The sequence below is a fragment of the Magnolia sinica genome, chromosome 5 (genome assembly GCF_029962835.1).
Source record: "Magnolia sinica isolate HGM2019 chromosome 5, MsV1, whole genome shotgun sequence".
NCBI classification, from domain to species: domain Eukaryota; kingdom Viridiplantae; phylum Streptophyta; class Magnoliopsida; order Magnoliales; family Magnoliaceae; genus Magnolia; species Magnolia sinica.
In genome coordinates this window covers 26,843,480-26,915,568 of record NC_080577.1, presented here as the reverse complement: position 1 = coordinate 26,915,568, position 72,089 = coordinate 26,843,480, and the positions used below count along the sequence as shown (strand labels likewise).

Genomic DNA, 72,089 nt, shown 5'->3' with positions numbered 1-72,089 from the left:
AACAATGTATCTGAGATTTCTGAACGTCGTGACCGAGTGGATACATGAGCGCCCGAGTGCCGAATACCAGGGCCGCGTCTCCCACCGTATCGTGGTCGGTTGGAAGGGGTGTGGCCTTATCCGCCCGAGTGAGGGGCTATAAGCTAGGCCGAGTTTGACCACTCGTAAATGAGTCCGCTATCGACGAGCCGGTAGGTATTGGCAGACTCTGGTCAGCGGATAGTGTGGTCTCTTCCACTTGCTTGACTGTGCAGCTAGGGAGGAGGCAGTCAGTGTGAGGTGTATTAGACCCCGGTGATATCCAGAGAGGAACTGTATTGATATGGGTACTTGATGAGTACTCGCACGCTTGTTTTGCATCTCGCATATGACATTTGGCTACATAGGCCTTGCATCGCATGGCCTTGGTATGGCCGATAGCATTCATGCCTTGCATCACATAGCTTTGATATAGATGATAGCATTCATGGACTTACCGCATATTTCCGCATTACTCTGATATTATACACTTGGCACTCGCCTTACACACACTTTCACCACCCTCTAAGCTTTCTATAAGCTTATGCACGATAGATGCGTGCAGGTGGCTTTAGGTTGCAGCAGCGTTGAGCTTGGAGCGTGCAGCCGAGCTTCTGGAGTTTCTTTTACTTTCATTATATTGTATTTCCCTTTCTTACGCTTTGTACTTAAAGTTTTTGTTCTAGTGGATATGTGGTGTTGTTATTTTGTGTGACTTGGTTATACTTGTGGTTATGCTCCATTACAAAAAAAAAAAATCATACTGAAAATCCTCCTTGTAGGATTCCAGGATCGGAATCTGGCGTATGGACGCTGGGAGCCGAGAATGGGATGCTACGGAGGCTGTCGGCACCGGATTCGGCGATCGGGAATTTTGTGAGCCCGTTTTCCGAATTTGGGGCGTGACACTGGCAATGTAACCAAGTTGAGTAACTACAAGTAGATGGTTGAAATTTGGCCCCTATATACTTCCTAGGAATTATTAGTGACATGCCAAAGTTGTTAGATAAAATTGATTTAGAAGTTCAGGAAAAGAAAAACATTTCCCTTGTTGTATATAGTTTTTTTTTTTTTTGGGTTCAGTCCCACACTAGGAAGATGAGAATTTTAAACCTTACTATTGTGCATATACTTTGGATTCTGTCAATTTACTAGTGCAAAGAAGTCTTGTTTCAGTTTGACCTGTATATCATCAATTCAACCAAATTAGGGGTGGATTCTTAGTGTGCACGCGGTGAAGATTTGTACTTTTTTATTCTACTGAAAAGTGTGAGTTAGTTTGGTTTGGTCCGACAATTCATGCATATTTGTGCAGATCATGGTATTTAAGTCTGGTTTCAATTAGGACTTGGTTGATATGAGTATTTTCTCTCTAAGGGCAATGGTTATGCAAGGTGAGGGGGTTTTAAACACTTGTAATGGCTTGTGAATGTATTTTCTTAAAGAGATAGGGTTTTTTCTTAAGTGCGCATTGCAAAGAGATATCTAGTGATCTTATAATTGAAGAAGGTGAGTTGTGTAAACTTTTGATTATAGTGGATCTCTGTCGCTTTGTACTATGATTTTTTCGATAGGGTTTTCACATAAAATATCTAATGTTTTGCGTTTGCTTGATTGATTGTTTAGGTATTCTGTTTATTGTGATTGTTCTATCTTCATTGAACGTGCTTTCGCAAAGCGCACGGTTTAACGTTGGTGGTAGATCTAAATTTCTAATACCGAGGGTTGATTTTGGTTTGTTCTTGCTCGGGATTAAATCACAGTAGTGTGAGAAAAGAGATGAAACTTCAACAAAGTGGTATCAGAGCGTTATGTTTAAAGAAGGTCGGGAATTCAATGAAGATGTTAGGATTGAAGTTCGATATACATAAATTCATTAGGATGAACAATTTTAGTTTGTGGCAGTGGAACTTTAAGGATATTCTAGTACATAAGGGTTGAGCAAGGCGTTATTGGAGATAAAACTAGAGAATATGTCGGATGATGACTAGAGCAAACTCGAGAAGAAGGCTATGAGAACCATCCATTTATGTCTATTGGATAAAGTCATGTAGAATGTTTTAGATGAGGAATCTCTCCTAGAGATGCAGAATAAACTAGAATATCTATACATGGCGAAGTCCGTCACTAATAAATTATTTGTGAAGAAACAACTTTTTAGACTACGGATGAAGGATCCAATCTCCTGGAGCACATGAACTCATTTATGAAGGTATGTAGCGAGTTGTTAAGGCTTGGAGAGAGAATCGAGGATGAAGACAAAGCTAATTGCTTTTTGCATCGCTTCCCACATCATATGACCATATCGTCACTACTTTATTATATGGGAAGAATATAGTAAAGCTGGAAGAAATCACCATGGCTCTCATTTGTAATGAGATGAGAAAGAGTTCAAGCGATGAGGACTCTCAGGCGAAAGGGTTATTTGTGAAATGGGGTCAGGGACGTGTGAGATCTGTGGAGCGATCTTGGTCTGACGAGAAGAAAAAGTCTATATCGAAATTAAAGGCTAAGAACGAATGATTCTATTGTGGCATAAAAGGGTACTTCAAGAGAGACTGGAAAAAATAGAAGGATGACCTAAAAAGTAAATGTAAAGGGAACATAGGTGAATTAGCTAGCATAACAGAAGAGACCTTAGAAGGAGACCTCCTCTTAGTCTCTTAAGGCACATGTCAACTCTTAGATACATTAATACTTAATACAAGATGTTTGTATCATATGTGCTCGGATAGGACTTGCTTCGATTCTTATAAGTACTGTGATGTTGGAAATGTTCTGATGGGGAATGATGCAGTATGCAGGGCCATCGAAATATGGACCATCAAAGTAAAGATATTTGATGGAGTCTTATGGACGAGAGTTGTAGATATTATTGGGAGTTTCAGATATGAATGGGTGTACATTCACTGCATCTAGTGGTATAATCAAGGTCACCATAGGTACAATGTATGAATAAAGGGACATAAGACGAGAAATTTGTACAAGTTGATTGAGAGCATGGTTATAGGTGAGGCCGCTACCACCTCACACGCAGAATCCGGCACAGATGACATAAATCTGTGGCATATGCAACTAGGGTATATGTCACGCCCCAAATCCAGGGACGTACAGCTTCCATGATGCCCCGAATCCGGTACTCGAATTCCATTCACCAAGTCCCGAGTTCGGCGCACCACAAGGAAGATTTTTTTTTTACTGATTTATATATATATATATATATATATATATATATATATATATATATATACACACATACATAGTAATACCCGAGCATGAAAATCCATGATCAAATACCAAGCAACACTCTCCAATAGAAATCTTGATTGTTACAAGTACAATGCTTTCCAAAGGTACACAACGTCAACATTGCCAAATCGAAAAATAAATGCAATACATCGAGAAAGCAAAGTCTTCCAAGCTACTCTAGCCCTGAAAAAAATAAGAAATAGGAGGCTCAGGCAAAAAGCCTAGTGAGTACACACGTGTGTGCAGTGTGTCCTACAGCAAGCAAGATAAATATGCTACAAGGAAATCATACCACAACCATAACCATATTACATACATCCGTAATCACATCATCATCATCATATTGTTATGCCATAATCATACAATATCGGAAATACTGACAAGTCCATGAGTCATACAATATCAGAGTACGCAATATAAATCAGCTATGTAAATGAGGAGTTATAAAGAGCTAAATATCAGATGTCGAGGATGCAATGCAATATACAGTTCCGGATGAGTTCACGAATACCGTCAGCCGTATCTAAATACTAAAACATAGTAACCTGAAATGCTAAATGTTACTAATGCAATGCAATATGTGGTGCGAATGAAATGACTATGCCGGAGTGAAGTCAGGATGATAGTATGTAGTATCGCAGACTATGGGGTCTATCACAAAGGACTTCTATCCAAACTAATCCCATACCTAATTTGGATAGTCAGACTCCATGTGGTAAACTCCTGATCTTAGGTTAGTCGCGCGCTCCAACTGAAATTTTGGCTATTACGAAGGTACACGTAACAAATAGTTGTGCACCACCAGCCCGACTGGATCGTGAATGAATGAATGAATGAGTATGCAACTCCTGCTCAATAAGTTCACATATCTGTACAGTTCATCTCTGAGATCATCATCGGGGTTTAGTACACTCCAAATGGCACCGTCTCTCTCATAACAGCACAGTCCAAGTGAGCGTAAGAAACCTCACTATCCGCCTGGCTAATAGTCTGTCAATACCTATCCGGCACGTCGATAGCGGACCCATTCACGAGTTGGTCAAACTCGGCTTAGTAATGCCCCCTACCCTCGGGTGGGTAAGGCCACACCCCCTCCCAACCGACCACGACACAATGGGAGACGCGGCCTCCTAGTATTCGGCACTCGGGCACTTATGTATCCACTCGGTCTCGACGTTGGGGCGTCTCCTGGCCTCAGAGGTTTAGGAATTTTCACCCAGGGACATCTATGGCGCCCGTATGCTAGAACCAAATATTTTCGGTGTCCCATCTGGCCATCCACGATATGCCTGTGGAAGCTACGGCCCTGATGTCGCTAGGGCACACAATGCAAGATGCATGAGTCATACAATCCAGTCATGCATCAATCCTGCACATACCGTGCACTTATGTGAGATAACCTCTGCCTATCAGGGAGTCTTATAGCAACATGCTCAATGACATATGCAATGATCAACCACATCTTATAATAAACATGCAGATGATGCGTATGGGCATGTATCATGATGTTATGCTATCATGTACTCGTAATCGGTATCATTAATTGGAATCAGTGAGAATGGGCCTAACAAGGCCTAAGGGAAGGTCACAATGTGGACATTCAACCATCATTGCCTGTCAATGTGGACATTTAACCAACATTACTCCCAAGGAATGACCCACATAAACATCAATACATACATCATGGTGAAATCACACAGCACATCGGTCCTCATATACATCGCTTTGGGTCTCTCGCAAGGGTCACACATTCATCGCATTAGGCCTCACTCGTGGGCCGCATATACATCACATTGGGCTGTATCATATGGGCCTTACACATCGCTATGGGCCTCGACACATAGGCCATGAATACACCGCATCAGGCTTCACAACCCATGGGCTTCAAATACATAATAGGTGGGCCCTACCCATGGGCCTCAAATACATTACAATGAGCCTCATCATATGGGCCAGAAATATATCTCAATGGGCCTTGCCCATAGGCCATGAATACATGGCTACACCAATTATGATAAGTCTTATACTACAATCACTTCACACGTCACATAGTTAATGACTCATATTTAGTGCTGCATAGTTAAGGGTCAAGAGCCACGTTTCATCGTACCATTTATGGTTTAGCGATCACAGCGTATAGAATCCAGGACCTTAATAGCATTAGCTTGGGTAATATAACTCTACATCACATTCGGTTAGTGTACAACTTAGTTATATGTGATTCAAGTGGCGGTATCTATATCGATAAGTACAAACCTACGTCGTTGAATGACCTTCAATGCCACTTGATTTCATACGGTTAGGTGGCCTTGTACGATTTCATATTCATACAATTAGATGACTACATATACTACATATACTCCACCATTGCCTATGATTAGGTGGCTATATATACATCAAATGCCTACATGATTAATGGACCTAACAGGTATATCACACCCTTACACCACCAGAATCTACATATTTGTTATAATTAAATATGTTTAAGGATTTAAACACAAGTCACATGATCTTATTACTTAGGGCCGTACTCTAACCAAAGTGCCAAGTGATTAAGGGCTGTCCACAATCAGCCCATTTAAGGGATTAATTATCATTACTTCAAAAATTATAATACCAGATCGTCATATGTTTAACACATGGAGATTAAAAACTCTTGTTAAAGAGGCCTAATGATTGGCCCAAGGCTACCACTGATGGGCCCATATGGCATTCACTTAAAATGGGCCTTAACATTCTTGGACCTACAAATAAATGGAATTTACTATGAGTTCTATATGGTGGAGCTCATGGGGCTTTCCCATGAGGTTAAGTCGTATGTGATCCACTTAAAACTTAAGTCTACTTTGATTTTAGTACAAATCCTAAAATGATATGAGGAAGTGGATGGTCCGCATGGATTAAATAGATACCCCATGGTGGCCTTAGGTTGGATTCAATAGTTAGGTCCTTATTCTCACAGCCTTGTATTGTATGGTCTAATTTAGGTTGGATTGACTGATCTTTGGGACAATGCTCTAAAGAAAACCCGGTACATGGGCTAAATGGGTTGAATATCTAATACATCATCAGGATGACGTATAATAATTTTTTTTGTGATGAGAGTTCAATTTACATTATTTTATAATGTACGACTATCTAATCATTGGATGGGCCTGAGTCTTGGCAACATACCGTCAAAAGGGTTGATAAAATAGATAAACAGTGAGGATCTTAAATATATATAATGTCATAGCCATGGTGGATTAAGTGACATAACACTTACATCAAAGTGGGCCATACCATACACAAGTTGAGAGGGTTACCCTCCATTAAATATTCATAATAATTTGTTGGGCCTACAGAGATGTGGTTTGTAAATTCGGCCCATCCATTATGTGTGTCCCACTTGGTTGAGGGGTCAGACTAAGTTTTAGATACATCCAAATTTCAGGTAGACCTAACAAGTGATTTTACATGCTCGAGCTTCGAGTTGTATGAATGGTTCAAGGAGATCAAAGTTACATTGGCCCTAAAGTGATGTATTTATTATACCTATACCTTTCATTTATTTTTAGAGATCATTTTAGAAAATTATCTAAAAATGAATCATAAAGATTATCTGGACCTCACCTCAATTAGCAGTGAGGATAATGATTTCACTATTAAACCATTCACAGGGCCCTCCATAATGTTTATTTTCCATTCAATCTGTTCATAAGGTCACAAAGACCCGAATTAAGGGGAAATACAAATTTCATATTGGTCCAAAACTTCTGACCCAAAAGGGTTCCAATGGTAGATGTTTAATCCTTGCTGCTTTTGTAGTGTGGCCCACTTGATAGTTAGATCTATCTTATTTTTCTTCTCGAACCTTATGACAAGCTCACCAAATGGATGGATGGTTTAGATATAACATATACCACATGATAAGACTCATGGAAATTACTAATTTATTCAGCTTCATAAATTTATTTTTATTTTTATTTTTTTGATGGTGTGGGCCACCTGAGTTCCGTGTACGGCTGAATTTTGAGGGTGACCTATTTTTAAAGGGGACCCATCAAATGCACAGTGCTGATGTTCGACATACATCAAGGTGGGGCTTGTGGTGGGGCCCACTTTCTTCCAGCGTCAGTAGCAGATGCTGCTTGCTGCAGCATCAGACACTGGCAGTGGTGCTTTTTTTTTATTTTTTTTTGTTTTTCATATATGGGGCCCACAACAGGACGATCCAGTCCATCTGTTGTGTGTGTCCCACGTGGTGGAGCGTTCACGCCAAGTTTCAAATGCATAAAAATTTCAATTGGGCCCCAGCAAGTACTTTTATATGTTTTAGCATGTCTTCACATGATTTTTGATGGTGTGGCCTACCAAGGAACTAGGTTGGCTTCATTTTTCGGCTCAACACCTAAAATGATCTGAAAAATTGAATGGACGGCGTGGATTTAATACATACATCATGGGTGGCGCCCGCTGTGGACCCACACCTCTTCCCTTCTTTTTCTTTCAAACGGCGGCAGGCGTCTGGACGCCTGCCTCTTTTTTTTTTTTCCTGTGGTGTGCATGCACGTGTGCATGTGTGAGTGTGTGGCTAACCAAATTGCCATACTTGGACAGTTTGGATGGCCACAAAATTCTGGTGGGGCCCACTATCAATGGGTTCCACATAAAGCCTATAATAAATTATTATTTATTATTATTTTCTTTTTCATGCATCCATACCATTAATCACATCATTATCATCATATCATCACAAGTATTAATTTTATTTTATTTTTTTATATATGTACTCTCTTATATATCCACACCATTGATCACATCATTATCCTCAAATCATTTCCACTAATAATCATACAAATAATTAAAAAAACAAATAAACCAAGAGTAGAGTGGGTGTACTCACCTTGATGAATTAGATGGATGGTTGAGATGTAATTAATGGTTGAGATAGATGGAAGGGATGGGATTGATGGAGTTGATGGCCCACCAAGATCACTCCTCTCTCTCTCTCTCTCTCTCTCTCTCTCTCTCTCTCTCTCCTATGGAAAATTGTGAAATGCTAAGGGATGGAGGGGTATTTATAAAGAAATGGATAAAATTTTAGTGAAGTTAAGCTAATGTGATTAATATTAGCTTAGGCTAGGATTATGGTAATTAATTCATGCTTTGTAATTAATGTTGGATTAAAGGAGTATGGGATGGCATGGTGTGATGATGTCATGCATGAGGTGTGGCATGGAAGAGAGTTGACTTTTCATGCACATGAGAGAGAAGAGGTATGGGTGTGTGACATCACACACATGGGTAGAGATTCTCTCACCCATGTGTGGCATGTACATGTGTGCATGACATGTGTGGAATGAAATACATGGTGTCATGCGCACATGATACAATTATTATTCTTCACGGCGTATCTCACTAATGGAGTATCATACCGACACACGGGTGGTACCTCCACGATCGCGGTGACGGGTCGGTCAATATGAGATACGTTTCGAGGTCTTGGGGTTCCGGTCAGTTGGGATGTACTATGAATGGCCAATCTAGGTCTAGCTAAGGGCATCGATCATCATGCACATATGCATGAAAAATAGTACCAAATAGACTAGGTGTTACAGTATATGAGCGAGAGGAGTATGATAGAACTCCATAAACAAAAACTGTTGAAGGGAGTAAAGGCGTGCAAGGTGGATTTCTATGAGCATTGCATTTATGAGAAGCAGTGTAGGGTAAGGTTCAAGACTACTACAGATAATAGCAGTGTGGTGCTCAACTATATTTATTCTGATGTCTAGGGGCCAGTGATAGTATTCTCTAAGGGAGGAGCATGATACTTCGTGAACTTCATAGACAATTAATTGAGGAAGGTTTGGTTTTACTTCTTAAAGCACAAGTCTAAAGTGTTCACTAAGTTCAAGGAATGGAAAATGGAAATAGAGAAGCAAATCAAGAGACAAGTTAAATGTCTCAGGTCAGATAACGGTATAAAGAATAGATGATCGATCTAAAAGGATAACAATCCCAAGTGAAGGGCTGTGATGTAGTTTTAACTTGGTGAGATCGAATCCTCGTGAACTTATATTTATGTATTCTAAAAAATACTTTACAACTAGAATCAAAACTAAAACTAACTGTGAGATTTCAATTAGAAGAAGTAATGATGAAAAGTAGATAACATAAAGAAGAAATCAATAAAATAAAGCACTAAAACAATAAGGATCCTCTCTTAGCCATTCTCAATGCCTAATTTACTTGATTCAATTAGATAACTCAATTGGAATTGAAAGCATATTCTATCCTGCTGGATAATAGAGTGGTTAATTCAACATTCACAAACCAAAATATATCTGAATTTCAATTGATTCAGTTCTCACATGAAGCACCAAGTTATCGATCACAGGGAATTCAAAGTTTCTATCATACCCGTAGTCTACGATAGATCAATGAATTTTACAGATTAATCCCTTGCAAAATAGATAAGTTAATAATCTTAGCCTTTTTAAGCTTTTGAAGTGCCCGAAGTGGACATGGATCAAAGTAAACTAAAACTAAAGCTTTATTCAAATCAAAATCAATGAATTGTTTAACATTCAAACCATAAAACTTCAATAAAATTAAACTAGAACATTAAAAATAACTACATGCTTTACCTCTTAGACCTAGATAAGATATTAGCCTAGCATGGTTAACTTTCTATAACAAAAACAAAAGAAAAACATAAAAGCCAAACTAAAATCGAAGGATTAAAGAAGAAGGACGACTCCGTAGAAGCTCCGCTACTCCTTGATCTCTCTCCCAAGCCGTAATTTGTATATAGAACAACATAAAACTCCCTTTAAATAGGAAAAATCCGTACCGACTTTGGACAAACTTTAAATTTCAGCACTTTTGTTATGCTTTGATCGCATCAACGATGGCCTTCGGTCACATCGAACTTAAACCGAATCCAGCCAAATATTCCTTAGGTTGCAGCCGAATTTCATCAAAATATGTCGGAAGTCCTTGCCTCCTTCAGGTCGTGGCAAACCCTCCTTCTATGACATCGAACATCACTTCGGTCGGATCTAACTATCAAATCGAATTAAGTCCGAAAATTACTATTTCTTACTAGACTGTTTTGGACACTTACCGTCAGACCAAACTAACCTCAGGTGAGACCAAACGATCTATTATTTTTGTTATTGAACTACGCGATTTTTCAGACTTTTCTCCATCTTTTGTACTTGGTTTTCTTCGATTTTTAGCACTTAAATTCTTTAATATTTTCCTCTAAATTTTTAATTATTTACTTGATCATTCTTTGAGCTTTAAATCTTCTTTTAAAGCACATATTCATCCTTAGATGCAAAATCAACTCGCATGTAGAAAACATATATACTTAAATTAAGTCCTTTAATGCAGCTCAGACCAGTGTAATTTGAGAGGATAAATATGTAATATTTAGATGTTACCAACAGAGATAAGGGATTCATGGAATTCTGCAAGGAGTAAGGCTTCATAAGGTACTTCTCAACTCCATGGACCCCACATCAGAATGGGGTGACAGAAAGGATCAACAAAACTCTATTGGAAAGGGCGAGAAGTATGTAGTTGCATGTGGGGCTGCCTAAAAAGCTCATGGTTAGAAGTGGTTAACATGGCATGCTATATTGTAAATTGATAATCATTTAGAGCGCTAGACTCCAAGGTTGCATAGGAAGTCTGGACAAGCATGGACATCGATTACTCAGGGATGAGGATCTTCAAGTGTCTAATATACGCACACGCGTAGATCAGATAAAGGACGATGTTGGATTATAAATCTAGGAAGTGCATCTCTATCAGGTATGAGAAAGGTATTAAAGGCTATAAGATTTTGGATTTAGTTTCACAGAGGGCGGTCATTAGCAAAGATGTCATCTTTAATGAGGCATCAATGTTGAAGGCCAACAAGCATACTACAAGGAAATTAGAAAAACATGGTACGGTCGAGAAATTGTTGATGCAGGTGGAGTCAGTTGAGCCGGTTACTAAAGGTGAAATTCAGTAGGAGCAAGCATATGATAGAAATAATCAGCATGATACCCAGGAACATGAAGAAAAGAATCATTAGAGCCCCAGTTCGATACGGGTTCGATGACATAGTTTCTTTTACATTGTTTACAGGGAGTGGATATTTCTCCACATTTTAAAAGGCTAAATCTGGAAAGAATGATGATAAGTGGATGTCGGTCATGGTGGAGGAGATGGAATCTCTATATAGGAATCAAACATGAGAGTTGGTGAACTTCTAAAAAGTCAGAGGGATATAGGGTGTAAGTGGGTGTTTAGAAAGAATGAAACATTAATAGAAAAGGAGGGTGAAAAAAAAATCAAGGAACGACTTGTCGTAAAGGGGTACTTGTAAGTATTATATTGTATAAAGCACACTGTTGTTTGTTAAATTTTTTTTAGACAAAACAGCTTATGTTGTAGTCCGTCTAATGTGGATCAAGATGGAAAGTTCAAGTCATGAAGTTAGAAAGTTCAAGCTTAAGTACAAGTCATGAAGTTGGAAAGTTCAAGCTAAAATGAGTTCAAGTTCTACTACACTTCAAGTAAAAGATCAAGCTCCACCTTCAATACACTTCAAGTAGAATATCTACTATGCTCTATTGAAGATTCAAGAAGAAGAACAAATTTTACTCTTCAATGTCTAGTCTTCTAAGGTATAACAGACCCTAGAAAGACCTTAAACTTAGGTACTTTCAAAAGGCAAACTTATATGGGTTTTCATACTTTGATTACGCTTAAGTTCGACTAGTCTAGGCCTTGGTTCGACTAGTCTAAGTTGTGACTTGACCAGTCTAAGATAATCTTCGACTAGTCCAAGTTTGAAATCCAAAAAATGGATATTTCTGGTGCTTTCTCGACCAGTCGAAGAGGGACCTTCGACCAGTCGAGGGTTGCTCGACTCGAAGTCCAGCAACTAAAATCTGGCACCCTCGACCAGTCGAAGCCCTTGCTCGACTAGTCGAATAAGGCTCTCGACCAGTCGAGCAGGGCCTTCGACCAGTCGAAGCACGGTTTTATCCGATCGTGCCCAAAATTTGAAATTTGGTTAGATCTTAGATGAGTCGAAGGAGTCCTTAGATGAGTCGAATTAACAATTTTTAGCCTATAAATAGAGGCGTTCTCTCAATTCAAAATTACTCATCTAAGCTAGAAAAAGCCTTCACCAAGAAAGAGAGAAGTCCCCACTATCTTCAAGCTATTGCATGGTATTTTAATATTTTGTTTATATAGCTTTTTGTTTTAATTCCTTGATCTCTTTTCATGAATCTTATTTTTTTAAAGAGAGTAATCACTCTTCTTTAAGATCTGAGGAATTCAAACAAGTAGTCTTTGGTTTGAATTAATTTAAAATCAATTTAGAACCTAGAACCCCTGTTTATTTTACTGGACATTAAACATTATACTTCAAGTGAAACGGTTCTACAGGCCACATTAAGAATGTCTTTAAAGAGAAGATAAGTACATTTCTATTATTTGTATTTTGATTTCTTTGAGATAGCCAAAAAATCTCATGTGTTGGTTTTGGCTTAGATAGCCAGCAAGTCTCAGTGTGGGGTTTCTGTTTGTGATAAGCCCTTTAAAATCACAATTGTATCAGGTTTTAGGGTGACTCTGTGAAAACCTTGTTTACAGTGAAAGTCAATATCACGTGGTTTGTGATTATTGGCAGTGGAGTAGGTGTGGCTATTTGAGAACAGTTGATGTACACACCGAACCACTATAATTCTTGGTATTTGTGGCGAATATTTATTTTTGCATATGTGATGAATGATTGCGATTTATTTATACAAATGTGGTGAATGCTTGTAATAGATAGTTCTATTGGATCTTGCTTTGGTTTACGATTTTGATCCTTACGACTGTTCGTGAAATAAGGTTGTCCTACCTAAACTTTATTTTGGGTGTTAGTTGTCCTACGAACTAAGTTTGAATCAATTTTTCAATACTAGTGAGAGTTTATTTCCTGATTTAGTTATTATTTCAGCAAGTTTATTTTTATTTGGCATAGTCTTATTCACCCCCCTCTAGGACTGTTAAGCTCGCCCTTTTATAGTGGTATCAGAGCTAAGTTGCTCATTTTTTTTTGGATTAATTTCCTTAAGTTAAAAGATCTAGAGCTTTCATTATGTCAAATTTTGATAGCTTGCCTATTACCAGACCACCACCTTTTGATGGCCTAATTATGCATACTGGAAAGCCAGAACGAAGATTTTTCTAAAATCCTTAGATGAAAGCGTGTGGCAAGTGACTGTAACCAAATGGAAACCACCTATGTCTGAAGTATTAGGCAGTGATGGAACTAAATCCATGAGAGAAACTGCATTCTTTTTATGGACTGCAGCTTAGAAAAGTGAAAGCAGTGTAAATGTTAAGGCCTTAAATGCCATAACTTGTGATTTATCACCTGACGAATTCAAAAGAATCATTTCATGTGATACAGCTAAACAAGCCTGATATATTCTTGAAATGACACATGAAGGAACTTCTATATTTAAGAAATCTAAAGTTCAAATATTCACTACAAAATTTGAGAAAATTCGTATGGAAGAAGATGAAACTTTTATAGACTTTTATATGAAATTAAATAATATAGTAAATTTCATGTGGGGTCTAGGAGATGGAATCCCAAAAAGCAAGGTCTGTGCAAAAATACCACGATATCTTCCTAAGAGATTCAATCCTAAAGTAACTGCCATTCGGGAATTAAGAGATACTGATTACATGAATATTAAGAAGTTAGTTGATTCTCTTCAAACATATGAGTTAAATTTTAAAGCTCCTAAAGGTAAGTCCATAGCTCTTAAATCATCTAAATCTGTTTCAAAAGAACATACTGTTAATTCTGATATTAAAGATATTGAAGATAATATGACTTTACTGGTTAGGAAATTTTACAGAATTTTCAATAACAAAAAAGGATTAGATTGTCAAAAACCTTTTGATTAAAGAAAAGGAAAATCTAAATATTGAAAATTGGTAAAGGACAGTCAATGTTTTAACTGCCATGAATATAGGCACTTGGCGAATAAATGTCCTAAAAGTGAAAAGTAAAAAAGAAAGAGCATATTGGCTACTTGGGATGAATCACCTGACTCTGAAAGTTCTTCTAAGTCTGATGAATCAGAATAAGAAAATTCAAATGATGTAAAAGCCCTAATGACTATAGCTAAAGTCACCTCCTCAGATAGCTATAACTTATCCAAACTGAAAATTCAAAGGGACAAATATCTTAAACTAAAAGAAGAACTTGAAAATAATATTTTGGAAAAATATCATCTTTCTGATTGTTTTGAAAAAACAAAACTTGATTTAAATTTTAAAACATCAGAGTTATAAAAACTCAGAATTGAAAATGAGAATCTAAAACTCGAAGTTTCTTCTCTTTTAAGTTCTAAGGATACTTGGAGATATGTCCATGGAGACCCTAAGCTGGAAAAACTATTAACCGCATTCAGAAAATGTAGAGATAAATCAGGTCTGGGCTATATCAAAGATAGTTCACTGAAAAAAAATGCATCTCCTATATTTGTAAAAGGAGAATCCTCAAACTCAAAAGGTAAGAATTTGAGAAACTATAGTAAAAATGATTTCAAAAATCTAAAATCTTTTCAAGTTTCTAAGATTAATACTAATACCACCAGCTATAGAAATCAAAGATATAACAAACATCCTTTAGCTGAAAAAATAGTGAACTTACTCAAAGAGCTTCTAAAATCTAACTCAAACGGAATCGGAGTTAATAGAAATGAAAGAAATTCCAACTCCTTGAAACAAAGAAAAAATAATGGAACTCCTATACCTAGAACCATAATGAAATGGATTCTAAAGGTTACATGTCTTGTTGCCCATACAACCTTCAAAGCCACTAGCCATTCAAAATGGTACCTAGACAGTGGATGTTCAAGACATATGACAGGTGACAAAGCGATATTCACTAACTTAAAGGAAGTAAATGACGGATCGGTTACTTTCGGTGATGGAAGCAATTGCATAATCATAGGCCAAAGTACTGTTCAACTCTCTAATTTTCCTCCTTTTGAGAATATTTTGAATGTTAAAGGTCTTAAACACAATCTTCTAAGTATTTTTCAAATCTATGATAACAAACACAACATAAAATTTACAAATCACGGATGCGAGATTTCAAATGAGAAGGGATGTGTGATATTACATGGTCGTAAGACTTTTGAGAATTGTTACATTATCAATAAATCATGCTCTTCTAACTTTTCATATTACATAGTCCAAACAAACGAAATAGAACTATGGCATAAACGTCTTGGACATGTTAACTTTAGAAATCTTTATAGATTGAGTAAAATAGAACATATTTGTGGTCTACCCAAATTAAAAAAGATAGAAAAGATATGTGACGCATGTCAGATTGGCAAACAAACTAGGAGTAGTCACAAAAAGGTGAACTCCTTAGCCACATCCAAACCTCTTGAACTATTCCATATGGATTTGGTTGGACCAACGAGAACGGAGAGTAGAGGTGGAAAAAAGTATTTTTTGGTTATGGTTGATGATTTTACCAGATATGCATGGGTAGCTTTCTTAAGAGAGAAATTTAAAACTCTTGATGAAGTCAAAAGAATTCTAAAACGAATTTAGACTGAAAAAGAAGTACATGTGATAATGTGATAAAGATTAGAAGTGATCATGGTACTGAGTTTGAAAATAGCAATTTTGAGAAGTATTGTACAGACCATGGTATATCACATGAGTTCTTTGCTCCTGAAACACCTTAACAGAATGGGGTTGTTGAAAGAAAGAACTGAGTGCTACAAGAAATGGCCAATGTTATGCTAAATAGCATGAACTTACAAACAAACTTATGGGCTAAAGCTGTTAATACCACATGTTACATTATAAATTGTATGTATGTTAGAAAATGAAAAGATAAAACAGCCTATGAGTTATGGTTTAATAAGAAACCAACTGTCAAATACTTTCGAATTTTTGAAAGTAAATGTTTCATATTATGTGACCGAAAAAATTTGGAAAAGTTTGAAGCCAAAAGTGATGAGGGAATATTCTTAGGTTATGCTCTGAATAGTCAAGCATATCGTGTTCTTAACAAAAGAACAAGAGTGATCCAGGAATCTATTAATGTTGTAATTGACGATTACCTGATCACACCCTCACGAAGTCAAGATGATGATCAAGTCAACTTTATTGAGAAACCTGATTCTTCATCTAATCCAGATAATGCTGAATTAAGATTAGTCAAAGACCATCCGATTGATCAAATATTAGGTAACCCTCGTACTAGTGTTCAGACAAAAAAACAGTTAGAGAATATCTGTAACTATATTTGCTTCACTTCTCAAATTGAACCGGCTAATGTAAAAGAAGCACTTACCGATTAAAATTGGATAATGGCTATGCAAGAAGAGTTAAATCAATTCGTAAGAAATGATTTTTGGTATTTGGTTCCTAGACCATCTGATAAACATATAATTGGAACCAAATGAATTTTCAAGAACAAATATGATGAAATAGGAAATATTATTAGAAACGAGGCATGACTGGTTGTACAAGGCTACACTCAGATAGAAAGAATTGACTATGATGAGACCTTCGCACCAGTTGTGCGCCTTAAATCCATTAGATTATTTATTTCTATTATTTGTTATAAAAAATTCAAAAATATCAAATGGATGTTAAAAGTGCATTTTTAAACGGTGATTTACATGACGAAGTATATGTTGAACAACTTACGGGCTTTGGAGACCTTAAATTTTTAGATCATGTATATCGTCTTAAAAAGACACTTCATGGTTTAAAACAAACTCCCAGGACATGGTATGAAAAGTTGACTAAATTCTTACTTAGTCACAACTTTATCATGGGAAGTGTTGATAAAATATTATTTGTCAAAAATATAATGAACAAATATTGATTGTATAGATCTATGTTAATGATATTATTTATGGATCTATAAGCACTAACTTGTCCGTTGAGTTTATAGATCTGATGAAATCCAATTGGAGAATTGAATTACTTTCTTGGTTTACAAGTAAAACAACAGAAAGATGGTATTTTCATTTCTCAAACTAAATATGCTTTAAATTTGGTAAAGAAATTTGGATTCGAGAACAGTAAAAATTTTGATACTCCTATGAGTACAACTCTCAAACTCTCTAAGGATGAAACAGGTAAAAGTATAGACTCTCACTTATATCGAAGCATGATTGGTAGCCTTTTATACTTAACTGCTAGTAGACCAGATATTACTTTTAGAGAATCTCATCTAATTCTTGTTAAATACATAATCAGATATGTCGCAAGTTCTGCTAATTTTGGTGTATGGTATTCACACGATACAAATGTACAACTTGCTGGATATACCGATGCTAACTGGGTAGGAAACATCGACGATAGAAAATCTACCAGTGGTGGATGTTTCTATGTAGAAAATTGTTTAGTATCCTGGCTCAGTAAGAAACAAAATTCTGTATCACCATCTACAGCTGAAGCTAAATACATCGCAGCTGGTAATGCTAGTACCCAGCTTGTATGGATGAAAAGAATGTTAGTTGATTACGGGATTACGCAAGATATTATGATATTATACTGTGATAATTCAAGCGCAATCAATATTTCAAAGAATCCTATTCAACTTCTCGTATGAAACATATCGACATTCGATATCACTATATTCGAGAATTAGTTGAAGACAAAAGCATTTCATTAGAATATATTCAGATTGAAAAGCAGCTTGCTGACATTATGACTAAATCGCTTAACAGGAATATATATTCCAAATTAAAACATGATATTGGTATGTGTACTTCGAATTAATTAAATCATGTTGTTTATGCATTTTTCTATTTATTATTTGTATATGAATATTTTTTTTTAAAAAAAATGCAAAAATAATAAAAATCAGATTTTTTGTCAACTGCTCGACAGGTCGAGTACGTCCTGGACCAGTCGACCCTTGACGAGTCGAGGACCACACCCGACTAGTCGAGGATCGCAGGTTTCCTCATTAAAAGAGGAAAAACTACATTTTTCACCCCATTTCTCTCGTCTTCCTCGACTAGCCTTGGCTCGACTCGCCAAACCCATATTTATAAAGTCTTTGTAAGTGGTTTATTTTCAATTTATTTCTAGATTTGGGTTCCTTATTGCTAGTTATTTTTCATTTTGTGATTGATTTGAGATTTACATCCTTTCCATAGAGGGTTTTTGTGCAAAAATTTGATTTAAGCCAAACCCATCCTTAATATCTTCTTTTGCAAACTCTACATGGAGCATCGGTCCTTGTTCGGGAGGAAGGCTACACGCAAGGGCCCTAGCGGCTCCTCCTCCCGAACAACTCCAGTTAGGGTGAGAACCCTGAGAGCTCCCGAAGAAGATTCGGAGCATGTAAGGGATCTCTGCACTAGAGATATTATTATAGAAAGGACTGAATATTAATCACATTGCTCCATTCAAACTTTTGTCTATTCTTTCTACCATCGGTTGGGATAATATTTTGGGTTGGGGCGGAATGACATACCGCTCCATAGCTCAAGGGATGTATGCATCAATAGAAGAGTTGTCTCTTGATAATCTGACATTAAATATTAATTTTAGAGAAGGGACAGTTCCGGTTGATAGGCACCTGATCTCAGGATTACTTAATGTAAATGTAAATGATGAAGGCATACCCATTGCCTCCCTTGCTGATAGAATGTATGAATTTGAGCATTGAGATATTACCTGTAAGCTATGTCGGTTTAATGTCGAATAGAGTTTTGGTAATGTTCTCCGTGCCACCCAGATGATTCCAAGATTCAGGGTACTTCATTGTTATTATACATCAAATGTATATCATCGTTTCGGGAATAAGTCTGAACTTACTCCCTTTATGACTCGTGTCCTTCATGTCGTTGCTTTTGGCATTCCAATCTGTCTTCCCTCATTGATTTGCTACTTGATTATCCAATTTCATATTCATCCGGGTCATGGTTCCCTACCATTTGCATATCTCTTGACAACTCTTGTTATCCATTGCAACATTGTCATTCCATCGACTGAGGCACCTGAGGCAGTCCTACCATTTAATAACGCAAATATTCATAAGATGAACCTGACATATCTACCTAGCCAGAGAGATGAGGATGAAGAAGAAGTGGTAGAAGCACCATTACCTGAGGACACATCTATGGATGATATCTTTGCAGAGTTGGAATCAAATGATGAAGCTGATCCTAACTATCATCCTTCTTAGGTTGATGATCGGCTTAAGTCTTTAGAAGAGAAAGTTATGGAGTTGAAGGTATCACATGATACTCTGGCTGAAAGTCATAAAACTTCCATGAAATACATGCGAAAATACGTTCATCGCATTACCAAAGAACTTCACCAGATTTATCCTTCCATACCTCCTCCATCTTCCTCTGGATCCAATTAGCTTAATTTTCTTTCATGTTGGGTTGTATAAATTCTAACTATGTGTGTGCTTGGTTTGTTAACTCTTGAACTATGCTCTCTTTATGCTCTCTTTATACTCCTTGCTAAATTTGGTAACTCCTTTCCTGGACTTAATTATAATGTTTATGTTATGGTTCAATTATGCATTTTCTAGTTCTTATTCTGATGATTCAGTTATATTATGTTTACATAGTTATTCTTTTCTTTGTCAATTTGTGACAAAAGGGGGAGAGAATACTAGAATTATGTGAATGATGCTATTATGCTATTTGATCTGATTGATTAGAATAATGAATGCATGGAAAATGTCGATATCTGTTGGAGTTGTGCATTGGAAGTATATGTTATAATATAGGTGTATTAAATATAGGTGTATTACAAGGCAGAGATAAGCTCACATGGAGGGGGAGTAGCAAAAAATTCAGCAACATGACTTTCATGATATATTTTTTTGTAATTGTTGTACTAAGTGTTTTGTCATGAATTTGACAAAGGGAGAGATTCTAAGTGCTATATTGTATAAAGCATACCGTTGTTTGTCAAATTTTGTTTAGACAAAACAGCTTGTGTTGCAGTCCGTCTAATTTGGATCAAGATGGAAAGTTCAAGTCATGAAGTTGGAAAGTTCAAGCTTAAGTACAAGTCATGAAGTTGGAAAGTTCAAGCTAAAATGAGTTCAAGTTCTAGTACACTTCAAGTAGAAGATCAAGCTCCACCTTCAATACACTTCAAGTAGAAGATCTACTATGCTCTATTGAAGATTCAAGAAGAAGAACAAAATTTACTCTTCAATGTCCAGTCTTTTCAGGTATAACAAACCTTAAAAAGACCTTAGACTTAGGTGCTTTCAAAAGACAAACTTATATGAGTTTTTATACTTTGGTTAAGCTTAAGTTCGACTAGTCTAGGCCTTGGTTGGACTAATCTAAGCTGTAGCTCGACCAATCTAAGATAATCTTCGACCAGTCTAAGTTTAAAATACAAAAAATGGATATTTCTAGTGCTTTCTCAACCAGTTGAGCAAACTGCTTGACCAGTCGAAGAGGGACCTTCGACCAGTCGAGGGTTGCTCGAATCAAAGTTCAGCAACTAAAATTTGGCACCCTCGACCAGTTGAAGTCCTTACTCGACCAGTCGAACAGGGCCCTCGACCAGTTGAGCAGGGCCTTTGACCAGTTAAAGCACGGCTTTATCCGATCGTGCCCAAAATTTGAAATTTGGTTAGATCTTAGACGAGTCGAAGGAGACCTTAGACGAGTCGAAGTAACAACTTTTCAGCTTATAAATAGAGGCATTCTCTCAATCCGAAATTACTCATCCAAGCTAGAAAAAGCCTTCACCAAGAAAGAGATAAGTCTCCACTATCTTCAAGCTATTGCACGGTATTTTAATATTTTATTTATATAGCTTTTTGTTTTAATTCCTTGATCTCTTTTCATTTATCTTATTTTTTTAAGAGAGTAATTACTCTTCTTTGAGATCTGAGGAATTCAAACAAGTAGCCTTTGGTTTGAATTAATTTAAAATCAATTTAGAACCTAAAACCCTTGTTTGTGTTACTGAACATTGAACATTCTACTTCAAGCGAAGCGGTTCTACAGGTTACATCAAGAATGTCTTCAAGGAGAAGATAAATACATTTCTATTATTTGTATTTTGATTTCTTTGAGATAGCCAGAAAATCTCATGTGTTGGTTTTGACTGAGATAGTCAGAAAATCTCAGTGTAGGGTTTATGTTTGTGATAAGCCCTTTAAAATCACAACTATATCAGGTTTTAGGGTGACCCTGTGAAAATCTTTTTTATAGTGAAAGCCAATATCATGTAGTTTGTAATTATTAGGAGTGGAGTAGGTGTGGCTATTTGAGAACAGTTGGTGTACGCACCGAACCACTATAATTCTTAGTATTTATGGTGAATGTTTATTTTTACATATGTGGTGAATGATTGTAATTTATTTATACAAATGTGGTGAATGCTTGTAATAGATAGCTCTATTGGATCTTGCTTTAGTTTGAGATTTTGATCCTTACGACTGTTCGTGAAATAAGGTTGTCCTGCCTAAACTTTGTTTTATGTGTAGGTTGTCTTACAAACTAAGTTTGAATCAAATTTTCAATACTAGTGAGAGTTTATTTCCTGATTTATTTATTATTTTAGCAAGTTTATTTTTATTTGGCATAGTCCTATTCACCCTCCCTCTAGGATTGTTAAGCTTACCATTTTCAATACTCATATACGAAAGGAGTATATTATAATGAATTGTTTTCTCTTTAATCTTGAAACATAGTCAATCAAGGTGCTACTGGCTATGGTAGTGGAATCCATTTTGGAAATAAAGTAGCTTGATGTGAAGACGACATTACGTCATGGGAACGTGGAAGAAGTCATTTACATGAGGCAACTTAAAAGATTCAATGGCCTTGGTAAGGAGGGCCACATGTGTAGGTTGAATAAGTCATTGTATGGGCTAAAGCAATCTCTAAGGCAATGGTACAAGTAGTTCGATTCCTACATGATGGAGATTGGACATATTAGATATGAGTACGATTATTATGTGTATTACATGGTACTTGAGGACGGATCCTACATTCTATTAATGCTTTGTGTTGATAATATATTAATTGCTGCAAAGGTCCGTAAATTATAATAATTTAAATAATCACATTATAATTACAACCATTCAATTTGAGATATAACCATCATTAAGTTAAATAGAACTTCCACAGAATAAATCCAAACCGTCAACTATCTACTAAGCAAATGTTCATAGATTTTTATTACATCAAACTTTGTAAATCAACCTAAAACTAATGCACATAAAGAAACATCAATCCATATTCAATTCTTCTGCATGATACATTATTAGAAGAATCGTGCAAGTTCAAAGTGCTCCAATTAACACCTGAAATTGTTGGTAAAACAATGTGAGCTCGACATCTTGTATGGTCACTTCACACACACACATTAATGACTAAATTTAACAGCTAAAATGTTAAATAAAACATTGTTTTAGAATGGAATATTATGACATATGAAGCATCTTAAATTTTCCTATAATCAAACAACGAGTCATTTACAACAGTATCATTTGAGGTCCCTTACATGATAAATAGTGTAAGTATCCATGTGACCATCCTTTCGGGAATGACGCATGGCAGAGCACCCGTGCAACCATTTTAGAGATTAACCCAAGGTAAAGTACTATGATGACCATTTTGGATTTCTTAGGGCAGGGCACCCATGCATCCAACATTTTAAGGAGTCCAGGCAGAGCACCAATTTGAACATCTTTTTGGGAATGACTTAGGGCAAAACACCCGTGCAAACCATTTTAGGGAATAACCCAAGGCAGGGCACCATGAACCAATTTATTTATCCTTCCATTATAACATGCGATCAATGTATTTTCGACACTAATCCATTGATTCTTCATGAATAAAACACATAAACACCATAATAAATAAAGACAAATCTACATCTATATTCTAGTCGATGATACTCATAAATTTGAATAGCAACATTTAATATATATATATATATATATATATATATATATATATATATATATATATATATATATATATATATATATATATATATATATATATATATAAGAATTTAATAATTTGATCATTGAGACACGGAGTGAAGTATATATAGTATTTGCGTGATGTTTTGAAATTTACAACATGATGGGAGGATCACTTACCTGAGATAAACCGATGTATCGTCGGACTATGTGTAGATGGTTCAAGTTAGGTTCCACTTATACTCAATTCGACGCACTTATAGACTGAACTTAGTAGGTGTTCCGACGTAGATCGGTGGTGTTTCTCCATGGAATCACATGCACTAATTACCTATATATCAAACAAGGATTTTTGGTCTTCCTGGATTGAAATCCAATGTATTAGCACCTTAACTTAGTGAGGCGACTCATTGAGTCGTGGTGTAAAACAATGAGCAAAGTTTATCTGAAGAAAAAAGACTAGAAAAGGGACTTTGCTAACCAATGGAGTATATAGGGCTTGACTTGGCCCTAATTGTCGACTCGGACAATAGATCGGTTGGTTAACTTTCCGAGTCAACTTGACCCAACTTTCTTTCTTCTTCTCTTTTCTTCCATTTTTCTTCTTCTTCTTCCCTCCTTTTCTCTATTCTTTCTCCTCCCATCTCTTCTGATTTTCACTTCCTAGAAAGTTTAGTTGTTGGACGTTGGATCAGCAACTCAACATGACTCGAAGAGTCACGACTTGGATCCTCTCTCTCTCTCTCTCTCTCTCTCTCTCTCTCTCTCTCTCTCCCTGCAGACCAGGTTTTGATGAGATCTTATTTGTCATGAATGTTTTAATAACTCTTACGGAGGCTTTCATGATTTTGGAAATCATAGTTATACAAGAAGTTGCGATTGGTGGTGTTGTTTAAGCATGGAGTCTCAGTTTTAGAAGTCTTACGTTGATTTCGTGGATGAGTTGGTTTCTACACGTAACATCGATCTACTCTTAAATGATTGGGATATGATGGTGATAAAGTGGGCCACTTAATGGACGATTGAGCTAGCTTTAAGATTAAGGTTATGTTGAGATTTGTTAATTTCAAATTACAGATTTATAATTCCATAAAACAAAAGGAAATTAGAAACTAAAAATATAAAAGATTAAGGACAGACTGAAGCATGTGTAATCACTCTATCCTTAAAGTGTTATTTTCTCCTTTTCAAGGTAATTGAGATTGTTGACACGTTGCAGACAATTGGCTTCTAGGATATGACGAGCCTGTGTGTGGTTCTGCGTTCAGTAAACACGAAGGAACCATTGGTGGAAATTTATAAACATAGTTTTACTGGTAGATGATAGCTAAAAGAAAATTCTCAAATGGAAAGAGAGCTAGAAAAATAAGATTAGCTTTGCTGGCATAGACCACTGCACCGGTCTGGATCTTATGGACCTATTGGTCCTGACAGTCTCAGGTTCGTATTGAACCTGTTGACTTGATCAGAGAACACTTGGAGTTTGTTGATTCAGATGAGAAAATGAATTGGTTTACGTGTGTTGATCGAATGAACTAGCCAAGCTCTGTATATATAGGCAAAGGTGGCTGGATGGTTTAGTTTAGAGTCATAAATAAAACATACCATTTCCGACTATTAGTGAAAAACTAGCAATTTTTTTTGATAATTTCTAACTATTTTGCATATGGGAGACTAACTGCATACTAGCCGTTTAGACACATTGGCTAGCCATTTTTGACTATTGAGCTAGCCACATGTAGCAGTTTCTGTATGGTCTGATTAATTACTACTTATACCAAACCTCTTAAATGGCTCCACAACTCTTATATAAGGCGGAGAGAAATCTCTCAGGTCTCTTGGGTAAGGTCACAAGGGAAGGGAACGATCCATCTGTAATACGATGCCAGACCATGCCCAGCTATATGCTAGATCAAAGCCGTGATAGCAAGCGAGCCTGGCCCAGCTACATCCTAGATCAAAAAGTAGCCATTCATGGGAGTGCCTCGTGTCAACAGAAACGCTACTTATCCCAGCCATCTCTGATACCCAGTCCACAAGTGGCTGTGGGACGTACCAGTTGTATACTCAATCCTAGTTCCTGACCTTTTGTATGGACCATTCAAAAAAGGGCTGCCACGTGATGAACGAAATGGATTAACAAATACACCCCTGTGACTGCAGTTGTGGATTGTTGGGCCCCAGCAATTCCATGACCAAGATCATTGACCAATTACAACCGTCAGATGGTGACTTCACATCCTAGATGTACATAAAATTTCATAACAGTTTTGGAAGGGGTGCGCCAGGCCCATGCTGTAGTGCAAAACAAGGGCGACACTTAAGAGCCCCAGTAGCAAGCTACTGTGGTAGGCCCTCCCCCACAAGAAATTAATTTAATATCATGTGAGCCGATGGCCCTCGTATCAGATATTAAACTGATAAGAACAGATACTACACTTGATCTTAGCCAAAAGGCCGAGAAAGGTATGCTTTCATTAATGCCTTCCCCTCTCTTTTATATCTAACCCACTTTCTCTTCTGATTTGTTCCCAGTCAATGTGGGATTATACATTGAGAAGGAAGAGGTGATGCGTTAGAGCTGGTATATATGGGATTTTGTACATTCATGTGTCCTCCGTACACGTGGCAGGGATATCTATCAATCGTGGCCTTCCATTTAATGGGCCCTACAATGGATGACTTGTGATTAAAAAATTGGACCTATGCGTCTTTCATCTTTCTTCCCTTTATTCGCTGATATGGACGGTTAATTAATACAGTGGATGTATAGCAAGTTCCGATACAACCATTTCTTTCCCGCCAACATGTTGCATGTGTAGATTATTCAATCGAGAAAAGGGTTGGTCATATGCAACATGACGATCACATGGACACAACATAAAAGTCTATAGACATTTGATGGTATAACTCAACAGTGTACAGGTGTAGCCCACCGAATGAGTGGATCGGCCTAATTTTGATATCACGGTCTATGAACATGGTTCCGGCCATCTTTTGCACGGATTGGATATTCTATATTTTATACATGGTGAGGGCCGGTTTTATTTTATTTTATTTTTAAGAATTCATATTCTATATTCTATGGGGTTTTATTTTATTTTATTTTTAAGAATTCAGATTGGGGCTGGGTTTAAGTTGACTGAGGAGACTAGGCTGGGCCAGGCTAACCCGGACGTGGCCTAGCTCAGCCCGTTCCACCCTATGGTTGCACTATGAAAGGAGACCTAAAATAATAAGACTGATTGACTCTTCAGGCGGCCCACATTGTGTATATTGAATGGGTTAGAAAAATAACAAGTTAAAATAAAAAGAGGATAGATGAAAAAGATAATGAGACAGTCGTATCTATCGAGTTCAAAGCTCGACTTGAATAGTTAATATTTCAAGATAGATTTGTTGCCATTTTTTTAATAGTTCTAGCTAGTATAAATAAATGAAATATGCAAATTATCTTCAACATAACATAAACTCTCAATTCAAATTTCAACATGAAAATTTGTACAATTAAGTGTTGGACATATCTCTAATTTTGATATTGATATGCCTTTAAAATATTCTAAAAAATACCAATAATATGCCAAATTTAAAACTACTGCACAATAGATAGTTTATTTAGAAAATATAGAGAATTGCATTTCTTGATTATAGTATCCAGAATTTATAACAATTGGACGTGATAGAGTTCTTCTAAATATACTAATGTGACTAATCAAAACTTTTATGCCCATTTATAGCAAACAACATCTTTTCATGAAAAGATATGACCATTCGTCCTATGGCAATTATTTTTGTACCCCTTTAGATAGAAAAAAGTCATCCAACAGTTTAACAATATTGTCACATGAGCGACATGTGGCATTAGTGCCACATGTACAACTATGTCATAGCCACGCTCAATCAACACTAAGGTTAATAATATTTTAGGGCATTTAAGTTGCCCTATGATCCAAAAAAGATCAAGGCTTTTTTAGCTGTCAAGATGCACTAGGGCTTTAAAAGTTTGAAGCACGTGTCAAAAAGACTAAGACTAAATCTCCTGTGGCCCAAAAAGTTTAAACGACTTGAGCCTTGGATCCGCCTCAGTTTTGCGCTTATACCCTGGAAGGATAGGGAAAAAAAAGAAGGATGGACGGTGTGGATAAGAACCCTACATCACGGTGTCCACTCAAAGCTACTACCCGTTCCCAGCTGGAGACGGGCGGGCGTAGGACGCAATCCGCGTCCGTTCTAATAAGGGTCCTCGTCGGATGGACGGAGCAGATTAACGTGTACAACACAGTCGTCCCAACCGACCTTGGTGACGATTCCTTCGAAGATAATTATAGCATGGCCCACCGCAGTTGGTGGAGATAAGTCCAAAGAGGATACTACCGTAATTTCATTCGAAATTGCTGCGGGGACCTGCTATGACTTAAAGCTGAAGGCATCTGTTCATCTTCATTTTCATCTTCTCTCGTGTCGGACTTTACTAGAAAATGGACGGTGCAGATTTCAGCAGCCTGGATGAAGGCTGTATTACTCATATTCTCTCCCTCACTTCTCCTCTAGATGTTTGTAGAACGTCTTCGGTCTCTTCTGCCTTCCAATCAGCAGCGGAATCAGACTCTATCTGGGAGAGATTTCTGCCGTCTGATTACTCGGATATACTGTCCAGATCGGTGTCTCCCTTGCACTTCTCATCCAAGAAAGATCTCTATTTCCGTCTCTGCCAACCGCTTCTGATCGATGATGGCAAAAAGGTAAATCTTGGCGATGTCGGCGATCTACCGAGGTGGGTGGGAGCCCTGACTGTGGGGCCCACCTTGACGTATTTTCCTTACATCCAAACCATCCAACCGTTTTGAGAGCTTATTTTATGGTATCATCCCAAAAATCAAGTAGAATTAAATATTAGGTGGACCACATCACAGGAAACAGTGGTGATAGAATCCTCACCATTAGAAACTTCTTGGGGGCCACCGAAATGTTTAGTCACCGGTACTGTTTTCTGTGGTATGGTTGTAAAAACGGTCGGACGGCGTGGATGTAAGGAACACACATCACGGTGGGCCCCACAGTCAGGGATCCCACCTACCTCGGTGGATATGTTGTTTCCTCTTTCCTCTGTTATTTATTTTTCAGTTGGATGGGTGTATGGAGGCTTGCCCTATTGTGGTTTGCCACTTCTACCCAATCACCTGATGATCCAAACCGTTCATCTTGAAGATCCCATCATGAATGGGCTTCATGACAAAAATCCCACTATCAAAGATGCACCACCTTTCATGTAAGGCCATTTAAAACAAGTGGTTAGCTGAACACGGTCTGGATCATTGATTATTATTATTATTTTTCTGCTATATTTCCGTTGTATAGTTAGATCTTCTAGATGAACGGATTGGATTATCACATGGTGGGATAGAAAAGCCTGACATGCTCGCAACGGACGCGGATTGCGTGGTGACCCTGCCACCACTGATCTCCATGGTGTCAGGACTCCGTGGGGCCCACCGTGATGTATTTGTTTTATCCATACCGTCCATCCGTTTTTCCATCTGATTTTAGGCCATGAGCCCAAAATTTGAGCATATCCACACCCCAAATGGGCCACACCACAGGAAACTATAGTGATAATAACATCCACCGTTGAAACCTTCCTAGGGCCCACGGTGATGCTTATTTCTTTGTTTTTTTTTTTTTCATTTAAACACGGTAATGATGATGATGATGTTGTTGTTGATGATGATGTTGTTGTTGATGATGATGACAGAGTTTTTGGTTGGAAAAATCAAGTGGTAAGAAATGTTATATGGTGTCTGCTAGAGATCTATCGATATCGTGGGGAGATGATGGTCGGTATTGGCGATGGCTCACTGCTTCTACAAGGTCTCACCTTCAAACCTATCTTGGGCTTAATCTTAGGCCTTGATCAGGGTCTTTTAATCTCATGGACCCCACATACAGAGACAATTGAATGATCAAAGCCATGCTCTTTTACTCTTGGTAGTTGAATATATGATTTTGACCATCCATATTAGCAGTTGAATGTGGACCAATGAAAGTAATCAACATTTTCAATTATCCACATTTATCAAGGAAAATACATGACTGTGGTCATTCTTTCAACTTGATTCTCTGTTAATCTGACATCAATGACAACACCCACAAGATGGATGTTTCAATTTCTGATCAACCACCATTTCTGCATGTGGACCCAACTACACTTTTGGCCAGAGATGTGGTCCACCCAAAATGAAGTCTTTTAATTAATTTTTATAAGATCAATAGCTAATTTACTTGCCTAATCATGCCAGTGTCTTCTCAGAAGTAGCTGAGTTGATCTCGGTCTGGTGGTTTGATCTCCGTGGCACCATTGACATGGCCCATCTCTCACCAGACACCAATTACACTGTTAGATTCATCGTAAGACACACGTCTGACCACGCTGGATGGCAAAACATGCCAGTCAAGCTATCTTTGCATGTGAAGAGCAATCCATACATGCACATACGCGATGTATTGATGTCGCCCGATCAGGCGGAGAGTGTCCTGCAACCAAGTGCAGAGAACAATGGATGGATGGAGGTGGAAGTGGGAGAATTCTTGTGTGATAGAGATGGAGGAGAAGTTGAATTTAGGATGTATGAGTTGTATAGTTATAAGGAAGGGATTCTTGTTATGGGAGTTGAAATAAGGCCATCCAAGATGCATTGTGTGGAAAGGATACAAGGCATTTTGGGAAGCGAACAAATTGCTGCAGTGTAGAACGCCCACCAAGCATTGGATATGATGGTGAAGAAAGTGCTGATTTCTCCACTGGATATATGATAGTGAAGAAATTGCTTATTTCCCCGTAGCTTGAGAAGGTTTTCTGTTATTTTGTTAGATAGTTGATGTAGGGTTTCGATACATCTATCTTTTGTTGCAGTGATTATACAATGAAACAATGTTTTATTATTGACGTGGATTTTTTAATATGTATGATATGCTTTTATTGCTATGTTTCTCAAATATTATTTCAATCAGATGATTTTAATTATCTAAATCAATGGCTAAGAAAATGGACAACCTAATGAGAGAGCTTGTACAAGTTGACTCGGACTTGGTTGAACCTGATCCAGATTGCTACCAAGAGTTGAGCTGATTCACCTCTGGCTCTAGTGAGTTTTGGCGGCTCAACTCAAGACTGGGTGAGTCGGTCTTAGTTGAGTTATATAACGATGTTGGTAATGTTGTATAAATATGCAGCAGATTCTATGATATGTACTTGCATCAATCTATGGTATTAGAGCGTTTTGAATGCGTACTTTGATAGGCCATTATTCTAACCGTTGAGAAAGACCCTATAGAGAATTGGTTGTACATCAGTCTTTTGCCTCATGTATACCCACGATTGTATGTTCTCAAATGAGAAGAAGAACATGTGTGAAAACATGTTTAGAGTTGGGGACCGACCGCACTTTAAATAGATAGAGTGACTATGAGAAGAATCACACCCATCGTAGGATTCATTGAAACTACCGACACTAGACCACAACAATCATCACCCCATTTATCGAAGCAGGATCAGCCATAATTACAATGCCAACATTTCCAACAACATGGATACTGAAAACATGAGTGTAGCATGAAAATCTCTTGCAGCATGAAAATCTCTTGCCAAATGTAACTCGCATGCAAAGTTCCAAGCAGTCCAATTATCTCTATCAAGAGATCCTTAGCCTCAATCAAAGCCAACCTTATCTGTCCGTTTCTCTATATGCAAGTACATTAAGAACAAATTGTTAAAACTTGAATTGTCATTTAACTTTAATTTACTGGAATGTGTATGCTACATCAATATTTGTACTCCAACTAATCCTGAGCACCGTATGATGTAATTATCAGTTAGGGTTTACAAACTGTTGACATGTTATAGATCATTATTGTCACGTCCCAAACTCGGAAACTGGGCTCACAAAATTTTCGATCGCCGAATTTGGCGCCAACAGCCTCCGTAGAACCTCATTCTCGATTCCTAGCGCCTATTCACCAGGTTTTGATTCTGGGATGTTACGAGGAAGATTTTCAACACCAGTTTGATTCTTAATAAGCATAACCAAGGGCATGACCCACAAGCAACAACTAAAAACTCCATCACATTTCCACTATGATCAAAAACTTTAAAAGTACAATGAGCATAAAAGGAAAATACAATGACAATAAACAAAAAGCTCCAAGATGATCTGCAAAGCGCTCCTGCCTCAACACTGCTGCGCTCCAACGTCACCTGCACGCAACGGTCGTGCATAAGCTTATGTAAAGCTTAGAGGGCGGTGAAAGTATGTGCACAAGGTAGTAGTTATGCAGTATCAGAGTAATGCGGAATATGCTGATAAATCCATGAATGCTAGTGGCCTACTAAGGCCATACGGTGCAAGGCATGAATGATGTCGGCCGTACCAAGGCCATGCGGTGCGAAATACAACTCAAGCATGCGAATCCTCATCTAAGTCTACATATCAATACAGCTCAACTCTGGAATACCACCGGGGTCTAGTACCCTCCAACCAGATTGCCGCCCCATCGCTTGCAATAAGGTGAGCGGAATAGACCTCACTATCCACCTGTCAATATCGGGCTCGGCTCGTCAATAGCGGACCCATTCCTCGAGCTAGTCAAACTCAGCCTAGCTTTGCCCCCTCCTCTCGGGCGGGTAAGGCCGCACCCCCTTCCAACCGACCACGACACAGTGGAAAGCACAACCGTCTGGTAATCGGCACTCGGCACTCATGCACCCACTCGGTCTGGACGTTAGAGCAACCTCTTGGTACCATAAGAGTTTAGGGACTTTCACCCAGGGATATCTATAGTACCCCATGTAGAACAAGATTTTCGGTATCTAATCCTGCCAACCACGATATGCCTGTGGAGGCTACGACCCTGATGTCTCTAGGATGTACAGTACCATATCACACAATGCGAATGCGTGAATCACACTATCCAATCATGCAACAGTCCTGCGCGTATCGTGCGCTCATGTAGGGCAACATTGCCTATCCGAGAGCCCATAAACAATCTGCCCGAAGGCATATGCTATGATCAGTCACTTCTCATATCAAGCATACATATGATGCGTATGATCGTGAATCATGAAACTATACTAAGCATGTTATATGGTAATGGATGCAGTTCATAATGAAGATGGGCTTAGACGGCCTACACATTACATGTACAAGCCTATCAATGAGCCCTAGGGAGAGTCATAATGTGGACATTTAACCAACACTATACTTGTAATGTGGACGTCAAACCAACATTACTCCCAAGGCATAGCCCATCGTAAACATCATTACATAAACCATGTTGGGATCACACATTGCAATGGACCTTAGGTACATCCCATTGGGCCTTCATTATATCAAATGGGCTGTATCACATGGGCCTTACATTCGTCAAATGGGCCGCATTAATGGGCCTCACCAACGGGCCTTATGTACATTGCAATGGCCATAACCCATTGGGCCTTAAAATACATCACAATGGGCCTAATCACATGGGCCTTATGTAAATCAAATGGGCCGCACCAATTAGGCCCCATGCACATCCAATGGGCCACACCCAACAAAGTGGTGGTGATGATTTCCACCATTAAAATTCCTAAGGCCCACCACCCAGTATATTATATATAATATAATATATAATTTATATATAGTATATGCAATATTATATATAATATAATATTATATATATATACACACACGCCCACACACACACGCACACGCACACACCCACCGTCCCATGGACGGTGGGGATAGAACACATAAATTACAGTGGGCTCCACTGCCCGCCTGGACGGTGGGAGTAAAACACATACATCACTGTGGGCTTCACGTGAGGCCTACCATAATGTTTAAATACCATCCAATCCGTTGATAAGGTCTCACGGACCCAAATGAATAGGAAGAACAAATCTCAGCTGGATACAAAACTTCTGTGGCCCAAAAAAGGGTTCCAAGGGCAGACGTTTAATCCCACTGTTTCCTATGATGTGGGTCACCTGAGCGTTGGATTAAGCTGATTTTTGGAGTGGGCCCACTTCAGGGAGTGGCCCACCCAATGAACGGTGTGGATTTCTAATACGCATCATGGTGGGGCCCACGGCTGGGGCCGTGGGTCTGCTGCCCGTCCGCCCTCCGCTCATAGCAGGCAGCGCCTGCACCTTTGACACAGTAGCCGACGCTGCTGTGTTATGTTTTTTTTTTGTTTTCTTGTTTTCTGTGGTTTTTCATAGGTGGGGTCTACATCTTGAGAATCCACTCCGTCCAATGGCCCTCCATGGCTCAAGACAAGCAAAACAAGCCCAATATTGAGCATATTTCGGTGTATAGAAACATTGGAGGGTGTTTCAATGATAAATACGTTGTTTACTATGCTATGGCCCGCCTGAAAGTCAAATTGGCCCCATTTTTCGGCTCAACGCCTAAAATAATCTGGAGAATGGAATGGACGGCTTGGATTAGATCTATTCATCAAGGTGGGGCCTACATAGATAGCCCTCTCAAAAGCTTTGAAAACAAAGCTGAATTTGTGTTTTACCAGTGACGTCCAGCGTCCCTGGACGCTGGACGGATCCTCACAGCACATGCATGGAGGGCTTTGCTCAAGTGGGCCACTTCATGATGAATGATGTGGGTACAACACATAAAAGGTGGGCCCCACTTCTAGATATTTTGGATAAAAAAATACATACCTCGTGGTGGGGTCCATCCAGGTGGGCCACACAACCATATCATCATCACATAAAAAAATTAGGAAAAAAGGGAGAGAGAGAGAGAGAAAGAGAGAGTGGGATACACGTGATGGAGGGCTCCGCCACTATGAGCCATCCCTTGCACTAAATCACACATCAAGTGGGTCCCATAACATGTGGGGCCAACAAATCAAAGATCAACGGTGGAGATCCCTTCTCCACCAAAATGGAAGGTCTAGATGACCTCTAGCCATGCAAATAAAATAAAAATCATGATGGGGTCCATGGAGAATGGCCCCATCATGGAATGATCATGTGGATCAAGGTGGGCCATCGGCCACACCTAGGGTCCAAAGTGAGATCCACACCATCAATTGGTAGGCCTCACTTGGCCCATCTTAAAAATATGCAAATCTAAGCCTATGAAGCACCCACCATTCGATCTTCTTGCTCCCTTGGCTTCCTTTGCTTCTTAGCTTTGATCTTAACGGAGGAGATGGGGTTTGGATGGTTGAGATGAGAGATGAGAGGGTAGGAAAGTGGGCCACACTTGTGGCTCTCTTGGAGTAGAAGAGCTTGGACGTATGGAGGTTTTGGGTTGCTTGGATTGTGATTTGAAAATGAAGGAGAGAGAGAGAGAGTTGTAAAGCGAGATGGATGATGGAGTGGAGTGATGGATGTGGTGAGTGATGGGTATAAGAGCCCTTTTTTGACTTTTGAGGTAATTTGTGTAAGAAAAGTATGGCTTGTGTAAGAAACTTTTGACTTTAGGGGTTGCTTGGGGAAGGGTGAGAGGTGATGTGTACTTGACATGTACTTGACATGATGGGATTGATTGATTGATTAATGTGATATCTCGTAGAGATTCTCTCGTAATTCGCACGCGCGGCGTTTTCCTCGCACCGAACGTTGGCCCACATCTCCTGGCCAGAGTATCAGATCGGTGCGCGAGTCGCGACATCGGAACCACAGCGACGACGCAGTCGCTAGGGTACAAGTCTCGGTTTGAGTCGACTCCGGTTGATGGCGTGTGACGTAGGGTCGCGCGCAAATGCTGGTTAAGGATCGAAGGTTGCCGGAATTTGACCTGGAAGACCGCGGAAGTCTATGGAATGGTACGGTCTAGGATACGGCGCTTACAGCTCTCCTCTCCTAATAAAAACTTCATCCTCAAAATTTACATAATCATCATAAATAGGCATAATTCATGAGGAAGAAGAAACATAGCATCATTATATAAAATCAGAGATAACATACAATACAATCAATCATCAAAAGATGGGGATAACGCTCTTGAATCTCAGCCTCGCGCTCCCAAAAAGCCTCCTCAATAGAATGGTGACCCCACTGAACCTTCACCAATGGAATGACCTTGGTCCGGAGGACCTGCTCCTTCCGATCAAGGATACAGACTGGCTGCTCAATATAGGAAGCGTCCTCACGAACCTCTAACGGCTGCCAATCAATAACAGGAACGATGTCTGACCCACACTTCCTCAACATAGAGACATGAAAAACGTTGTGAATGCCAGACAACTGAGATAGCAAGGCAAGCCGATAGGCCACGGTGCCAACGCTCCCAGTGATCTCAAAAGGCCTATGAATCTCGGGGCAAGCTTGCCCTTCGCTCCAAATTGAACTACGCCCTTCATGGGCGAGACCTTGAGATACACATGGTCCCCTACATCAAACTCCAAGGGACGACGTCGATGATCAGCAAAACTCTTCTACCGGCTCTGAGCTGTGCGCATCCTCTGCCTGATAATATCAATAACCTCTGACGTCTCCTACACAAGCTCGGGACCTAAGAGACAACGCTCTCCAACCTCGGTCCAACAACTTGGTGATCTGCATGGTCTACCATATAGTGCCTCAAAAGGAGCCATGCTGATGGTCGCCTGATAGCTGTTATTGTATGCGAACTCAGCTAATCGCAGATGCTCATCCCAGCTACCCCCGAAATCAATCGCACAGGCCCAAAGCATATCCTCAAGGATCTAGTTGACCCTCTTGGTCTGGCCATCGGTTTGCGGATGGTATGCAGTGCTGAGCTGTAAATCAGTCCCCGTCGCTCTCTGAAAGCTCCCCCAAAACTGAGACGTGAACTTCGGGTCTCGGTTAGAAACGATCAAGACTGGAACGCCATGCAGTCTCACAATATCCTTAATGAATAACCTCACAAGCCGGTCCAAAGGCCAAGTTGCACGAATCGCAATAAAGTGTGTCGACTTCGTCAGACGATCCACAACAACCCAGATGATGTCATAACCGCGCTGAGTCATTGGCAAGCCCATAATGAAATCTGTCGACACGTGCTCCCATTTCCACATCAGGACACTCAATGGCTACAATAGATCAGGGGTCTCTGATGATCGGCCTTGACACGCTGGCACGTGTCACACTCGCCCACAAAACTAGCGATCTGGCGCTTCATCCCCGCCCAAAAATACTGTCGCCTCATATCGTGGTATATCTTCGTCGAGCCAGGGTAGATAGAAAATCCCGATCGATGTGCCTCGGTTATAAGATCTCTGCGTAACTCAAGAATATCCGGGACACATAATCGGCCTCTGAAGTGAAGCCTACCATAAGAACCAATCTGCCAATCTGCCTGACTCTCAGATGCTGCCTCTGCTCGGTAATCCTGTAACGACTTGTCTGCCTGCTGAGCCTCGATCACCCTTGCGACAAGAGAGGGTTGAATCGACAGGTTCAATAACTGCACAATAGAAGACTGCAAGCCAAACTCAAAGTCGTACTCTGCTATATCCTCGAGCATCCTCCACTCCTGAATCATCATGTACTCCACCAAACTTTGTGGCTGACGGCTAAGGACATCTGCCACCACGTTCGCCTTACCCGGGTGGTACTGGAGATTGAAATCATAGTCCTTCAGGAGCTCCATCCAGCGACTGTCTCTTATTCAACTCGGACTGCGAGAAGAGATACTTCAAGCTCTTGTGGTTGGAGAAGAGCTCGAACCTAACCCCATAGAGATAGTGTCTCCACACCTTCAGTGCGAAGACAACTACAGCTAACTCTAAATGATGCGTGGGGTAGTTCAGCTCATGAACCTTGAGCTGACGAGACGCGAAGGCCACTAGTCTCCCGTGCTGCATCAGGACAACACCCAAACCAATATGCGAGGCATCGGTAAATACAATAAAACAATCACTCCCAAAGGGAAGAGTGAGGACAGGAGCGGACGTGAGGTGGTCCTTCAACTCCATAAATGCTCACTCGCAGGCGTCGCTCCAAATAAACTCCGTGCCCTTTCGAGTTAACCTGGTCAGCGGGGCTGCAATATGAGAGAATCCCTCAATAAAACGCCGGTAGTAGCCCGCCAAACTAACAAAACTGTGGATCTCGGACGCGTTCGTGGGCTGGCCCCACTGATGCATTGCCTCAACTTTTATGGGGTCCACTGCGACACCCTCCCTCGTCACCACGTGACCGAGGAACTTCACCTCATCTTGCCAGAACTCGCACTTCTCCAGCTTCGCATAGAGTTGATGTATGCGGAGGGTCTGCAGCGTAACCTCCAAATGCTGCTCGTGCTCCTCACGGGTCCTCGAATAAATCAGAATGTTATCGATGAAGACTACAACAAACTGATCGAGATAAGGGCAGAAGACCTTATTCATCAGCTGCATGAACACTGCGGGCGCATTGGTCAGTCCGAAGGACATGACTTCAAACTCAAAATGATCGTAACGCGTCCTGAAAGTCGTCTTTGGAATGTCCTCCTCTCGGACCCGAATCTGATGATAACCGGAATGCAAGTCAATCTTCAAAAAGAACTGTGCACCCTGCAGCTGATCAAACAAATCATCAATCCTCGGGAGCGGGTACTTGTTCTTGATCGTAACCTTGTTGAGCTCGCGATAATCTATGCAGAGCCTCAACGAGCCATCCTTCTTCTTCACAAAGAGTACCGGCGCTCCCCTCGGCGAACTGCTCGGACGGATAAAGCCCAACTCGCGCAACTCGTCCAATTGCTTCTGCAGTTCCTGTAACTCCAACGGTGCCATACGATACGGGGCCTTCAAAATAGGCGCGGTATCGGGCATGAGATCAATCTAAAACTTAGTGAGTCGGCGAGGCGGTAATCCCGAAATCTCCTAGAACACATCGGGAAAATCACAAACCACAGGCAACTGGTCGATGCTCACCGCTATGGGCTCCTTTATGGCACATGACATCAAACAAGATAACGACTCTCCTCTGGGCTCAGCAATGAACTGGAACTGTGGCAAGTCAGGTATACAGAACGTGACTGTCCTCGCGGAGCAGTCTAAGATAGCATGGTACTCAGCAAGTCAATCCATGCCCAGGATGATGTCGAAATCTAACATCGGCAGTACGTATAAGTCGGCAGGCAGGAAAATCTCTCCTACTAATACGGGGCAAGACGAACAGAAGTGGCTTAATACTATAGTCTTTCCCAAGGGCGTCGATACAGTCAACCCCTCTCGAGTAGACTCTGTCGGTAATCCAATCGAATGACAGAATCCCTTGGATATAAACGAGTGCGAAGCACTGAAATTAAACAAAACTCGAGCAATGCATGCTGAGACTGGAAGTATACCCTCAACGACTCCTCCAGATGACTGAGGATCCTGCTGCCTCTATTGCTACGGTCTAGGAAGCTAGTGCTGATGCTGCTGCTGAGGTGGCCTCTGTGGTGGGGGCTGCTGTCGCTGCTGCTGTGGGTGCCTTTGCTGCTGTTGCGGTAGAGGCTGCTGTGGACCTCTCTGCTGCTGCTGCTGCTGGGGGCGAGGACACTCCCACATACGGTGCCCCGTCGCACCGCACCTAAAACAAGAGCCGATGAACTACCTCAGAGGTGGTGATGGAGGTGCTGCTGGTGCTCGGAAGGCTGGGTGACCTGTGTGCCTCTGTTGTGCTCGACCCTGCTGGGAATCACTGGAAGAGCCTGCCTCTTCTGGTCTCTCCTCTGACAGCGATCAGACTGAGAACCGGCCCACTTAGCCTCAAAAATCTGGGTCTTTCGTACCACTCCTTCTAAAGGCGGGAGCTCATGCCTAATAACACGGCCTTGAAAATCGTAACGCAAGCCGTCCTCGAAACGGCGGGCTCTCCGCTCCTCATCATCTATCAAGTATGGCGCAAATCTGGATAGCGCTATAAAACGAGCGGCATACTGAGCCACCGTCATATCACCCTACACCAAGGCCTCGAACTCCAACACCCGCTGTCGTCAGATGTGATCAGGAAAATACTGTCGGTCAAATCGATCTACAAAATCCTCCCAAGTCCATACAAAATCAGCCCCCGCTGCTTGGGAGACTGACTTCCACCAGTGCTCAGCCTCACCATGGAGGAGAAATACGGCTAATCGGACTCACCGCTCAGTTGTGCATCTCATCGTCTCGAATATCTTCTCCATATCAGCGCACCATATCTCAGCTACCGTCGGGTCTGGCTTACCCTGGAAATGGGGGATTGAGCCGTTGGAACTCTCGAAGGAGGGCACTCATGCTCTCCTGCTCTACCTAGGCTGGGGAAACGATGAGGTGTCTACTCTGCCCCTGAAGCACGGCTGTCATAGCCTGCAATATCTGCTGTAACTGGGAAGCACTCACGGATACGGTTGGATCCGTACCGGTCTCTGGTAAAGGAGCTGCATCCATAGGCTGGGCAGTAGGAATCTCTGGTGGTGGAGCGGGAATCGTAGGTGGTAGTGCGGGGGTCTCAGGTGGTGGTGTGGGAGTCTTGGATGGTGGTGCGGGAGTCGATCGGGTTACTCTCCTAGGTATCTTGTCCTACAAGCAAGAGTAAAGGCGCCTATCAACTTGAAAGCTCTCAAAGGCACACATGTTAAGGGTCTGTAACAGCAGATCACTAAGCTATCCGGACTTAGGACTTAATCATTCATGGTAGACATGTAATATTTTTTTTGTTATTCTCGAGTTACACTCTGATACCAACTTCTGTCACGCCCCAAACTCAGAAACCGGGCTCACAAAATTCCCGATTGCCGAATCCGGGGCCGACAGCCTCCGAAGAATCCCATTCTCGACTCCCAGCGCCCATTCACCAAGTTCTGATTCTGGGATACTACGAGGAGGATTTTTAACACCAGTTTGATTCGTAATAAGCATAACCAAGGGCATAACCCACAAACAAGAATAAAAAATTCCATCACATTTCCACTATGATCAAAAACTTTAAAAGTACAATGAACATAAAAGAAAAATACAATGATAATAAACAAAAAGCTCTAAAATGATCTGCAAAGCGCTCCTGCCTCAACGCTGCTGCGCTCCAATGTCACCTGCACGCAACGGTCGTGCATAAGCTTATGGAAAGCTTAGAGGGCGGTGAAAATGTGTGCACAAGGTAATAGTTATGCAGTATCAGAGTAATGCGGAATATGCTGATAAATCCATGAATGCTAGTGGCCGTACCAAGGCCATGCGGTGCAAGGCATGAATGATGTCGGTCGTACCAAGGTCATGCAGTACAAAATGCAACTCAAGCATGTGAATCCTCATTTAAGTCCACATATCAATACAGCTCAACTCTGGAATACCACCGGGGTCTAGTACACTCCAACCAGATTGCCACCCCACCACGCGCAATAAGGTGAGTGGAATAGACCTCACTATCCGCCTACCAATATCGGGCTCGGCTCGTCAATAGCGGACCCGTTCCTCGAGCTGGTCAAACTCAGCTTAGCTTTGCCTCCTCCTCTCGAGCAGGTAAGGTCGCACCCCATTCTAACCGACCACGACACAGTGAAAAGCACAACTGTCTGGTAATCAGCACTTGGCGCTCATGCACCCACTCGGTCTAGACGTTGGAGCAACCTCTTGGTGCTATAAGGGTTTAGGGACTTTCACCCAGGGATATCTATAGCACCCCATGTAAAATAAGATTTTCGGTATTCAATCTTGCTAATCACGATACGCCTGTGGAGGTTACGGCCCTGATGTCTCTAGGGCATACAGTACCATATCACATAATGTGAATGCATGAATCACACTATCCAGTCATGCAGCAGTCCTGCGCGTATCGTGCGCTCATGTAGGGCAGCACTGTCTATTCGGGAGCCCATAAACAATCTGCCCGAAGGCATATGCTATGATCAGTCACTTCTCATATCAAGCATACATATGATGCGTATGATCGTGAATCATGGAACTATACTAAGCATGTTATATGGTAATGGATGCAGTTCATAACGAAGATGGGCTTAGACGACCTACACATTACATGTACGGGCCTATCAATGAGCCCTAGAGAGAGTCATAATGTGGACATCTATACTTGCAATGTGGATGTCAAACCAACATTACTCCCAAGGCATAGCCCGTCGTAAACATCATTACATAAACCATGTTGGGATCACACATTGCAATGGACCTTAGGTACATCCCATTGGGCCTTCATTATATCAAATGGGTCGTATCACATGGGCCTTACATTCGTCAAATGGGCCACATTAATGGGCCTCACCAATAGGCCTTATGTACATTGCAATGGTCATAACCCATTGGGCCTTAAAATACATCACAATGGGCCTAATCACATGGGCCTTATGTATATCAAATGGGCCGCACCAATTAGGCCCCATGCACATCCAATGGGCCACACCCAATAAAGTGGTGGTGATGATTTCCACCATTAAAATTCCTAAGGCCCACCACCCAGTATATTATATATAATATAATATATAATTTATATGTAGTATATACAATATTATATATAATATAATATTATATATATATATATATACACACACGCCCACACATACACGCACACGCACACACCCACCGTCCCCTGGACGGTGGGGATAGAGCACATAAATTACAGTGGGCTCCACCGCCTGCCTGGATGGTGGGAGTAAAACATATACATCACTGTGGGCTCCACATGGGGCTCACCATAATGTTTACATACCATCCAATCTGTTGATAAGGTCCCACGGACCCAAATGAATAGGAAGAACAAATCTCAGCTGGATCCAAAACTTCTGTGGCCCAGAAAAGGGTTCCAAGGGCAGACGTTTAATCCCACTGTTTCCTATGATGTGGGCCACATGAGCGCTGGATTAAGCTAATTTTTGGAGTGGGCCCACTTCAGGGAGTGGCCCACCCAATGAACGGTGTGGATTTCCAATACACATCATGGTGGGGTCCACGGCTGGGGCCGTGGGTCTACTGTCGATCCGTCGTCCGCTCGTAGCAGGTAGCGCCTGCGCCTTTGACACAGTAGCCAACGCTGCTGTGTTATGTTAATTATTTTTTTATTTTCCTATTTTCTGTGGTTTTTCATAGGTGAGGTCTACATCTTGAGAATCCACCCCGTCCAATGGCCCTCCATGGCTCAAGACAAGTAAAACAAGCCCAATATTGAGCATATTTCGGTGTATAGAAACATTGGAGGGTGTTTCAACGATAAATATGTTGTTTACTATGCTATGGCCCGCCTGAAAGTCAGATTGGCTCCATTTTTCGGCTCAACGCCTAAAATAATCTGGAGAATGGAATAGACGGCTTGGATTAGATCTATTCATCAAGGTGGGGTCTACATAGATAGCCCTCCCAAAAGCTTTGAAAACAAAGCTGAATTTTGTGTTTTACCAGTGACGTCCAGCGTCCCTGGACGCTGGACGGATCCTCACAGCACATGCATGGAGGGCTTTGCTCAAGTGGGCCACCTCATGATGAATGATGTGGGTACAACACATAAAAGGTGGGCCCCACTTCTAGATAGTTTGGATAAAAAAATACATACCTCGTGGTGGGGTCCATCCAGGTGGGCCACACAACTATATCATCATCACATTAAAAAAATTAAGAAAAGAGGGAGAGAGAGAAAGAAAGAGAGAGTGGGACACGCGTGATGGAGGGCTCCGCCACTATGAGCCCTCCCTTGCACTAAATCATACATCAAGTGGGTCCTATAACATGTGGGCCCAACAAATCAAAGATCAATGGTAGAGATCCCTTCTCCACCAAAATGGAAGGTCTAGATGACCTCTAACCATGCAAATAAAATAAACATCATGATGGGGTCCATGGAGAATGGCCCCATTATGGAATGATCATGTGGATCAAGGTAGGCCATCGGCCACACCTAAGGTCTAAAGTGAGATTCATACCATCAATCGGTAGGCCTCACTTGGCCCATCTTAAAAACATGCAAATCTAAGCCTATGAAGCACCCACCGTTCGATCTTCTGACTCCCTTGGCTTCCTTTGCTCCTTAGCTTCGATCTTAACGGAGGAGATGAGGTTTGGATGGTTGAGATGAGAGATGAGAGGGTAGGAAAGTGGGCCACACTTGTAGCTCTCTTGGAGTAGAAGAGCTTGGACGTATGGAGGTTTTGGGTTGCTTGGATTGTGATTTGAAAATGAAGGAGAGAGAGAGTTGTAAAGAGAGATGGGTGATGGAGTGATGGAGTGATGGATGTGGTGAGTGATGGGTGTAAGAGCCCTTTTTTGACTTTTGAGGTAATTTGTGTAAGAAAAGTATGGCTTGTGTAAGAAACTTTTGACTTTAGGGGTTATTTAGGGAAGGGTGAGAGGTGATGTGTACTTGACATGTACTTGACATGATGGGATTGATTGATTGATTGATTGATGTGACATCTCATAGAGATTCTCTTGTAATTCGCATGCACGACGTTTTCCTCGCACCGAACGTTGGCCCACATCTCTTGGCCAAAGTATCGGATTGGCGCGCGAGTCGCGGCATTGGAACCGCGATGACGACGCGATCGCTAGGGTACAAGTCTCGGGTTGAGTCGACTCGGTTTGACGGCATGTGATGCAGGGTCGGGCGCAAATGCTGGTTAAGGATAGAAGGTTGCCGAAATTCGACCGGGAAGACCGTGGAAGTCTACGGAATAGTACGGTCTAGGATACGGGGCTTACAATCATCCTTTCAAGGAACCATAGTGTGTGCGCTCTTTTGTCCTTATATTAATTTAGAGGACTGCAATATCGTAATGTTTAACACCTAGCTGCTTGATGAACGTTAAAATCCTATTGATCAATGCATGGTTCACAACAACAACATTCATGCCATGAAACAACCTGAAAATAGACCTCTTATTAATAAGATCACATTTAGTGTATACCAAACTTATTCATCTTATTAGTTTCACCCGACTAATGTTACCGTACATGAGCTGAATATATTTATCATATTTTTTATTCACTTAATTTATGGATCATATATACCTATAATTTTCCCCATAATAAGGATTATTAAGGTATCTATAAGGTGTAGTGCAAGCCTTAAACTGTCACAACACTCGATATTGACTCCCACTGTTTCCACATTAATCAAGTGATATAGAGGGCATATATGATTTTGAGAGAGGATCTCGTATTGCGTACATTAAGATTTTCTTAAATTTTAGGCACATGTCTTCTATCCTTCCCACATTAAACTTTTCTCATGTGTTTCTAGCTCAATGTCATGAATGTCATTATAAGTACATCAACCTCAAAGTGATAACACTCTTTGTCCGGACTAGAAATATTTGTACACATCACTTTTAAGGATCAAACCTACTTATAACCATTACTTTTAATCATATCTGTAAACAAGGTTGCCTTCATTCACATTCACATTCCATGCACAAATAGAGTATGGATGCTTTAATCCAACATTCAAATTTAAAAGAAAATTAAATGAACTATTTTATTTCAAAACCAATGTTCTATAAAATAAATACAAGATTTTTTAAAATTCAAATGCAAACTAATTTATATATGTAAAAGAAATACAAAATCATTAGCCTCGATTCTCCTATTGAAAAGCCACCTATTGATCATGTAGCGCCCCACATCACTGGGTCTCTAGATCCTTAGGTGTCTCTGCACATGATTCAAGATGTATATGTCTGACTCGTAATTGATTCGCATCGTGATAAACATGTATTAATTAAAAATATCATAAACTGTCAGATAAGAATCTTTAACTTTATTTTTGTTCTTATTATTTTTCAGTCAAGCTTTATACATGTGACATTGTTTCTTTTAGTGACCCTTTTAATCGCAAAAGTAGCAAGGTTCGAGTACTTGGTTTTGGTCCTTTAACTTTGCGTTATCGACATCAGCCTTCCCTTACCCTTATTCCTATAAGGGAAAAAAAATGACTACCGTTGCATGAAATGTGTGTGATCTATAGTGTGGTAGCCATTGCCGGCGAAGTGAAGCTTCTCTCTCTACTTTCACTCTACCATCAACACGATTTCCACCCACAGTGCTAAACGACAAATTACCGGGGGGGGGGGGGGGACCATCACTGCCACTCACCACCGCTGGAGATGATGGTTATCTGTAACACCCTGATTTTCGAAACCCGAGTATACAACTCATAGGATCGACTGCATTTTAAATAGATAGAGGGGTTGTGAGAAGAATCCCACCCATCGTAGGATTCTTTCACTTGCCTACAACTCCTCAGTCCCTTTCCTGGGAGAGAAATCATCTCCCATTGTAATTGTTTAAATTTGCTATAGTATTTCATGCCCATAAAACTGTTGTATACCCAATAACAATGTAGGTCCCACCTTGATGGTCATGAGATTTATTCAAGCCAATCATTGCACTGCTAGATGAAACTATGTTATATATGGCCTACAATTCCAACAGGTAAACCCATGCTCATATCCACTGGCCAACCGCAGAACATAACTTTCCGTTTCTCCTGTGTCTTTGGCATTTTCAAAAGTGTGGCAGTTTGAGATCTTGCAACGTCAACTCCACCGGGAAGATCACTTTAAACCTTTAATTTTATGGGCCCACAAGCTCCCTGGGACCGATCTAAACCATCCACCATTTTCGCAATGAAAAAATATCCCTAGGTGTGAGATCCGCCATTAACACCCGACCATCTTCATTGAAAGAACCCGCCATCATCCGATTCCTGTAAAGCATAGTTTTAGGATTTTAATCATAACATGAGGTCCACCTAAAATATATCTAATATACAATTTCTATATGAAAATCAACTAACATGCAGAAACCAGAAGCCTGCATGTAATCTACTTCATAAGAGATCGTTTGACGCTAGCGATTTTTGTGTAACCTGGACTCACGAAACAATTGTGAGGGCATCCCTATATACAATGCAACATGAAGCCATTTTAGATAGATCTGGACCAGGGAAGAGATACGAGAGAGAGAGAGAGAGAGAGAGAGAGAGAGAGAGAGAGAGATCAAATTAGTTGGGGAGAGAATAATTGGCGAGTCGAACCATGACTCACCGAGTCACGAAAATTTAGTGAGGTCTAGTGTCCATTGTTGGGCGTTGTCAAAGGAGGGAATAAAAGAAAGAGATCAGAGAAAAAAGAGGAAGAATAAGAAGAGAATAAGAGGATTTGCGGCCCAGTCGACTCAGGGAGTTAACCCGCTGAGTCTCTGCATTTGAGATAATTCCATGGTTGAGTTAGCCCCATTCGTGTCATATGGGAGGTAAGCTTTTATCCATATTCTTTAATTAAGAATTAATCCATAATTGTATTTCTAGAAGTTGTGACTCATTAAGTTGGCTTAGTGAGTTAGCATACTGATGTTGTCAGATTTCAGTCTAGGGGATCGATAACCCTAGTATAATAAATGTGTTATCAATAAGTGTAATTGCACATGTAGATCTCTCTTTTTCGCGTTAAAAACTCTAACGAGTCGCACCGTGTATAACTGTAAGGGAGTTTAACAAGATTCAGACCCCGATCAAATGCACATATTTCCAACAATATATTCAGATCGTTGCAAGCATCAGGTAGGTGATCCATCCCAACTTGAAAATCCTATGTTTACACAATGTGTTAAGCTTAAACGTTAATCTTTTATTACTTTTTATTGATAAGTGTAATGATTCAGTATTGCTTAAGATAAAAGATTATCTGTCCTTGATGTGGTGAATACATTGGTTTAATCTGTGATTAATGTGATTGATGTTGTGGATGTATGGACTTAGATCATGTTTAGTATGTGTTATAGCTTCACTTAATATCGTGAATGTATTAAGTTGATTTTGTTAGCATATGTTATCATCTCTTCAGTTGATGCATGTAGATTTACCTTCTACTATTGCACACAAATTTAAATCTAGTCATTAGATGTATCATTATCATGTGGAATGAATGTGAGTGTAGTTTATTTTTGTACTGTACTTGTGAAGATATTATTTATTAAGTATTTGATTATTGAATTTAAGTTATTTAAGTATGGGTGTTTTGCCCAGAGAAGATCAATATATGTTATATATAAGTGCTCTATTAAGAAAAGAATCGTTGTATTTGGTGGGTGCACTGCCTTGTGAGGACTAGGAAAAATTATTTCATTTATTTTTTTTTGCTTAATTACTGTAAATTCCAAGTTGTTATTGTGAAAATATTAATACCAATTTATTGTAATTACTTCAGTTTATTACATTGAGTTTCTACTTCATATTAACGTATAATTTCCAATTTGGAAATGATGTGACCATACAAGCCGTCGCGCTCACACCCCCTTAGAATTTTTTGCAGGTGCAAAGTTGGAAGATTATACTAGATAATATTGATAGTTTTCATTTCAGTTTTATAGAATTAGTTTCAAATTTTGATTTCATTTGTTATTAGGTTGGTATATTTTGAACTTCAATGTAAAGATGGAAGAATAGTTTGAGAATTGAGAATGTAATAATGAAATTTACATTAATGAGAAATTTTTCCTTAGTTGACTTTGAGATTGCCTATGAGAATGAATGAAAATTTTTCTGGATTCATTATAATTTGATTAAATAAACCTTACGGGTCTAGAATTCAGTCTCAGATTTTTCTATTCGAGTACCCGAATTTTAGGGCGTGACACATGTCTCATAGTAGCAACTAATTAGACTCGCCCTCTATGGGATACTCATGACTATTCATATTTTGATAACATTTTATCGTTAGAGTAGTTGAAGAGATCTTCCGTTCATCTCTTATTGAGATTTCACTGCTACATGACATCATCTAAATCGCTAGATTTGATGTGGTCAGATCGGACGTAAATAAAACCGACTTGATCTTTTTGTATCAGCCCATGTATATGTTTAGTCCTAAGTGAGAAATGGCACAAATCTCGCACATGTTGTCCCCCGTGTTTATTCATTATGTCCGGGTTAATCCAACAATTCTGTTTGGAGTAATGCTAATTGCGGACTTGCGTGTGGTAGAAGGTATCATGATAGGTGCATTTGGTTGACTACCTAAGCACTAAACCAACCTAGGCTAGTCCCACACAATATAACCAAAATGTTCCCTTCCCATGGATCAGGCCTCACAAGTCGCATAAATGTTTCCTTTACAAGTCATTTTAGAATAAGATTATTCTATAAGGGTTACATGTGTTAAAAATAATAGCATGTGAACTATTCGAATAATATAATTAAGAGATGGAGAACAACACACTCGTTAAAGCGATCATAAATTTAATAACTCAACTGATGATGAATTTGATTTCTTACTGGAAGAAGGTGATCGATCTAGAAGGATGAAAATCCTAAGTGCAAGGGTACGATGTAGTTTTAATTCAGTGAGACCGAAATTGAATCCTCAAAGAATTACATTGGTATGTTCTCAAAACACTTTAGAACTATACTGAAACTAAAACTAATTTTGGAATTGAAATTAAAATAAAGAAATAATGTAAATCTAAATGTTGTAAAGAGAAAATTAATAAAATAAAACACGAGCATCAATAATCCACTTCTAGCCATTCTCAATGCCTAATTCACTAGATTCAATTAGACAACACAATTGGAATCGAAATCCTATCTTATCCAGTTGGATAATAGGGTGGTTAATTAAAAATTCACAAACCAAAACAAATTTAAACTTCAAAAAGCAATAATGTAAATCTAAATGTTGTAGAGAGAAAATCAATAAAATAAAACACGAGCATCAATAATCCATTTCTAGCCATTCTCAATGCCTAATTCACTTGATTCAATTAGATAACAAAACTGGAATCGAAATCCTATCTTATCTAGTTGGATAATAGGGTGGTTAATTAAAAATTCACAAATCAAAACAAATATAAACTTCAATTGATTTAGTCTCACATGAAGCTCTAGGTTATTGATCGTAGGGAATCCAAAGTATCTATTGTGCCTGTTGTGTACGATAAATCTATGAATTTTTAAGATCAATTCCTTGCAAAATAGATAAACAAACAATCTTAGCCTTCCTAAGCATTCAAAGTGCCCAGAGTCAACCATGGATCAAAGTAAACTAAAAGTAAAGCTTTATTCAAATTAAATAAATGAATTGTTCAATATTCAAACTATAAAACTTGAATCAAAGTAAACTAAAACATTAAAAGTCACTAGAAGCTTTACCTCTTAGCCCTATCTAATAGGTTTAGCCAATCATTGTCATAGTTAAACTAAACTCAAACAAAAACATGAAAAATAAACTAGAATCAAAAGGAAGAAAAAAAGAACGGCTCCATAGAAGCTCCACCAGATCTTGCTCTCTCCCAAAACCTAATTTTTGTTTAGAATGACCTAAATCACCCTTTTAAATAGGAAAATCCCACACCGACTTTGGACCAACTTTCAATTTATGCACTTTTCTTATGTTTCAGTTACACCGATGATCACCTTCGGTCACACCGAATCTAGTCGAACATACATATGCTAATTGTACTGAACTTTCTGTCTCCTTTCGGTTGGACCAAACTAAACATCACTTTAATCGCACCAAATGGTCCAGCCGAATTTACTTTCAAAATCACTGTTTGTTGCTAGACTGTTATTGACACTTTCAGTTGGACTGAACATGCCTCAGGTAGGGACTGAACAGTCTGTTATTTCTGTTATTTAATTGTGTAACTTTTTATACTTCTTTTTATTTTTAGGACTTGGTTTTCTTAGATTTTTGACACTTGAATTCTTTAATATTATCTTCCAAATATCCAATCATCCACTTTCATTGTCTAAGCTTTAAATCATTACTTTAATTGTCTTTTCCTTTTAACTCTCCAAATCACCTCATATAGCAAAATGTATGTAATTAGATCGGCTTAGTACATCTATACGTATAAAACCAATGTACAATTAATGTTAAATATGCAATATTTTACATTCAACAGAAGGCATGTACATGCACTTTGAGATGGTTACCATCCCTCGTAAGAGTATACTTGTATAGCAAGCCTAACTGTTATCCCTAGATGGCTCAAATTTAAAGAGACATCTCTCCTAATGAAAATGTTATTAGAAAGTGGACCATATTCAATGATTATTAATTAAAACATTTTTAAAAAAAAATCCAAGCCTATTAAAACTCAAAGAATGAGACCCCCTCGTGCCTAACAACATGTAGAAAGTGAGCCTTGGATATGCCACATTTTTTTTATTTTTTTTTAGATTGTCCTAAAATGACTTGGTAACATGGATGTACGGCATGGATAAAACCCAACATGATGGTTGGCCCAACAAAGCCCCTGCTTGCACACAATTCATTTCATGTGAGCATGAGGGAACAATGTCCCACAAAACCAAGGATGCTTGGCATAATCATGAATTTGCAACTGACCAGATCCATCGCAAAACCAAATTAACAACGGATTTGGTCCGCGTTGTATGTTTGTTTGCTGCATCGCAAATTTTAAACTATAGATGGGATCTATCGCAAATTTGTGACGGCTTTTATCCGTCATAAAAATTAAAAATCCGTCGCTGATCTATTGAAAACTCTGCAATTATTTCTAGTATGGAATGAGTCAATCATCCACTTTGGTATCTTATTGAACAAAAATGGTGATATTGTTCCTCCATTGATCAAGAATTTCGATCATTGGGAACTGAATTATTTGTCAGTATAAAATTTTGCGATGGATATGGGCGATAGACCTCGAATTCACTATAAAATTTTAATTTGTGACGGACGAAATCCGTTGTAAATTTATGACGGACTAAATCCGTCGCAAATATCATTTTTGTCTACCATAGTCCGACGTTAAGCCAAGCCTTTTTTTGCGACGGACCAAATCTGTTGCAAATTTACGATTTTGGCATAATAGTTAAATCTTGGGTTAAAATTTTACTACTATATTTTGTGTAGGAATTACTCGCACACATGTGACTGGCAAACATGGCATATATTCGCCCATCAATTTTATAAGATCATAATAGGATAGGGGTCCAAAAATCATGTAGATCCAAAACTTAGGTGGGCCACACAAGAAACAATTAGAACAAAAACATTCATAGTTGAAACATTCCTGTCATTCCATCAAAACCATTTATAGAGTAACTACCACTCAAATAAACCGCATGTACAAATATCAATCCTTGTTGTTTCGTGTGGTGTGGACCACCTGAGTTTTGGATTTGCATTAATCTTGGACTCTTGTACTATTGTCGTCTTAAAAAAATGATGGACAAATGGATTTGTCATAGGTAACTCTGTGAGCCACATATAGCTTCCGATCATAGAAACTTCTTGTGATCGGAGGCATAGACAAGTTGTGTCTGAATTGAACTGTGCAAATTGCGAGTCCTAACCTAGATTGGTCATAAAGCAAAAATTAGCTGAATGGTAGGAAACTGTCCAAATTCAACAAACAAGTGCTAACCACAATGACCCATTTAAAGTGGATTCCGAAATTTAGAACAGTTTTTCTTGTTGAGTGCATAATGTATCAAATAACTACCATTTACCTTACATGAACACATTACACAACTTTTAAAGATCGGATAGGCAGTCCAAAGCATTGTCCTATTGGGCCCTAATGTAAGGAAAGGCGAGAAACAATGAGAAGAAGATTACTTTTTCTCAAGTTGACAAAACCTTGAATCCATGAGACAAAAATAAATAAATAAATAAAATAGAAATTGTGTTACGAGATGATCTTAAGATTTCCCAATTATCAATTACATAGAAACAAAGCAAAACACTCACTCGTTTAGAAGTTGCTTGAAATAGTAAAAATATCATAAAGTCTAATTTTTCAAAATTAAAAATGACAATATAAACATTACTTGAGCATTCCTAGCATTATTACAAGCAAATTAATTTTAAACATATAAAAATCTTAAAATTGTAAGAATAAAGAGATAATTAAAATAAAAAATTCTGAAAAAATAATAATTTTTCTTTAAAATTGCAATGTTGAACCAAAGAGAGATATTTTTGGTAAAACAGATGAATTCAGCCTGAAAAGCATCATTACATAAAGATCAATAAGTCGTGCATTTCATAACGATTATAATCAATACTTCAAGCAATAATTTCTCCCTATTTGGATTGAATTTCTTCAAACCAAATGTTTTTGGGGCTTAGTTACATCATATGCCCTAAGAATTGGGCTCGAATTAGACAGCCGCGAGGTGACAATTGTAGGCTCCAAATTACCCAAGTCCCCTGAAAGCCTAGAAAAAGCCTAAATACATCATCACCCTGCCCAACTAAATGAGTCAATATTTCGAATCAAAGAAGTCACTAAGTTAAACAATAGGATTGGAATCGAGGACGTTTAGTCATCCTTCTTGTAAGAAAATAGTGCCTTAATTCTCATTTTCCTTCTCATATCTTAAATCAACTTGTACTTCACTCCATACATGTAAAAGATGTCTGTAACATTCGCACACACACATACAATATTTCTACCCTCTTTTCTTTGCATTCTCTTTTTCTTTAAATTTTTTTTTTTAAAAAAAAACTCTTAACCCAAGATCTTAAAACTTTGTGAAGTATTCCCTAACATAGTAATAATGGAGCCCAGTTGAATCTCCTAAAAATTGTGAAATTCTGTGAAGTAAAAACTGCACACCTTGTGTGTAAAAAATGGTGTCTAATCCATTACTTTTTTGAAATAGAGACTTATTAGAAATTACGGTTGTGGACAAGTGGCAAGAAGAGTCACTAGATTTGAGAAATTTAACATTAAGCAATTTTATAGTTTCTAATTGACTGTAAATTCTACAATTATTCCTGAGTATTATACCTTACTATACCCAAAATTGAGTACAAAATAAAAAAGTATGAGCAAAAAGTGAGGGCACTTTGCACTAGCGTGGGGGCATTCAGGCGCCCAACAAAGCTTGGTGACGGTTCGGGTCAAGATGATCAAAGCATGGCCCACTGGAGTTGGTGCCTCATGACGAGAAGTCTAAAGAAGTTACTTCGTAATTTCATATGATACTGAAAGTAGGGGTGTTCATCGAGCTGAACCGAGTCAAACTAGGCTCAACTCGGCCCGGTCACCAGTCAAACCCAGCCCGAACTCGGCCCGACTCGGTCACTGGGCCAACATGTCCAGCCCGAACTCGACCCGGTCAGCAATCGGGCGAGTTCGGGCCAGTTTCGGACTTGCTCCATCTACAAAGGGACCTACGATTTGGACGGCCTGGATTGCTGTAAATCTATGACACCTGTGAGGTGGATAAGTCACTGTCACTTCAAAGATGAGCGGTGAACTATCCCAGAAGTCAAGAGAGAGAGAGAGAGAGAGAGTTTTAGGGTTTAGGGTTGGGCAGCGTTCTCACTTCTCTGTCTCAAATGGTTAAGATAAGGATTTAGCATATATATATATATATATATATATATATATATATATATATATATATATATATATATATATATATATATATGTAAACGGCCGAGTCAGTTAGGTCAAGTCGGGTTTCGGACCGACTTGGGCCGAACTAGGACCTGTTCGAACTCGACCCGAACTCAGTTTCAAGCTGAAGAAAATGGTCCATCCTGTTTCAGGTTGGGTTAAGTCGAGCGAGTTAACCGGTCTAGCCCGATTCGTGTCCAGCCCTAACTGAAACGGACGGACGCGGATTGTATCCTACTCCGCCCATCTCCACCTGGGAACGGGCAGGAGATTTGAGTGGTCACCGTGATGTATGGGTCTTATCCACACCGTCCATATATTTTTTAGTATAATTTTAGTGAATAATATAAAAAATGAGGCAGATCCAAGGCTCAAATGGACCACACCACTGGAAGGAGCGGTGATAATGATCCTCACCGTTGAAACTTTTCTAGGGCCCACCATGATTTTTATTTTCCATCCAACCTATTCAAGTTACATGGACCTAGATGAAGAGAAAACACAAATATCAGCTCCATCCAAAACTTCCGTGGCACCCAAGAAGTTTTCGACTGTAAGAGTTTAATCCACATCGTGTAGTCCACTTGAACCTTAGATCTGCCTCATTTTTTATGTGATACCCTAAAATGATACGAAAAAAATGGATGGACGGTGTGGATAAGACCATACATCACGGTGGCCACACTCAAAGCTCCTGCCCGTTCCCAGCTGCAGACGGGCGGGGGTAGGACGCAATCCCCGTCCAATACCACTGTTCCGAAGAGAGAATCTGCGAAAGCTTAGAGCCGAAGGCATCTGTCTTTATTTTCATCTTCTCTCCTGTTCGACTCTACTATCTACCAGAAATGGACGGAGCAGGTTTCAGCAGCCTGGATGAGGGCTGTATTACCCACATTCTCTCCCTCACTTCTCCTTCACATGTGTGTAGATCGTCTTCGGTCTGTTCTATCTTCCAATCAGCAGCGGAATCTGACGCTATCTGGGAGAGATTTCTGCCGTCCGATTACTCGGATATCCTGTCCAGATCGGTTTCCCCCGTACATTTCTCATCCAAGAAGGATCTCTATTTCAGTCTCTGCAAACCAATTCTGATCGATGATGGCAAAAAGGTAAACTTGGCGATGTTGTTGCTTCTCTCTCTCTCTCTCTCTCTCTCTCTCTCTCTCTCTCTCTTCAGTTGGTTGGTTGCATGGAGGCTCGCCCTGTAGTCGTTTGCGACTTCTACCCAATCATCTGATGATCCAGACCGTTCATCTTGAAGGTCCCATCATGAATGGACTTCATACCAAAAATCTCACAGATGCACCACATTTCATGCAGGCGATTAAAACAGTTGCCGGATGAACACGGTCTGGATCATTGATTATTGGAATTTTTTTTTCCTATTTATTTTTTATTGCTATATTTCCGCTCTAAGATGAACGGCTTGGATGATCACATGGCGGGAAAGAAAAGGGGAGCAGCCTTGGGGCCGTTTGGCTGTGTGGGTTTGGGGGTATTGCCGTATTGGAGGGTATTGGATCGTATTAGGAATCCAGGGACGTTCGTCAGCGTGCATGAGAGGTATTTGGAATCCACGCCGATTTCAAATACTCAATTTTGCTGAGTTTTACAATCTCTCAGGTTGGGCTGCTAATCCATTCTACACAGGGCATGTTGATGTTATCCCAAAACAATCAAATTATCGGTCACATCACTAAATCAATGGTTAAAAAACGTTGATTAGTTGCTCAGTTGTGATCATATGCTTGAAATCCCAAAGATGTTCTCGATATGATCAGTCGATGCAATTGCCCCACATCCCACCCGTGCATACGTGTTTACAAGAAAAAGATGGCTTTCCTTTTTAGCCCATCATTGCTTTCCTTTTTATTTCAAATCTCTATATTAGGATTTTTTTTCCCCCATATCTTTATACGACTTAGGAAATAATTTTAGATATTTCTTATTTAAGTACTTTTTTATTTAGGTGTTTTCTTAATTACAGTGATTTTCTATTTATGTAGTTTACTATTTTCTCATATCTTGGCTAGCTAGGAATTCTATTTTTAAATTCCATAGCTTTTATTGAATATTGTAAGAATTTATTATAAATAAAGCGTATGGCTTATGGAATAAGAAAAGTTGAATGACATCTCTTTTTGAGTAAATTCTCTTATTTCTCTCTTGTAGTCGTTGAAGAGGGGAAGTGATCTATAGTCTAAGACTAGATGACTGTTGAGCTTGTTCACAGTTTTGCATTCGCGGTCTCTAGCATTCAGCTAGAGGATTTTTGGGTCCTTTTCCACAATCTCTTTCTTCTTTTCTTTGATCTATTTGCTTCCCTTTGCATTATTCATCCATATAAAATGCAATTCAGGAATGGTTTGAATTACCCTACCAAGGGCCCCACCCTAAAATCATAACCTCAGTGTTCTTTGCAAAGCCTCTGCAATGTGTGTATGGCATCCAACCTGTGAGCAGGATCACAACAACAACAACAACAACAACCAAAAAACCCAGGCCCACCAACTGATTAGGCTCATGCCATACAAAACAATGGACAAAGCCTAAAACCTCCAAATTCATGGTGTTTGAGGTGTCCCATTTTCACGGTGGGGCAATCCTGATGGATGGGTTGCATTCCATGCATACACTTGGGTGGGCCCTGCACATACCATTTAAAACAATGACAAGAACAAAAAAACCCTCAAAATTCAAGTGGGTAAACACCTGATGGATTGGCTGGATGCTATACACACGTCACAGTGGGCCCCACCCTCAGTTAATTGCAGAGGGACCGTCCTTCCCTAGTCAGTACAATTTTTTTTCTTGTTTTTCCATTAAAACATGATGATGATGATGTTGTTGTTGATGATGATGACAGAGTTTTTGGTTGGAAAAATCAAGTGGAAAGAAATGTTATATGGTGTCTGCTAGAGATCTATCAATATCGTGGGGAGATGATGATCGGTATTGGCGATGGCCCGTTCCTCCTTGTACAAGGTCTCACCCTCAAATTCACTTGTCCAACAGTACATCATTCAAAGCATTAGTTCATTCTCAATGCGCCTTTTGCTTCCAACCCATCTTGGGGATGGTTTTGGATGTAGCATTGACCTGACTTACTAAGCCAGACTTGGGCTTTGTCTTAGGCCCTGATAAGGGGCTTTGGATTTCATGAGCTCACATTCAGAGATAGTTGGATGATTTTGGCCATCGATATAAGCAGTTGAACGTGGAGATCCAGATAGATTATGGAAAATGCATAGCTGGGGTCATCCTTTTAACGTGACTATTGGTTAATATGCCATCAATGATAGCACCCACAAGATGGATGGTTCTGACTTCTGATCACCCACCATCTCTGCATGTGGACCCAACGAGGCAATGCATGTTGCTGAGGCAGAAAAATGGTTTCAAAAAACATTACAATACAGCCATATCATGTGTCCATATTGGCAACTCTGGTTATGCTGTACAACAGGGAACGGTCCTTCCAAAAAAAAGAAAAAGAAAATTAGGGCTGTATTGGCCATGGCCGTTATGATGGTATTTAATTCTCTCGTTTGGTTTTTTTTTTTTTTTTCATTTGAACCATGGAAGAAGTTTAAAAACTAACTTTAGTCTAGATCCAGGCCTATTTGAAGATCAAAACAGAAGATTTGAATAGGATTTGATGAATCAGAGTGTGGTGTGCCTTTAAAAAAAAATTGTAAGAATTAGCAAACATACTACATTTTCTTCACTTTTTAATCTCTTTGTCATTGATTTATATGTAATGGGTCATAATCCACCAAATCATGCCTGATTTGTATTCGATTTGAGCCTATTTTGTTGACTTTCAGCAAGGTAAACAAAACCATTGAAGACATTAAGAAAAACGAGAGATTCTAGTGTTTTACATTTTTTCCCAATAATATTTCAAGATTTTTGTGCTAAAAGAATCAGCCGATATAGGGCCGATACGCTCCGAAATACCCACTGATATGCTTATTTGAAACCTTGGCCGGAGATGCAGCCCACCCAAATTGAAGTCTTTTGATTTATTTTTGTAAGATCAATGGCTGACATAGTGTCCTGATGCCAGTGTCTTTCCTGAAGTAGCCGAGTTGATCTTGGTCTGGTGGTTCAACCTTAGTGGCTCCATCGACATGGCTGCTCTCTCCCCAGGCACCATGTACACTGTTCGATTCATCGTAAGGCACACGGCTCACCACTATGGATGGCAACATGCGCCGGTCAACTTATCTTTGCATGTAAAGAACAATCCACACGCACAAACACGTAAGGTGTTGATGTTGCCGGATCAGGAAGGAAGTGTCCTCCAACCAAGTGTGGAAAACAATGGATGGATGGAGGTGGAAGTGGGAGAATTCTTTTGTGATGGAGATGGAGAAGTTGAGTTTAGGATGTATGAGTTACATGAATATAAGGAAGGGATTATGGTTATGGGTGTTGAAATAAGGCCATCTACAATGTATTGGGAGCCAAGGAAACAGAACAGTGTGGGAACTGAACAAAGCGTCGGATATGATAGTGAAGGAAGTGCCAATTTATCCATTGGATATGATAGTGAATAACCCATCGTTTGAGAAGATTTTACTCCTATTTTGTTAGATGTTAGATGTTCAGTTCTATCGTTTGTTGCAGTGATTATATACTGAAAAACGGTTTGATCATTGATTTGAATTTTATGATATGTATGATTTGCTGTTATTGCCATGCTTCTAATCATCCAAATCATTGCCTAAGAAAATGGATAGTGGACACTGGTTATGATAGGAAAGGTCTGGTAATTGGATCTGTATGAGATTGTATGTATGTAAGATTTGTACATGGATCTGTATGAGATTGTATGTATGTAAGATTTGTACATGGATCAAAATCCTAAGCTTATTGATAAGGAGATCTTACCAATCCGACTCCATATTATCAATTGATTGGATCTATCATATGTATGATTATCACTTGGCTCGATTTGTATATTTCATACAAACTCTTAAGGCCTGTTTGTTAAATTTGAAGTATGAACCTTGAATTTGAAATCTAAATTAAAGTCTGAAAACCTTTTTGGTAACTGTCTGAAAGAAATGCTGTAGTCTGGAGATTAAGTATTGGATCTGAAACAACTTGTTTGTTAACAAACGTTTGAAATGTTTGAAAAGTATTAATTTGGCATGTTTGTCCGTCTCTTGTTTGGAAATGTTTTACATAATGAACGATTTATTTTTTTATTAAATGAAAATAAAATCATCCCTCTCTTTTGCCAGCTCATTTTAAGGCATGGAGCTAGTACACCACGCCACAGGAAATAGTAGTCATCGAGTGCCCATCAATGCCACTCTCGCAAGTCCGGGCGCCGCTTTGGTGTATCCCCGGATCCATGACGTTGGTGGGACTCCTGACTGTGAGGCTCACGGTGATGCATGTGCCTTTGTCCCAGAACTGAAGTTGACCCAAATCTTAGGTGGATCACACCACAGGAAATAGTCGTTACTGAATCCCTACCATTAAAAACTTCGTGGATTCCACCGGAATGTTTATTTGTCATCTAACCTCTTGATAAGGTCATAAAGTCCTAGATGAAGAGACTACACAAATATCATCTTGATCCACTGCTTTTCTAGCTCATAAGAAATTTTTAATGGTCAATTACCACTGTTTCATGTACTATGATCAATCTCATATTTAGATTTGCTTCATTTTTTAGATCATGCCCTAAGATGAGCTTTCAATTAAGATGGATGGCATGGATATAGTCACATACATCATGATGATGATCCGAAAGTGATGAGTTGGTGTCTTTATGTTAGAGGGATTCGGAAGTGGATTGTGTCCCTACCCCCACCTGACCGAAAGCTATGCAGGCATGGGCTCTGTGGGGATCCACCATGATGCACGGGTTCTATCTACATCGTTCATCCATTCTTCCATATCATTTTAGGGTATGATGTTCAGTGATGTTTATTTGTCTTCCAACCTATTCATAAAGTCAAAAACTTGTGGCACCTAAGAAGTTTTCAATGGTAGGCGTTTGATCCTCATCGAGTGGTCCACTTGGGCCTTGGATAAATCCATACATAACTGTGGGCCCTGTAAAGCGGAGGGGGCAGGATGCAAGCCGCTTTTGGTGGATTCAGTAGTGACCCTGTGCTAGAAGAGCTCCGTGAGCCCACCATAATGTATGTGTTTTATCCATGGTGTCTATCCATTTGCCATCTCATTTAAGGGCATGATCCCAAAAATGAGGAAGATCCAAATCTCATGTGGACCGCAACACACGAAACAGTAGTGATTGAATGTCCACCATCAACATCATCTTGGGGATCACAAAAGTTTTGAATGAAGATGATATTTGTGTTTTTCCTTCATCCAAGTCTGTGTGACTTAGGTTGGATGGTAAATAAACGTTACAGTGGGCCCTAGGAAGTTTTTAATGGTGGGTGTTCAATCACCACTGTTTTCTTGTGCTGTGGTCCACTTGAGATTTGGATATGCTTATTTTTGGCTCATGCCATAAAATGATCTGGAAAAAAAGATAGATAGTGTGGAGAAAACACATACATCACGGTGAGGCCCATAGAGCACTGTCCAGTAGCCACCTGGCTACTCGCTGATCCATGTATGGTACCCTCTAATAGAGGGATCAGGGACCTAGTTGGAGATGGACAGTCTTGTCAAGGGCTCTATGAGGCTTAAGGTGATGTATATGTTTTATCCACACCGCCATCCATTTTTTTTCATACCATTTTAGGGCACAAGACCAAAAAAAAAAAAAAAAAAAAAACAGGGCAGATCTAAGGTTTAACCGGGCCATATTACAGGAAACAATATGAATTAGGCACCTAGTGTTGAAAACTTTTGGGGGCCACAGAAGGCTCTATCAAGCTAATATTTTTTATTTCCCTTCATCTAGGTCCGTGTGAGCTTATAAAGAGGTTAGATGGCTAATAAACCTCATAGTGGACCTTAGGAAGGTTCCAATGATAGTCGTTCAATTCTCGCTACTTTCTAGTGTGGTCCACTTAGCTTTGGATGTGCCTATATATTTGGGATCATGCTCTAGAATGATCTGAAAAAATTTAATGGACAACGTGGATGTAACACATGAATCATAGTAGGGCCTAGAGAAGTTCCATATTTTAAAAGTTAGTTGAGTGCATGCAATCTATTTGGGAGAGAATCTCTTGGCAACATGTGCAATGGCAATTTTGGAAGAATTTTTTTGCAATCTACTTTCTACTCACCATTAAGCCAAACCTCTATTATCGAAATATAAAAAATAAAAAAAAAATCAGAGAAAATCACATAGCGCTTTCCAGGTCCAACATTAACAAACAACATTTAACACGGAGTACTTTCCGAGTTCTGCATTTAGTGATTATTTTCAGTCTTAACAAACATATCCTTAATCACTTTATGAGCAAATCTAGACAACCTCATTGAGATGCCACACCTTGTGTTCTCCCTTTTTCAAAGGATCTCTCGGCCAAGGGTTACTTATGTCATCTTCTAGTTCCTTTGAGAAGACTATTGTGATTTTGATTGGGCTAGTTATCACATGACACGTTACTCTCTTACCAATTATTGTACCTTGGTGATTCTTCTCTCTTAAGGAAAACAAAGAAGCAATCATTTATTTCTCAATCTTCTGTCAAAATAAAATATTGCTCCATAGCTACTATTAGTTGTGAACTAACTTAGCCAATTGAGTTTTTCATGAACATACCAAATACATTGAGCTTTGATTGTTACCTCATGCTAGTTAATTTATTTACCAAACCATTGGGCAATGATTCATTTCAACGCTTGAGTTTCAAGTTAGGCCTTTTTAATACTCACTCTCTAACTTGAGGGGAAGTATTAGATTGTAAATATATAAGATTTATAAATTGAATTACTTGGATTCTAGGATTTGTGATTAGCCTTGTACACCTAATCTTAGGGCATATTTGTTAAATCTGATGAAGTCTGAAGCTTGAATCTAAAGTTTAAATATGAAGTCCAAAGCTTGAATCTAAAATTTAAATTTGAAGTCTGAATATGAAGTTCGAAAACCTGTTTGGTAATTGTCTGAAAGAAGTGTGCCGAGTCTAAACATGAAGCATGGAATTTGTATTTTTTTTTTGTTAACTTGTTAGTACACACCACGCTATTTAGCCACCCCCACTAGGGAATCAATACCAAGATATCTAAAAATTAAGTACAGAATCCAAAACAACCCATTTGTTAACAAACATCTAAAATGTTTGGAATCAATCCCGAAGAGGGATGTGGTGTGGCTAACAGTGGGGTGTGACTAACAGTGAGGTGTGTACTAATAATGGGATGTGTGTACTAACCAAAAAAAAAAGTCTGAAATTTGTTAATTTGACACATTTGCCTGTCTCCTGTTTCGAAATGTGAGTGGAATCTATGACGGTGGAGCCTACCATGATGTATGTGCATTATATCCACACCGTCCATCCATTTTGAAAACTCATTTTAGAGTATGATCCCAAAAAATGAAGCAGATCTAAATCTCAGGTGGACCATAATATAGGAAACAGTGATAATCAACATTAAAAACTTCTCCAGAGCCACAAAAGTTTTACATGAAGCTGATATTTGTGTGGTCTCTTCAAGAAGTCTTTGTGACCTTATCAACAAGTTCGATGTCCAAAAAGCATTTTGGTGGCTCCCTTGAAGTTTTTAATGGTGGGGATTCAATCACGATTGTTTCCTGTGAGAAGGGTAACACCTTAGTTCCCAAGGTTGGTAGGCAATCCTGTCTCAATTCGGGATCCACCGAAGCCACTAGAGACGAACAGTCCTATAAGGGATTTTATGGGCCCTACTGTGATGTATATGTTTTATCTACACCGGCCATCCATTTTTCATACTATTTTAGCATATAAGACCAAAAATGAGGAAGATCTAAGGTTCAAGTGGGCTACACTATAGGAAATAGTGGGAATTGGGCGCCTACAGTTGAAAACTTCTATGGGGATCTGAGGTTCAAGTGGGCCACACTATAGGAAATAGTGGGAATTGGGCGCCTACAGTTGAAAACTTCTATGAGGATCTGAGGTTCAAGTGGGCCACACTATAAGAAGTTTTTAATGGTGAGTGCTCAATCACTGATATTTTCTTGTGGTGTGATGCACTTGAGATTTGGATTTGTCTCTTTCTTGGTCTCATGCATTAAAATGATCTCGCAAAATGGATGGACAGTTTTGATATATGTTGGTCTCGCAAAATGGATGGACAGTTTTGATATAAAACATATATCATGGTGAGGCCACATAACTTGGTGACGTTAGGTCGGTGGTGTGGGACACATCGTGTGATCCACTTCTACTACTGGCAGCATCCGAGTTTATTGCTAAAGTTTCTCGCGAAACTTCCTATGATGGGATGTTAAGCGGGGCCCACCGTGATGTTTGTGGGAAATCCACCCCATCCATTCGTTTTGTAAGCTCATTTTAGGACAAGAAACTAAAAATGAGATGGATACAAAACTCAAGTGGGCCACACTATAGAAACGGTGGGAATTGGGCACCTACCGTTGAAAACTTCTTGGGGCAACAGAAGGCTTTGAACAAGGTGATATGTGTATTCCTTTCATCCAGGTTTGTGGGACCTAATGAAGAGGTTAGATGGTAAATAAATCTCACAGTGGATGTAGGAAGGCTTCAATGGTAGTCATTTAATTCTTGGTGCTTTATGTGGTATGGTCCACTTGAGCTCTGGATGTGCCTCACTCTTTGGGATTATATGCTCTATAATGATCTAAAAAAGTTCATGGACAGTATGATATGAATCTAACACAAATCATTATGAGCATAGAGAAGTTCTACAAGTTTAAAAATAGATTGTATATTAAGTAATTTAATAATGTAATCCAAAGAGAGAGGATTTCTTTGGCAACATGAGAAGGGATAAATTTAGAAGCAATTTGATTTTTTTTAAAGAAGAATCTACTGAATTCATTCTATATTCACCATTAAACTAGACCTCTCTTGCTGGAGAAAAAATTAAAATAAAATAAAATAAAATAAAATTACAGAGGGCTTTTCAAAATTTCGTATTAACAAACATCAATTACTGTAGAGCACTTCCTAGTTCTATATTTTATAATTTTTTTCAATGATAACAAACAGGCACCTAAATTAAATATTGCTAAATATAGGTTTTTTTTTTTCTATAAGACTTCTCTTTCAAACTTGGATGAGATCTTGTCCAAGTAAGGCTATTAGCAAGCTGGGCTTGGGGTTGGCTTTTGCCTGAATTTTAAATTGTTCCAGCCGACCTATTGAAAATTTTTATTGTCCGTGATTTTTTCTTCAAGCGTTTGTTTTTCGTTTTAATTTTCATCTTCTTTCGGAAACCTAAAAATGTACAATGAGATTCAGTTCGTCCGATGATTGTATCTCTCATGTCCTCTCGCCCAGGTCTCATTGAAACGTGTGCGATCGTCCATGGTCTCTTTCATCTTCCTATTTACAACCGAGTTTGATTCTATTTGAAAGAGATTTACATTAGAGCGTATATAATATATAAAAAGAAAAGAAAAAAAATTCTTTAAAAAAGGACTTCAATAATAAGTTTGTTTGTTTGTTTGGTTTTTTTTTTTTTTTTTTTTTTCAAGTTTAAGATATTGTTCCCCATCAAATAAAGAAAAAAAAATGTAAAAGTCCTTTAAAAAAAAGTGTTCTATTATACCTTGGCTGTTATGTGTGCACCAAGTCGCCCGGACATGGTAAGCATGGGTATACTTAAATAATAATAATAATAATAAAATTTAAGTTTTAGTTTTGCCAAAAATTATTTTGTTTTAATTTTATTATTAATATATTTTTTTTTATAATTATTGAATAAGTGAAATAAACAAACCCTAAGAGAAACGCATCTCTTCTCTTTATCTTCCTTGTATAAATAAGGAGATAAGGAGATGGGCTCTTAGGGTTTTTATTCAAGCAAAAACCTCTCATCGTGGAGCCTGAGCCTGCTTTTCTCTCTTTTTCCAATTGACATGGCTCACTTGAGTTTTGAATCTACTTCATTTTTAAGCTCATGTCCTATCATGATATGGCAAAATGGCTGAATGAGATAGATTCCGTACAAACATTATGTGGAGCCCCTAGCTGCTAATCACAGTAACTTCGTAAATCAGAGTAACTTCATACACCAGGCTGCAGCAAGTAATTTTCAATTACATTTTTTTTTGGATTAGCTTGTTAGTACACACCCATTGTCCGTACACACTCCACCCTTAGCCACCCCCACTAGGGAATTGATACCAAGACCATAGTGTTCAATTACATACTCAACTAATGTCACACCATGCAGAATCAATCAAATATTGGCACATCAAGGCCTCACCGAATCTGCTCTCACGGGAAGACTCATTTTCTAAGAAACAGAGAGGTAGCCTCATGACGTGTTGAAGTTGCTATTAGTCTGAACTACTTTCAAATATACTTTGCATGATTCATATGCAGTGCCCCAATTAAATCCCACCCCTCACCAAATTGGCTCCCAATTTTCTAAGAAAGGATTCCATAGTGGACCCTTGATTGCCAAGCTCCGCATTAGTGTACCCTTAAAGAAGTTATGTGAACCCCACCATGATATACATGTTTTATCCACACCAACCCTCTATTTTTATTTTATTTTATTTTTTTAATATTATTATTCATATCATTTTAGGGCTGAGCTCAAAATATGAGGCAAATCCAAGTCTTAGGTGGATCGAAGTGGTGATTGAACGCCCACTGTTAAAAAATCTTATCAGGGCCTCAAAATTTTTAGATGAAGCTGATATTTGTTTTCCCTTCGTACATACCTATTTGACCTAATCAACATGTTAGATGGCAAATAAACATTACAGTGGGCCCTAGGTTCAATCACCACTGTTTCCTATAGTGTGGTTCACCTTAAACTTGGATGTGCCTCATATTCTTGGCTCATGCCCTAAAATGAGCTGTAAATATGTTCGGCGTGGATAAGACACATACATTATGGTGGGGCCCACATAGTTTTTACAGTACCGAGCTGGTACTCGAGGGGACTACCGAACCGGATTCCCATTTTTCGCCGCTGCGCTGAAGCGTAGAAATCGTAAGTCTATCCAGCGGGACCCATCATGGATGGCCTGTGTTTCAAAAATCACACATATTAGACAAATCTATCCTTCATTATCTTCAACTTCCTGAAGCACTCTTTGGCCGTTAACTAATGGCTGCTCTGAATGCCACCTATCGAACGGTTAGGATCGGCTGATTGAGTGCACATGGAAACATTTACGGCCTGAGGAGCTTTTCATCGGGAACGGATTGGCTACTCCCCCGCCACCAGCCAATGGCTGATGGTCGGTGCTCCGTGGGCCCCACCATGATGTATGTGTTTCATCCATGCTGTCCATCTATTTTTCCATATCATTTTATTTTAAGAGACTAAAAATTAGGTATATCCCAATCTCAAGTGGACCACATTAAAGGAAACAGTGTTGAATGAGCGTTGACCATTAAAATCCTTTTGGGGGCCATAAAAGTTTTGGATCAAGCTCATCTTTGTTTTTTCCATTCATCTGGACCTGTATGACCTAATTAACAGATTGGATGTCAAATAAACAGTACAGTGGACCTTAGGAGGATTTTAATGATGGATATCCAATCGCTATTGTTTTCCCGTGGTGTGATCGACCTGAGATTTATATCCCTCTCATTTTTGGGATCAAGATCTAAAATGATCTTTAAAAATGGATGAACGGAATGGATGAAACACATATATCATGGCGGGGCCCACAGAGCACTGACCACCAGCCACGGGGCTGGTGGCAGGGGGAGTAGCCAATCTGTTTCCCTTTTCATCGGGGCAGACCATGAAATAGGTTCAGACGGGTCAAAATGGGGTTATCAAGCAGGTCTTGAAGGTGGTTTTCTAGTAAATTCGTCCAAAACAGCTGAAGTTCAAAAGCCCCAGTTTTGTGGTTTAGTGAAAATCTGCAAATGGAAGGGGGAGAAACAGCAGCAGCGGCGGCTGCGGATTTCGACGGGTTGAACGAGAGCTGTATTTCTCACGTCCTCTCCCTCACCTCTCCTCCAGATGTGTGCCGATCGTCAGCCGTCTCTACCATCTTCCGATCCGCATCGGAATCTGACGCCGTTTGGGAGAGATTCCTGCCGTCGGATTATCCAGAGATCCTCTCAAGATCGGCTTCTCCTGTGGATTTCTCGTCCAAGAAGGAGCTCTTTTTCCGCCTCTGCGATTCGATTCCCGTCGACGGGGGTAAAATGGTAAATTTCCTGTAAGCTGCAGCCCTTTTTTGTCTGTATTCCTGACGCCCTCACAAATCGGGGCCGGCGCTCAGAATCTGGGATATTTCTGTTCTTTTGACCTGAGGAGGAAAGTGGATTTTGCCTGTGACCCCAGGCACATGGATATACCTGTGCTCGGGCTTGTTGGTTCCATATAGATATCCGTGACAAATCTACTCCGTCCATCTGTTTTGAAAGACTACAACAAGACAGGAATCTAAACATCAGGTATATCCAAATCTCAGATGGACCACACCAAACGAAAGAGTTGGAACGCCTTGAACTGTCAATTATGTTTGTATGCCATCCAAACCGTTCATAGGGTTATTGCCACTCAGATAAACTGTGGCCTGTGGGCACAAATATCATCCTGATACAAAACTTCTGTCCATCCAAGGCCTTCAATCCCTACTGTTTGGCGTGGTATGGCCCACATGAGATTTAGATCTGGCTGATTTTTTTATTCCTGTCTTATCGTTGTCTTGCAAAACAGATGGACGGAGTGGATTTGTCACGGATATCTCTGTGCACCCCACACAGCCCCGGGCAATCCGCTTTCAGGAGGTGACCCTGCCACTAGCCAGCCAATGGCTAGTGGTCGGTGCTCTGGGGGCCCCACCATGATGTATGTGTTTCATCCACGCCCACCCATTCTTCCATATCATTTTATGGTATGAGTCCAAAAATGAGGTCGATCCAAATCTCAAGTGGACCGCACAGTGTTGATTGAACGACCACCATTAAAAAATTCTTGCGGGCCACAAAAGTTTTGGATCAAGCTGATATACTTTTTTTCCGTATGACCTAATCAACAGGTTAGATGTCAAATAACCATTACAGTGGGCCCTAGGAGGTTTTTAATGGTGGACATTCAATCACTATTGTTTTCCCATGGTGTGGTCCACATGAGATTTAGATCTATCTAATTTTTGGGATCAAGCCCTAAAATTATCTTTCAAAATGGATGGACGGCGTGGATAAATCACATGTCCACAGTACCAACCACTAGCCACTGGTGGCAGCGTCACTAGCCAAACCGCGTCCGATTGAACAAGTGTGTCACCTAAATGAGCTTCCATCAGGTCCACCATCCCTCTGAATGGACAGTTAAAACCAATATGGCCATTCAATCAAGCGATTCACTCAATCAAGCCATTCATCAGGTGGGCCCATCATGAACCTGCCCCTGACTAAAAATCAAGCACGTCCACTCATTGGGTGGATCACACATACAATAAAATCTGACGAACAAAAAATAATTAATTGTTAATGATACATACACAAATGTGTGGCCCACCTGATGAGTGAACTAGCCTTAATTTTTGGACCAGTGCAGGTTCACAGCCGTACCCATTTGATGAATGGTTCAGATTTCACACACCTGTGCCATGCTGGCAAAGCTAGCAACATTACCATTCCTACATAAGCAGGATGATGCAGTGAGCTTTTCTTTTAATGGCAGAGATTTTGGTTAGAAAAATGGAGTGGGAGAAAATGCTATACGTTATCTGCAAGAGAGCTTTTGATTATATGGGGAGATACTCCTAGGTATTGGAGGTGGATTTCTCTACCTGAATCAAGGTCACTCCTACTCTCTCTGCCTTGTATTTTATCTCTATTTTGCATTGGGCATGCTTCTATACAGCAATCTGGACCATCCAAACCATGGGGTACAGGACAAGAATCATGCTGATCAAACAAACCTAACCATCTGAAATTGGACTTCTGCATGTTGGGTGTGGAACTGTTTTCTTTATTTCAACCATCTTATGGCTGCTGGATGGATGGTTAGGATTATTTGGGTCGATGTGAGATGTGGCTTATTGACATTTGGACGCCACATTTTTAATGCTCAGAATGGTATTCGGCCACATGTAGGGTTCAGATTCTATCACTTAGGGTCTGTTTGGGCAGTGGGATTAGAAGGGATTAGGTGGGATGGGATTCATCTGGTCCGTGCCAATTCCTATCTATGTTGGGGAAGGATGGAAAAGCCTGGAATTACATTAAATGGAATTGCATTGGGTCTTGTGCCAATTTTACTCAATGTTTGGGAAGTTGTGTAGGTTCCACCATGATGTGTGGGCTATATCCACACCGTCCACCCATTTATCGAGATTATTTTAGAGCATGGGCCAAAAAATCAGGTAAATCTAAAGCTCAAGTCGACCCCACCATAGAAAGCAATGGAAATTGAATATTTACCGTTGAAAACTTCTTTGGGGCCACATAAGTTTTGGTTCTACCTCATTTTTAAGCCCATGCCATAAAATGAGGTTACAAAACAAATGAACGGTTTAGATATAACATATGTATGTTATTCTAAGTAATTTCAAATGATGGTGGGTATATCCATTCAATACATCATCGTATTATCAACAAAGCATGACATTAATTTTATCCCATGGCAATAGGGGACAATCCTGCCATGGGTAATAATTATGTTTTCTGAATCCCATCTCACCTAATCCCTTCTAATCCCACTGCCTTAGGGTCTGTTTGGGCGGTGGGATTAGAAGGAAATAGGTGGGATGGGATTCACATGATCCTGTGCAAATTTCACTTAATGTTTGGGAAGAATGGAAAAGCTTGTAATTACATTAAATGGAATTGCATTAGGTCCTGTGCCAATTTCACTCAATGTTTGGGAAGTTGTGTAGGTCCCACTATGATGTGTGAGCTATATCCACACCGTCCACCCATTTATCTAGATTATTTTAGAGCATGGACTAAAAATCAGGTAAATCTAAAGCTCAAGTGGACCCCACCATAGAAAGGAACGGGAATTAAATACTTATCATTGAAAACTTCTTTGGGGCTACATAAGTTTTGAATCTATCTCATTTTTAGGCCCATGCCATAAAATGAGGTTTCAAAACAAATGAACAGTTTAGATATAACACGATATATCCATTCAATGTACCACTGTATTATCAACAAAGGATGGCATTAATTTTATCCCATGACAACATGGCACAATCCCTGCCATAAGTAATACTTATGTTTTTTGAATTCCATCCCACCTAATCCCTTCTAATCCCACCGCCCAAACAGACCCTTAGGTCACCCCTTACTGTGACAGAAACAAACATGATCATGGATTGACAGCTCGGATGAGTATCTTTAACAATGCGAATCACCACTGACTCAGCTGAGTCACGCCCAATTCTACGGGTTACGGACACTTTCATGTCCAGGATGACTAGAGATGACCCAATTGGAGGCAGAGGTGATCCGGTCCGTTAGAACCTTACAACAGGTGTATCTCGCAAAACCGAAATGAATTACTCAATGTACCATACATGATTTTGTGGTAGGAGAAGCTACTTTAGCCAACCAATATGGCTATGCCAGGTTGCCCAGGCCGAACTTGCGAGATTTCATCAGATCAACGGTCAAAAATCCATTTTTACTATTTATAGTAAGCTTTAGTTTGATTATAACTTTTATGTTTAGGAGTTGTGTCCAACATGAAAAGTGCCTAGAAACATTAAGAGAATAATGTGGTTAAGCCAAATAGGACACTTACTATAAATATTAAATTTACTATTTATAATAAATTACCAATTTTAGGGAGTTTGAGTTGGAGTTTAATTCCAAAACTTCTTCCGGTTTAATATCCCTAATTAAAGGGTTGTAAACTCATTTTATTCATCAATCAAATTTCGAATTTCTAGGATTTATTTTTATTTTCTCATTTTCCCTCGTGGATTCAAGGAATCTCTCTGAGGAGTCCAGATAAGCTCCTTGGATTTGGAGTAATTATCCTCGAGGAAGACGGTGATTGACCTCATCACGTTCATCCCTACGTCAAATTCACCTCAGACTCGGGCTGAGTCAGGGCTCAACTCGAGACAAGATAGTATCCATGAAAGAGAAAAGAAGCAGAGCTCCAGTTCAATTTCTTTGTTCTGCAGGTTCTCAGAGGTGGCGGAGCTCTTAGGTGTGTGTTGGCTGGAGATCCACGGCAAGTTTGAAACCTGCATGCTCTCTGCGAAAACGACTTACTCAGCTTTTCTCATCGTAAAATTCCTCAATGATGTGCAAGGACTCGACTCCCTTCCTATGGAGCTAACGGTTAGATTGGGAGGCAAGGTGTATAATAAACACACAGCTTATTTACTAGCCTCAGAGAGCCGAAGGCAACGGCATCAAACTAACCTAGAACGAATGAAAGAATTCATGAATACATTACCCTGTTCACGACCGAATAGGTCTAGACGCATTAACATGGAGAATGTTCGGATTCCAAGTGCCAGAACTGATGGATGGATGGAGATTGATATGGGCGAGTTCTTTGTCGATGAGAGAAGTGAAGGGGCAGTGGAGATGAGTTTGATGGAAGTGAAGGGTGGCCATTTGAAGGGTGGAATGATCATAGAAGGCATTGAGATAAGGCCCAAGAAGTGAAGCATTTAGTAGCGCTAATACACTTGCTTTTGCTCCTTCATTTACTTGTATAAGAATACATTGGGCTCTGTTGTTAGTGTTTACCATCTGAAGCTTTTTATTTTTTCCTTAGTTCAGAAATAAAATGATCAACTTAAAATCCAAAGTAATTTCTTCAAAACAATCGAATGCAACATTGTATTCACGACAAACATATTAGATTCACCACAAAATGCTCGGCCTGAAATAATGGCATTTACATTCGAGCCAGCCTTCTTTACTCTTTCAGTGATCCACATTGCTCATTTGTTGGACCCCACCATGCATATGCAATGGATTATAATTGTCCTATACTAAAGAAACATTGGCATCCGAATGGATATGGACCATTGGACTTCTCTCCATTTACTTCTGACCGTCTATCTTGCAGGCAAATTATTGGATGGCTATGATTGTCTGACAGAGTACTTGCCTGTCTATGTTGAGGCCTGTCAGATGGGCAGTTTTTATCACTGAAATGTGGATTACACATGCATAAAACCATGGTGATTGGGGCCGAGTAGGCCAGCATTATATATTTCCAGGTAAAATCCACCACTGAGAAATGTAAAGAAATAAAAATAATAAATAAATAAAAAGTGGTGTTTCAATCACTTTGATAAAATGATATTATTGAGAAAAGCCAGAGCTCCCTCCTTCCATCTCTCCGGATTTCATTTACCTCATTGTAAATAAATAAGATGCATTTTTTTCCTTTACAGGCCATTTGCATGAGAGTAAATGAGAGGAATTGAAGGTAAACGAAAGTAAACGGTTTTTTTGGTGTGTTTGGATGGAAGTAAATGGAGGTAAATAAAATGAATTAGGGATAAATAGGGCTG

The 72,089-nt window shown here is 39.5% G+C and overlaps 2 protein-coding genes and 1 non-coding gene across 3 annotated transcripts; 2 read left to right on the top strand and 1 right to left on the bottom strand.

Moving 5' to 3' along the window:
- Nucleotides 1-25,516: 25,516 nt before the first annotated feature.
- On the bottom strand, nt 25,517-25,712 carry LOC131247672 (U2 spliceosomal RNA). Its single transcript, XR_009171946.1, has one exon. It is a non-coding gene; the product is annotated as a U2 spliceosomal RNA (small nuclear RNA).
- Nucleotides 25,713-27,594: 1,882 nt separating this feature from the next.
- LOC131247000 (putative F-box protein PP2-B12) lies at nt 27,595-30,235 on the top strand. The gene is made up of 3 exons (XM_058247448.1): nt 27,595-27,984; nt 28,995-29,147; nt 29,513-30,235. The coding sequence occupies exons 1-3, from the start codon at nt 27,721-27,723 to the stop codon at nt 29,987-29,989; spliced, it is 894 nt and encodes a 297-aa protein (XP_058103431.1). The 5' UTR covers nt 27,595-27,720; the 3' UTR covers nt 29,990-30,235.
- A 24,060-nt stretch (nt 30,236-54,295) lies between these two features.
- On the top strand, nt 54,296-71,467 carry LOC131246999 (uncharacterized). The gene is made up of 6 exons (XM_058247447.1): nt 54,296-54,645; nt 56,403-56,521; nt 57,606-58,096; nt 66,518-66,798; nt 68,282-68,400; nt 70,737-71,467. The coding sequence occupies exons 1-6, from the start codon at nt 54,382-54,384 to the stop codon at nt 71,227-71,229; spliced, it is 1,767 nt and encodes a 588-aa protein (XP_058103430.1). The 5' UTR covers nt 54,296-54,381; the 3' UTR covers nt 71,230-71,467.
- The last annotated feature ends 622 nt before the right edge of the window (nt 71,468-72,089 follow it).

Bases quoted from the DNA above. Each gene is read 5' to 3' on its own strand.
- LOC131247000 (XM_058247448.1), top strand. From the start codon at position 27,721: ATGGACGGTGCAGATTTCAGCAGCCTGGATGAAGGCTGTATTACTCAT. The intron at 27,985-28,994 runs GTAAATCTTGGC...TGATGATGACAG, and splicing joins TGATCGATGATGGCAAAAAG to AGTTTTTGGTTGGAAAAATC. The intron at 29,148-29,512 runs CCTTGATCAGGG...TAAGATCAATAG, and splicing joins ATCTTGGGCTTAATCTTAGG to CTAATTTACTTGCCTAATCA.
- LOC131246999 (XM_058247447.1), top strand. From the start codon at position 54,382: ATGGACGGAGCAGGTTTCAGCAGCCTGGATGAGGGCTGTATTACCCAC. The intron at 54,646-56,402 runs GTAAACTTGGCG...TGATGATGACAG, and splicing joins TGATCGATGATGGCAAAAAG to AGTTTTTGGTTGGAAAAATC. The intron at 66,799-68,281 runs GTAAATTTCCTG...TTTTAATGGCAG, and splicing joins CCGTCGACGGGGGTAAAATG to AGATTTTGGTTAGAAAAATG.